The following is a 51,071-nucleotide window of genomic DNA, read 5'->3' as shown; positions in this document are numbered from 1 at the left end:
TCGGGGGTGGGGGGATAGGGGGTGGGGGGATAGGGGGTGGGGGGCTTTTTAGTTGGGATGCGTTTGCGGTTCCCGGAGGGGCTGTGGAGGTTAGAGGAGGTGGTGGCACATTCGGTGCGACAGATTGGGATGCGGCGGACATGGAACAGAACTTTGCGCTGGCGCACCTGCGGGGCGGACGACCGCGACGGCGGCTCTGTGTTAACGGTGGGGGTCTCGGTTGCTCGTCGCCCACCGGGCTGCCCACTGCGATCTGCAGGAGTCGGATAACTTTTTCGTCCTGCGCTTCGAGTGCCAGATGTACAAAGTACGGGATGACGAGTACGTCATTGACATTCAGGTACGAAGATTGGCGTGGCGCGCTGAAAAAGCTCACCCTCCCCACAACCATACATATATACATATATACATGCATATATACATGCATATATACATGCATACATGCATACATACATACATACATACATACATACATACATACATACATACATACATACATACATACATACATACATACATACCGTCGTACATTTCTCTCCCTGTCCTCCTACCCCTCCGCCCCCCACTTCTCTCACCGCAACCTCCCTCCCACCTTCCCACCCTCCGCAACCTCGTAGCGCATGGGCGGGGAGCTGTTCCTCTTTATGGATGTGTGTGGCCGAATACTTTGCGATTTGCGAATGTAGCAGCAGTAGCAGACCGGCGGCGGTGACGGCAGTAGCGGCCGAGGAGGTCAGGGCACGGCCCGCCGCATCCAACCACCTGGCCACCTTCACACGTTTTAATAACCCGTCCAATTAAAGACAGACAGACAGACAGACAGACAGACAGACAGACAGGCAGACAGACAGGCAGGCAGGTAAATAGACAGAAGTACTTGCGGACACATCGGAAAGGCTGGAAACAGATTGCCTCCAAGAATCCCTGGACGGTGCATTGGAGGGGCGGGGGAGGCGAAGGGAAGCGCGGGGCAGCCGGTTGGCAACCCGTGGAAAATAATTCTGCTGGTGCCCCCAATTACATGGTCTGTACATTTAGGAATGATGCCGCTCGGGCCGCAATCATGACAGGCCTCAGACACGGCTCGACATGCGAGCCCGAGGAGAGGACCAGAAGGGCATGTAAATAGGCGGGGGGGAGCAGCACCGGAGACCCGATATACTTTTCTCTTCCTCCGCCGCCGCCGCCGCCGCTGCTGTACGACGTGCAGCGGTACGATGACTGGGGGGAGGAGTAGGAGGACAGGGGGGGGGTGCTGGAAGCGGGAAGGCGGTAGGTGGTCGCGTCCACCTCCGCGAGGGGTGAACCCCCTCCCCCTCCCCGGGGGGAAGAAAACCCGCCAGCCTGGATGTGTCTGCGAGTGGACGTCGTGTGGGTGTCGCTTGTCTGGAGGCCAAGCGGGGGATGTGTGCCAGTTTTGTGTGTTTAAATGAACTGAGCCGCGAGTGGCGATGGGTGGTGGCAGCGGTTTTTCTGTGTGTTTATGTATGTGTGTGTGTGCATGTGTTTCTGTCTGTTTGTCTGTCTGGGCAGCATGTGATGATGAGAGCGCAAGTTTTAAGGAGGAGTGCGAGTAAGGCCGTGCAACCTTCCTCTATGCGCAGCAGCCTTGCCTCTGTCTTGGGCGCGCATGAGGAGGGGGCGGATGTGCTCGGAGTGGGTCGGCTCTGGATACATCCGGGGTGTGGCGGTGACGGTGGCTTAAATGATGGTGATGGAGTTCAGTCTTCTTCAGCCACAAAAGCGGATCTCTTTACAACAGCAGTAGCAGCAGTAGCAGCAGCAACCTTCCGGCATGTGATTGATGGCACATTCACAGCAGCTGCATAACTGACGAAAAGCAGCGTTTGTCATTCTAAAGGTGGTGATGGTTTTCTGCTGGGATAATGCTGATGATAATGACCGTGGTTGGTGATGATCTTGGTGGCTATGACACCGCCCTTTTTGACAGTTAACGGTGTTGTGTGGTGTGGTGTGGTGTTGTGTGGTGTGTGTATTTTGACGGGCAACTGCAGCCCTGTGATTACGGAACTGGATTACACACTAACACTGCTATTACCACCACTACTACCACTGTTAGTACTGTAAGTACTGCTGCTGGGCACTCGTCCTGGGATTGGTGGTGGGCGCTGGAAGGGTGGGGCCGAGGAGGTGTCCGGGACGTACGGGAGTTTTTCGGTAGCATGTTGGTACGGCTCCCCGTGTTGCATGCATACATAAATACACACAGGCAGGCAGGCAGACAGATAGACAGATAGACAGGCAGACGGATGTTCAAAACATTCCCTTCCCTACCCGGCCCCATCAGTTTTGGGCGTGGGAAGGGGGTGCGGCGGGGTGGCGGCTTTCGTACTCGGCGTCGTACCGACGACGGCTGGGGGCCACGATGCGGGTAGGGGGCATGATGTGAGGTGGGTAAGAGGTGGTTAGTGTCGTTGGGATCAGTTGGTGGGGTTGGTTGGAATGTTGAGCGCAAGCTGAGGAAGGAAGCGGAGGAGGACGCGCGACGAAGCTCGGCTATGGGGTTAGGTTGCCATTTCGGTTAGATACGTCCACATGCAGTGGAAGCGTGTTAAGATTAGTTGTTGACGGCGGCGGTTGGTAAGAGTTGATTAGCTGCTTGCTGGGATATCTGTCTGTGCATCGTTTCCTTTCGCTGCTTTCTCTTCTGCTGCTGCTGCTGCCACTGCTGTCTGCGCTGGCAACTGCTGCTGCTGCTCTAGTGTGTGTGTGCGTGTGTCTGTGTGTGTTTAGATGATCTGTGTGTATGTATGTGTGTATGTCCATTCTCCAATCTCTGCTGATTTTGTACGTAGCTGTCATTGCCGCCGCCGCCGCGGCCGCCGCCGCAGGAGCCACGTGTACAGCTACTACTACTACTGCGGCTGCTGGTGCTGAGGCGCGGCTGATGCGGATTGGAGAGGGCAGGGGAGCTTGTGGAGAACGGCAGATGTGGTGATTACGACTTGGGATAATAACACAAACACATACACACAAACGCATACACACAAACACACACGGATTCAGTTTTCCGTCGGGTTTTAGTAGAAATATGTAGGCCGCCGCTGCCGCCGCCGCCGTCGCGGGTTTTCGTGGGATTGGTGTCAGCTGTAGAGCTCTGGGGAGGGACACACACACATACATACACACATACATACACACATTCTCGCCTTCGGCGGCAACGATGATGACCCGCGACAACGAGGGGGTAGTGTACAAACCTGGAGGCGGCGCTTCTTTGCGAACGTCATCAGTAGATAGCTTCGCACTGTCTTGCAGCCGTACGAATTGTCGTCTGCTTTCCAGTACAATGTACTTCACCTGGGCTGTACATGATTAGCTGGGTGGTTGGTCCGTTGCCTGGTTGGTTGGTTGGTTTCTTTCGTTATGGTGGTTGATTGAGTAGTCTGCCCATTCTGGGCAGCATTCTGGGCAGCATGAGAAATGAATCTTACCACATGTGCCAGCTATTCCGGGCTCTGTTGCTGTGCGCTTTTTCCTGTTTATTCGACTCCGTGTTCGTTCGATTGCTTTATGGAAATGCGGAGGCCGGAGGGGACGAGTCTGGTGCCATAAGCGTCGTGGTTTCGGAACGAAACGAAATCAACCTGCTTGCTGGACGGCGGGACCGTCTACAGCCGCGGCGGTGCGGTTGCCACAATGTCGTGTCCCCCTGAATAAAATAAAGAACCCGAGAAAGACACAAGGAGGCTCGAGAGAACGACGTAACACCACGAACGGCCGTCTGCAAAGCCTGCGTCAGCCGGCGGCCAGCGGCCGCTCTCCAATGTGTGTGTGTGTGTGTGTGTGTGTACATGTGTACATGTGTATGTGCCTGTCTGCGTGCCCGTGTCTGGAAACAACCTGGCGGTAATGCGCGGCGTGTATGGGCACGCGCGTCTTTGCTCTTTTATGGGCTGCCAGGAAGCTAAAAGCGGTGGTGTCAGAGTGGAGTGCGACTCACTTTACTGTGCGCTATCTTGGAATTGAGGAAAGGCATGCTAGGTAAAGGAAGCGCAGCCGCCATGACGTCGAGGCTCGTTTCTTTGTTTGCTTTACCGGTAACAAATACTAAGGACCTTGGTCATGAGGTCCAAAACTTTCCATATCGCTCCTCGGGGTGGCGGGGTACACAGCGGATCCAGAAAACGCACGCACAAGATAGAATGACAGGCACGAAGCACGCGGACACAGGGCGGCCATAGCTGGCTGGTATTTTGTTCATGTTCATGGGCGTTAGAAAGAGTTTTGAGACATTATCGCGGGCTGGCGACTTAGATGGCACGTAGGTAGCTTGTCAGGATACGGCTGGCGAACCAACATATCGGCGTGACGGCGACGACATCGAGGTTGGCGGCGACACGTTCGCTCAACAAGCACACATGCCCCCAATCCATCTATTTCTCATACCAGTAGGGAAGTTCAAAGCTGGTATACGCAAGCTGCAGGCGTGCAGGCCTACCATCCGCATCGTGCGGTGAAGAGGACGACTGGATCGGCCAATATGCAAAATATTTTAAACAATCAAAACTTATACTCATGGGAACACTGGTAAGACTTAAAGCTCCATATGATTGGACCTGAACCGACCTGACAGCTGGCAGCAAGCGGAACCGTCTGACTGTAATCATACCACAATAACGATTCGTATGGCTGAACTGCCTCAAGCTTTTAGTCCTGTCACGTTCTGACAGGAATTGACAATCAAAAACTGCACAGTGTTAAGAGGTTCCAGGATAATGCGCATACGTGTAGATTTCGACGCGATGAGGCATCCATCAACCACCCATTACGGATTTATCCAACGCCTTGATGGCGGACGGGCACATGAAGGGATGCATGTCGCTCATGTGATTTCGTGTAGCTTCGATTTGTGCTCGGCACAACGGCCAACGACCAGACGGCTACAATTGATTTATATCCGCTGAAAACAGAATTGAAGAGAGTACCTCTTAGCCACATATTAAAGGCACATATCAAAGTATTAATTGATCATGGCCCAAACAATGCGGATGACGTGCAAGCATGCGCCAACCACTATTACCCACCGCGAGCGCGCGTCGGCGTTCAAGCCTGTTTGCAAGTTATCGCAAGATCGCAAGATGAGGTGTGCCATAGCCTAGGGCTTCTGATGTGTTGTGTCGGGAAACCTGTGCTAGCTGAACTCGCCGGTTCCTTGAATATATAAGCCTTTTGCATTCATTCTCTACTTGTGTGTGGATGTTTGTTATGTAGCATTGCGAATGCCGCTTCGGCAGCGGGGCGAACTCTCCTGGCTGGCTTTGCGTCGTGCATCGTCCTCACGTCCGGAGCAGTTGCTGCGCCCAGTGTTATTGAGGGACCTGCCCGCGTTGTGGATGGCGACACGCTTGTGAGTTACTGCCTCGGTGCTCTACTATACGGCTATTAACCTGTCCAATTATTGGTTTGCCGGAAGTCCGGAAACATCCAACCCACTTCGCCAAACAAATCGCGCAGGTCATTAACGGAGAGCGTATTCGTCTGTATGGAGTGGATGCTCCTGAGAGCGCCCAACAGTGCTCGGACGCTCGCGGCGCATCGTACCCTTGCGGACTCGTTAGCAAGGATGCCCTTGCTAAGAAGGTCGGCAGCTCTCCGGTTGCGTGCGACGTTAAGAACACTGACATGTATGGGCGCAACGTATCAGTGTGCAACCTGAAGTCCGTCACCGGCGCCGAGGAGCTCAACTCATGGCTGGTCAGCAATGGATATGCGGTGGCGTACCGGTACGTGCGCAACTAAGAGTGCTTTAAAACGGCCCAGCTTTCCAGCTTCTAAAAGTAACATCCTGTGTAATGAAAGCCCTAGGATCAGATGTTTACAACTGGAAGAATTGCGACATCGCGACATCTAAATGTGAACTAAATTGCTGGGGGATGCGGCCGCGATACTCATATGCACGCACTAGAGAGGCATACCCTCCAGAACTCCCTTACGAGCACCGCATCTTCACGCCCTTACTCATCCATAGCCGTACAGGAAAATTGCATCTCCTATGCTCTCTTGTGCTTCCGCAGCCGTACCCTGCCCTGCCGTACCCTGCCCTGCCGTACCCTGCCCAGCCGTACCCTGCCCTGCCGTACTCTGCCCTGCCACACCACCTCAAACCTAGGGGAGCACGCAATACAGGACAGCCATGCAGCCATGCAGTCGACTCCGCTGCGCTGAAATCACCACCACCGCTACCACCACCACCATCCGTCCTCAACCACCGGCAACAGCGTATAACCCTTCGCCGTCCCGTACCTTCACGCTTACATGTCGTACCACATTGCCCCATTGCCGTACGTGTAGGGAGTACAGCAAGGAGTACGTGCCGCTGGAGGACGCTGCCCACACTGCTGGGAAGGGCGTGTGGCAGGGGCAGTTCCAGGTACCCAGCGAGTGGCGGAAGGCCAACAAACGCTCTGAGGTGGGCCCCGTGGCGGCGGCCGTCGCGTACACACCAGCGGCAGGGGCTGCGGCCGCTAACGGTGGCGACCCCGTGCCGCAGTGCGCCAACGGCCCCGCCATCAAGGGCAACATCAACTCCAACGGGCAGAAGATCTACCACATGCCGTCTGGAAAGTTCTACGATTCAGTGCGCATTGATTTGAAGGACGGCGAGCGGTTTTTCTGTACGGAAACGGAGGCGAAGGCTGCTGGCTGGAGGCCGTCGATGCAGTGAACGGCAAACGGGCGAAGGGGAGACCTGTTTAGGAGGGGACATGGGCTATGTGGAGGGAATATGCCGGCGCGGGTGGGCGGCACGGGGCGGGTGTGTGGCGAGTAGGAGGGTCGTGTAATGCAGGGGAACTGCAACACTCTGCACAATGCGCGGCCGGGAGCTTGCAGCAGCGAGTTGTGGCGGTGGTGGCGGTGGTGATGCGAAGGATCTTCCCTTTCGCAAACCCTAACCGGACTTCTTAGGAGGTGAGAGAAAGGGAGTTAGAGAATTTAGGCGGGCAGTGGTGGTGTACTCTTGCTTCTATTTACTCCCTCTTGAGGGGCCTGACAGAGAAATTTTGGAGTTTTCGGAATGGTTTAGATGAGTTACAAGAGGATAGAGGGTTAGCAGAGAGAGAGGAGGAAGAGACGCAGAGGACTCCCGAGGTGTTGCGTGGATAAGACAAGAATGCAGCGTTGCTGGTTGCGACCCGTTATATTTATCGCAGGCAGGCAGGCAGGTAGGCAGCAAGTAGGCAGTCAAACTCCGGGAAGAGCCAGGATGTGATGCGGAGCTGCATCGGCAAACCGCGACAGTCAAGTAACGAAAGGGAAAAGGCAAGAGCAAATGTCTGGCTGCGCTACAGGGCGCTTGAGTGAGTGTACGGGCACAATCATGTCTCGCTGATTGCAGACTTGAATGGTGATGTCGCTTCTTTGGTTGAAGCACAAGCAAATTGACCCCATACCTGTAAACGAGCCGAAGGCCCAAGGGCAATATCTATACGCTAAAAGCCACGGAGAACAGGAAACCCGCGCTATCAGCCCAGACTAGCAGGGTCACTGAGTTTTGGTGAGCCCACATACGTTCCAAGATCTTCGCCAGACGTACTGGTTCCCATTTCATGGCCTCCAACATGCTCTGTTGATGATCGAAACCCTCTTCAGCAAGATTATCATTATAGGCTGGGCATTCCAATAACACGTTTTTCATCCTCGATTTGGCTATCAGTACCACATGGCTATCAGTACCACAACAGCGGCAAAACCGCTGCTCCCTGGGGACATGCTACTTGCCCCTTCACGCTCTGTTTGCCTTCAAAGCCCAGCAACATAAACGAAGCTGCATTAACTTATGATGTGCTAAACGAGGATTGAAAACCTTAGCCTATGTAAAATGCTGCATCATAAAGCTCCAATGCAGCGCCCTTACCATAAGGCGGCAGAGATGAAGCTGGCCACACCTTCATATAGCTACTATAGTAAATTAAAAAACTAAGAGTGCATGGGATCGATACTTAACATCAACCTTTGTACTACATTCAACTCTCGGTCAACTAAGGCAAATCCCCCGAGCGCACAGACCAATGGGCAGGCAATTTGTCACGAAAACCGCCATAAATGGCTAGATTTCTGTCCCAAAGATAAATCTACGGACTAGGTATCCTGTGGCCTAACGGCCGGACTTCGAAGGGCGAATGGTGGCAGAGACTCGTCTGTTTTCTCAAGGAAACGACGTTTCGTACACGAATGGAGTTTCAGACACCACGCGTAACAGTTGCTACACAAGCGCCCGGCCCTGGCAGGGCAGTCCCTTGAAACAGAGGCCAAGCCAGAGGGAATTGGCCGAGTGCGAAGCTGGAAGAAACTGCAGTCTTAGCATCGAAGATGATCACTGGAAGCAACCGCTAAAATCGTCACTGACCATTGGCTTGACGTCCGACGAGGTCGAGGCATGGCAGCGCTTCCCCTTTCTTAAGCATGGGTATCGTCGCGGTGGAAGCTACGCTGAATGCTTGCTAAGTCTTTTCAGTCTACATAATGAGACGGTAAACGCGTGGACCACTTTGCTGTCAGTGATTATGGGCTTAGTGCTGTTCGCGGACACAGTCAGCAACCTGCGCTGCAGCTGGGTCGATTTTTCGCCATTTTTGGTAGCGTGGATTGGCCAAACACTGCACGGTCCTTTGTCGTGCGGCTACCATACCTTCATGTGCATGGTGAGTTACCTGTAGGATGGAACCAGTAAATTTGAATGATATAACGCTGATATCTTGCATGTTCTCCCATTAATTGGCCCATGGAACGCAGCCATAGGTCAGAGGAAGGCAAATGTTTAATGATAGACAGCTGGACATTGCTTGTCCTGCTGGCTGGGTGGGTCGGGGCGGTCTCCAAGTTTCCCAGACCCTAGGTATACAGCGTGTTGTGGTCATCCCATTCCATCATACGGCTGGCATTACTTGCAACCATGATGGGGCCGCAGTCTGCTACCAGCCAACCCCCTATCCCCAAACCCCCACCTCCCAAATCCCACTGCCCTCCAACAGTCTCCAACTGTCGCCAACCGCTGGCGCAAACTCGACCTCACCTTCATCCTCGTGCTCAACACCTGTGCCACGTACGCACTGTCGTACTTCACCTTTGGACTGGTGTTATCATTCCTGTGGACGGGTCTGGTGGCTACAGTTGCCGTACTGGGCATCCAGCGGGTACTGGCACTGCAGCCCCGGCAGCAGCTGGATCGGCGGCGCATTGTGGGCATGATCGGTCTGACGTGTTTGGGTTATTACGTGCCGTTGGTGGTCAGAGGAATGGCGGCCATGGCGCTGCAGGTGCGGAGGAGGGGAAATGGAGGCGGGAGGGGAGAGGAGCGTGCGTTTGGATAATTCGTACTGGCTGTGTGTCCTAGGGGCAAAAACACACAACACGGACTCGGGCGACTCAGGTCAAGCCTCGGATGGCGAGGGCGGGAGAATATTGGGGTTACTAGGGTTTAGGGAGTGTGCGGTTAAAGTGGGACCTTTGTTGGCCTTGCACGGGTCTGTCTCTCGCGGCCTGCTTTGGCCATCTCAATAACGGCCTGTATGGAAAACGCACACACCTATACATACATGCATACATGCACGTATTTTTCTTTAGACCCTCACCCCCGACTACACTTGTTGATGGAACCCACGCAACACGCCATTGCATACACAGCAACACCGGAGAGAACCATACATACATACATACACACATACATACACACATAAATACGCAGTTACACATTGCTCCTGCAGGGCAAGATGTGGCCCGAGCTGGGTATCGCTCTGGTGGTGCTGAGTTGCCACCTGGGCGGGGCCCTGGTGTATGCTACTCACTGGCCGCAACGGCACTTCCCTGGAGTGTTCGATCTGGCGGTAGGGCCGGAGGGGGGAAGAGGCATGAGGCGGTGGTTTGGGGTGTGGAGTTGGGGTGAGGGCTTTTCTGGGTATGAGGGAAAGGGAGGTAAAAGGGGGCACCAGCTGCACCAGCATAGGGGAGATTGCGGCGTGCTGGGGGTCGTTTGAGGGGGGTATCCGTTCTGTCGATTGCGGGCCGTGTGTTGTGCATTGTGTATGTGTGTGCGGGATAATTTACCCCTGACGGTGGAACCCCCTCCCTGGCTTTTTACCGGCTAAAACCCCCCGCCCCCTTAACCCCCATACCCACCACCCGCCACCCCACAGGGCTTCTCCCACAACCTGATGCACATCTTCTGTTTCACGGCCTACAACTGCGCCTACCCCTACCTCTCCTATTTGTACAGCCAGAGGGTGGAGTGGGCCGCAGCTCTGAGCTCAGCAGTGATGACATCCAGTGCTGCGACATCAACAATGACAACCTCCTCCACCTCCACGTCCACTTACATGTCAACTGCCGGGGCCGCCGCTGCAGCGGGCCGGTAAGAGGCGGTGAGCGGCACACACACACACACACACACACACACACACGCGTCGATCCCCTGAGGGAGGCACGCGCAAGGGGGAGAGGGTGCAGGGGGAAGGGAGAAGGGAGACCTAAACGGTTTTCTCTCTTCCGTTTTTTCTGTGCCTCTCTAAACCTCTCTGCGTCTGCCTTCTCCACCACCACCACGACCACCACCCCGCTGGTGTGTCGTGATTTCTTCCCACCTCCGCTGACAACATGGGCCGCCTGTTGGGCCTTAAACCGTTTCATTTTTAATTCTTAGGGCCCCTTTTTGATTATTTGTGCTTTGATTGTCGTCGTGCTGCTGCTGGTGCTGTTGTGAGCCTTTGCTCACTTAGGGTGCTTAATTTTGCACTGCTTGGGGTGGGGTGGGGTGGCTGTGGGGCTGTGGGCGATCAAGCATGCGGGCCCAGTGGCATTGTGTGTGGTGATGGTGCTGCTGATGGTGAAGATGATGATGGTGACGGTGTGGTACGGTGACATGTGGATGCCTGGGTGTCTGTTTGTATGTCTGTTATGTCTCATATGGGTGATACTAGGTGGATGGGTGAGAGAGAGCACGTGAGGAGTCTTTGAGGTGTATGAGGGGGGACCCCGGGGGGACCCCGGGGGAAGGCAAGACGCGAAGGAAAACCCGTGGCACCCGCAGCATGAGGGCGCGCATGCACACGCGGTCGCGTGTGTGCTTTGGTAGCATCGTCTTTTGCCCCTGCGAGAACATGTGTGGTGTACACATCCACCATGCCATCCGCGATTGTCTTGGAACGTCTAAGCGGACTTGGAACCTCCCCGGAATCCTCTGCCCGACCACCCGGAGGGACTCGGCCTCCCTTCGTTTCGTTTGAACCTCCTTTCCCCGCTCCCCCCGCCCGTACACACCAACCCCGTTTGGGGGCAAATCGCTGCCGAGGGTTACAGGGTCGCAACAGGGTCATTTAATGTGGTGACAGGTAGGGGCAGATCGGGTCGCGGTCCCTCCTCTTCTCGTCCCCTTGCTGACTGCTTTTTGAGAGCGCTGCCTGTTTTTAGTTAGTTTGGGTTGCTTTTCTGAGGAGGCCGCTCTTCCGCAGGTCGCTCTCGCGACGCTTTCATTCATTGTGAGATTTGTCGTTGCATTGCTTGCTAGTAGTGGTGTTGCTGTCTATCGGTGAGATAAAAGTCTGATTATTGTTTCGATGCATTCATTTTGTGGCTCACACATAGTGTTCGAATGCACGGCGTATTATGCTTCGGCTTGATTGCTAGTTTGCTATAGCGTCTTGTGCTGCTGCTGCTGCTGTTCGTGCACGCCGCGGGTGCCGTAAAGAGAGCGAGAGGGTGTGGTGGGTGTTTTGTTTGTTTGCCTGTGCACGGGTGTTGTGAGCACTGGAAGAGTTGTGCGGTGGTGAAAGGAGACGTACCAAAAGACGATGTGGGTGAAGGGGGAGAGGAGAAGGGCTAGCGGCTCGGGGGGGAGGGGCTCTCTTGCGGAGGTCAAGAGGGGGGAGAGGGGAAATCCATTCCCTTGGGTGGGGTGGGGGTTGGGGAGGGGGAAAGTTGCCGGGGTCAGTGACTTTGGAAGCTCAAGCAAGCCACCATCAGCTATCCTCGCCAGGAGGGAAGGCGCCGTGTGGCATTCGACCAGGGGGGTTAACGGCACGGGGGCGATATGCCAAGTTCCGTACAAAGTGTTGTCACGGAGTCTGCCGCCAAGCTGGGTAAGGGAATGATGACAACCCTTCTTGTTCATCTCCTAAGACCCCTGCTAGCACTGCTAAATTTCATGCGCGTGGTTTCTCATGCTTACCATACCCACGCTCTTTACTCTCTCCCCCCTCATTTCACGTACGCGGTAGGGCTCAGTTATAATCTAAACTGGTAAGGATGTTTTGTAGCACAGCTCTGTTGGCGTGTGTTGATAAAGTTTAGTGGTACGCAGGGGCAGCAAACCAACGTTTTTTGAGTTGGAGTGAGAGTCATAATTTGATCGAGACTCTTTGAAGGGGGGTCTAAACACACTCACGCACACACACACACACGCGCGCAAGGTTGGGCTCCAACAGCACATTGGCTGTAACACATGGCTATTGGCGGTGGGGTTGACAATACATGTCGACGACGATACACGGAGATATCGGACTTTGTTCGTCGCACCGGTGCTTGGGTCCCCCTTACCCCCGGTCGCGATGCTGGCACCCCCTTTTGGTGCCGCCTGGTCTGACGACGACGACAACGACTGAGGGGCTCTGCGGGTGGTCCCCGGTAGGCTGCGGTGACCGATCTGATTTTGGGTTGTGCTCTGTCCAGGTTGCGTTGAATGCGGGTTACCACCTGTATTTGGCGGTCGCATGTTCTGGGGTGAGAGAGGGAAGAGGAGAGAATTGAAAGTAGAGGGATGCGGATGGAGAGGTCTTCTCGTGATGATATCTCCTTGTTGACGCTTGCGTACTTGTGTTTACAAACTGGTTGGTGAATTATTATGATATGGGTCTCGTTCCTTCGGCACGGAGGAGGAGGGGAGAGGAGGGTGTTCAGGGTGTCGCGTGCGTGAAAGAGTTCGTAATGCGGGATGATAATCATTATCAGAGTCGTTGTATGAGGAAAGGGAGAGGAACGGAGGGGGGCCACATTTGTATGGGAGACGGGGGACCCGCAGCATCCGCAGCCGTTATTGTGTGATCTCGTATGGCGATTTGGTAGCTTTTTGTCCCTACAGCTACAAACATGGCATTTGGCGTGAACATTGTCATCGTAAACTGGAATGGGAATTTGATGCACACAGCGACACAACAAAGCGCATTCGCCGTTTTCCTTTTGAATTGTTTTGGCGGGATTAGGGATGAACATTTCTCCACATCCTGTTGATCATACAGTGTTACCGTGTTGGCTGAAATTTGTGTAGACACTGTCTGGGGTCTGCCGCGATATGCTTATGGATGCATTTTCGCAATATATTTATGGTGTTCGGCACACTGCCATAGGAACTTGGGAGCGTGCTTCTGTGTGCTTTGGCCCTCGGATAGGGAGGGAAACTAACACGGATGGGAATTGTGAAAGGTGTCTAGGTGTGCGTGCGCTTTAGGGCCGTACTTTACTAATGTCCGAACGAACGACCTAAAATCATTTCAGTGATTTCCAAGACGAGATAAATCTGCGTTTTGGGACGTGACGTGTTTTACGCTCGGCGAAGGGCATATTTACAATGGGAGCGGGTGCGTCAGGACTGCATGAATGTTCATTTCCCCCTAACTCTTGGTCATCAGGTCCTCATCTCCACTTTGAACACTTTCTGAACTATGTAACAACAATAAAGTATATACAGGTAATTGGTTTGGAGGGTGCATGGGATGCAGAATTCTACGCCATATTTCGTTGGTCGTAGGATATGTTGCCGTTCTCCCTTCGGTCCCTTACCAATCATGTCTGCCACGGGCTGGACTACCCTTCCTTCTCCTCCTCTTGCTGAGCACACACACGCACACATGTGTATGTATGCATACGCGCACCTGCACACACGCGCACAGACACACAAAGCAAGAAACAGCAAAAGCATGCACCGTGTGCATGCAAAAACCGTAGTGGAGTGCACGCAAAATGGCTCTGAAGGGGGTATATGTCCGGCACATACGCCAATCTCTTCCCCTCTACTTTTACCTTTTTTGTGGCGTCGCACTCAATGAATGTAGTACATTTTTCATTCACGAATCTCAAGCGCACACAGTATAGAGCATATTAGAAAAAGACCGCTTGCGAGACTCGATTTCGTGAGGCTGAATTCTTAGTTGGGTCAATCATCAGGGTCATCGAGCCCGCGTCCAAGCTTCTGTCTGGCGTAATTTCATTTCGTGGTGGCAACTGATCGGTGTCCCGGCTCCTCAGCCCCACGAGCGAAGAATTGCTCCATACGAGGAGGGGAGCCTCACCATGGCCTCGCACATTCAAACCAACCGGGGATCAGCAGCCCCCTCCAGCATATCGACCGTAATGCATCAGTTCGAAATCCCAAGTTCCCACAGCCGGGCGAACCCTTCCACCACCACCTTAACCCTCAAGCTGCACGGGTGCTCTTTGAACAAGTCAACAACACGCCGTCATCACCGGATTGTCCTTCGATATTGGGGGAGGGTCTGCTATATGGGCTATAAAAAAACGCAAAGAAAAACGTCACCATCGAGAAGGCGGTCACCATCACGACAACGGTCAGCACAGTTAGCACACACCAACACATTTGGACACCACCCAAGGATCAGCCGCCGCCGCCGGCCCCGCCAAATGCTGGAAGGGTGGGTGGGTCAGGAGGATATGTGAAATGTTGCACTAACAGCTCGGGCACCCGCCCTTCTTAGCCCAGCACCCACCCGACACCACGGCCATGCCTTCTTTCCTTTTTACAGCTTTCCTCTACAGAATCGCTTTGCTGATAACGACGACGATGATGATGCAATGCAGGTCACAACACACCGCACAGACAGAGGGCACATCCACCGTTAACAAATCCTAAGCATACAAACAGCGAAACACGAAACGCGGCAGACCAGCTCACCAAGACAGACCTCCGGCCGCCATCGAGCATGGAAGCGCGGCGATGTGAAATCGTCCAGCCGGCGACGAAGCGTATCCCCCTTTCATAATTCCAGTTCATACGCGTCCAGCTCAATCCACAGCCAAACACACAGTGACAGCAAAATCAAGGAGTAACAATCAAAGCGCCATGCACCAAACACACAAATGCCCGACCGGCACCAGGCGCAAGCAGCTGCAAACACCACCGTAATCTATTTTTGACTAGCAATCATATAGGGTGCATGGACCAAGGGTCAATGACTACTCCACCATGCCATCCACGGCTGGGGGGGATTGATATGCAAACTCATGTCGGGCTGCTCCACGCCCCAGCAGCGACCCGCCAAGACCCGCCCTCAACCCCACAAGGCCCAGCGCTTCCTCCGAACCCGGCAGGGGTGAAGCGGCGGTGGCGGTGGGGGGGTGAAGCGGCGGTGGGGGGGGTGAAGCGGCGGTGGCGGTGGCGGCGGGAGGAGGAACCTGCGAGGCTCCCATTCCCAGCCGGAGTTCTGGACTCGTTCCCAATGTTGTGGCGTCAGGCGGAAGGCCGATACCGCCGATGATACCGGCACCACCGCTGCCGCCCGCACCTGCCGTACCGCCGTACACCAGCTGCCCTAGACTGTCCCGCTGCCCCTCCGCAAAGCTGCGCGACAGACCCAGATGCTGCGCCAGCTGCTGCTGCTGCTGGCTGCAAGTGCCACGGAATATGCCGCCCGCCAAGTCCTGCCCCGAAAGCGCCTGCTGCTTCCACTCCCGCATTAGCGGCGCATCCGTGACAGCTGAGCCGCCACCGGCAGGTGCTTGCGGCGAGGGGAGGTCCTGGGATCTTGGAGCGACGTCTTCCGCGAGGTCGCCGCCTCCGCCGCCTGCGTAGCCCAAGTCGTACATAAAGCCCGTCGGCTGGCTCTTGCCGTGGCTCCGGCGATGGTCTTCCCTGGCAGCGCGACCAGCCGCCGCCGCCGCTGCCGCCACCGCCGCCGCCGCCGGCACCAGCGCGCTGACGCCGCCGCCACCGGCACCGCTGGTAACGATTTCCCCCCCACCGGCCGTGTTGTCGTCACCGTCAGCAATAGGCAAGCGCGGTCGGCTGGCGGGCGTCGCTCCATCCCCAGCGGCGTCAGCACCGTCGGCAGCGGCAGTGGTATCACTGTCGCCATCCGCCATCACGGCCACGGCGCCGACAGTGGCGTTGGCGTTGGCGTGCTTGGATTGCTTGGTTGGCGTGAGGTGCCGGCTGAACAGCCGCGGCCACGCCGCTACCACGTCGCGCCCCGAGGTGTTGCCGCCGGCGCCGCCGCTACCAGCGTCAGCAGCAGCGGCGGCGGTGATCAGCGCCGCTTCAGGAGGTGCCGTCGTCCCACACGGTGTCATGCCACCGGTCGCTGGCTTGATGGATGCGTTGCGGTGCGACGACATACCTCCCGAAGCAACCATTTCCATCGGGGCTGGTTGCGGTGGCGCCGTCGCCACCGTTGGTGTTGCATACCGCTGTTGCTGGTTGTGGGGACCCTGGTCTGACGTTGGACGGAGTCCCTGCGGTGCGACGCCAGCACAACCTGCGGCGGCGGCAGCGCTGCCGTCGCCGCAGGCGTCGTCCACATCCATGGCCGCTGGCCCAGCGGCACCTGGAGAGTCGCGGCGGTCGCTGCCGCTGCCGCCGGTGCGCACACGGCTCGTGTAGCCGTCACCCTCCTCTTCCTCGTCATCACCGGCAGCGGCAGCAGCGGCGGTGGCGCCGAATCCGTCGCCCATCCCTTCAGGTGTGGCGGCGGCAGTGCCACCTCCTCCACCCAAGTTGACATCTCGCCGCTCCGCGTCCTCCTCAATATCGCCTCCGCCTCCGCCAGCGCGCGCAGCGGCCGCTGGTGTCGTATGTTGGCTGGCCGACGCGGCCGAAGGCGCGCCGCCACCGCCAGCGGGGACGCCATCCAGCTATAAACAACCATGAAACAGGAAAACAGGTGGGCAGGATGCAAGGGGCAAGTGACGACCCATGGGTCAGGCCGGGCCACGGGTTGACGAAAGGTGGTGCCAACAACAAAAGATGGCTGGCTGGTGCCGAAACCTTTCCCCGAAGATCCAGGTGCTTAAGATTCCAGATGCTTCTGATTAGTCGAAAAAGGATCACATACATGCATGCATGCATACATACACACAGATACACACTCCTGTAACTTAGACCCCGATCCCAATCCCGAGGTACTCACGTCGCCACGAAGCACCCCTTGTTGCTGCAGCTCCTGCTGCTGCTGCTGCTGTTCCGAGAGATGCAGCAAGCCCCCGAGAAGAGGCAATTGACTGCCGCCACGTGTGCCGGGGAACATGCCGCCGCCACCGCCATTGACGCCGCCATTGGTTGCAGCGGCCACCACACCGGCCTCACTGTCCCCCAGCCCCATACCCAGTCCCAACTCCAGCTGCTGACTTGCCGGCAGCGGCAACTGCTGCAGCGGCGTCAAGGCGGCGGGACCCGGCTGCGTCCCGCCGCGACCGGCCGCCGCCGCGTCATTGTACGGCTGCAACTGCGGCGTTGCAAAGCCGACGTGCTGCAGTGGCTGCGACGCCAGACCGACCGGCAGCGACCCAGTCGCCGCCGCCGGAGTGACGGCGGCGGTGGCAGTGCCGCCGCCGCCCCCGCGTCCCGTCCCGTCCTGCATGGATCCCAGACCCACCAGGTTCTGCCTGGCCTGACCCAAGAACTGAGAGTGGTGGTATTGCTGCTGTAGCTGCGGCTGCTGCGACATGAAGAAGGAGACCTGCTGGTGCTGCTGCTGTTGATGAGGGGGGTACTGCTGCTGTTTTTGGTGCTGTTGCTGTTGGTAGTGTCGAGGATGAACTGCTTGCGGGTGGTGGCGCTGTTGCTGGTGGTGCTGCTGCTGAGGCATGAGGTGGAGCTGCTGCGTCAGGTTGTTGTTGTTGTTGTTCTGTACGGCGATGGCGACAGCGCCGCTACCGCTAAGGCTGTTGAGGCCGTTGACGCCGTTATGACCGGCGGCGGGCGGTGTTAACAGCAGGTTGGGGTCGGCGCTGCCAAACATGCGCGGACTGACGGCCTGCGCTGACCCGCCGCCGCCGCCGCCGCCGCCCCCGCCGCCACTGGCACCACCTGCGCTGCCCGGAAAGGCTGTGTAGCCGGTGGGCAGTGTGGCGGGTGGCGGGTGCAGCTGCAGAGTACCGGTTTGGTGGGTGAGACCCAGATGCGACGGTGGGGCCTGGATTGTGTAGGGGGAGGGGGTCAGGGCGGTGTGGGTTTCAGGCAGGGCGGGCAGGGCAGCAACATGCGGGCACACGTCTGTGTGTGTGGGTGGTGTGTGTGTGTGTGTGTGTGTGTGTGTGAAAAGTGAATGAGAGCTCGGGCGTGAGCTTGGTTGCGGCGGTTTTCGGAGCGGGAGGACTAAGGAGCCGCGGCAGAGCGGTAATACGTCTCATGGAATGAAACCTCCGCATGGTGATAATGATGGTGATGAGGATGAGGATCCATCACGATCATCATCATCATCATATCATCATCACCACCATCTATATCCCCAGAGACTTGAGAGCTGCCTCGCCATGATAGTAAGCGCGTACAGACAGACAGACAGACAGACAGACAGATAAACGCATGTCGTTATAACGCTCTCAGCGCCTGTGGTGCGATGGGACGTGATCGGAGCCGTCGACTCAACTCAACTGTCAACACATAAAACCGCTTTTACCACTTTTACTATTCTCCGCCCCCGCCGCCCCTCTCCCTGCCCTTCCTCTCCTCTCTCACCATGCCGCCGCCGCCGGCCCCCAGATGCTGCTGCTGCTGCGACTGCATGATCGCACGCAGCGCCTCGGCATTACCCGCCAAACCCATCACCCCCGTCTGCTCGTCCACGCAGGTCGCCTCGGTCTGCGGCCCCACACACCCCTGGGGCCCCAAGTGCCGCTGCTGCTGCTGATCCTGAGGACCATGGCCACTTGCGTCGCCGCCGCTGCCAGCGCCGGCACCGGCAGTGGCGGCAACGTCATTGCCGGCACCGCCGCCAGCTGCCGTTGGCACTGGCGGCGGTGGGATGTCGTGTTCGTCCGCCGCCAGGGCCTGTGCGTACTGATGGCTGAGGGTCGAGTACATGTGGGTCATAGCCGCTAGAGTCTGGTGTAGACCGTTGAGAAGCTGTGAGAGCGGGAATGAGGGCGCGCACGCGTATGTGTTTGCGTGTGTGTGGGGGGAAGGGTTTTGGGGTGGGAGGTGGGGGGGTAATGAACTGGTGTATGAGAAGGCCGAGGCGAGTGTGTGTACGGCGTTAGGAGGAAACCCAACGGACCAACGCCGTGGGGGAACCATGCGGGTCGTCGCTCTCCTCAACGAACACCCTCACCCCTCCACCCCAGCTGCACATGGGCACCACTGCGGACACCACGTCTATTGCCGTACAGGGAAAGGCCCAGATTGTCGTAGAGTTCTTGCTTTTTAACTCGCTTGCCCCCCTTGCCCCCCGCCCTTCCCTCCCTTGCCGGTCCCCACCTGCTCCCCCTGTGCATGCGACTTGGACAGCTCGCACAGCCGGTGGTGGCGGGTGGCCAGTTCGTCTTGCAGCCCCAGCACCCTCTCCTGCAGCTGCCCCACCTGCCGCCGCACGTCCTCCAACTGGACGCGGAGGGAGAGGGCCTCATCGATGGCAGCTGCGGGGGGAGCGGAGGGGGTGGGGGTGGGGGGCAAGTGGGGGGGGGGCCCCGGGAGTTAGGTGTGGTGTGTATACATGACGCAAATAGTCGTCGTTGTCGTCGTCATAGTAGTAGCAGTCGTAGTACTAGTAGTACTAGTATTAATGGTGGTGGTAGTAGTAGTAGTAATAGTAATAATAGTTCCAGGCTATTAGTAGTCATCATCCACCAGTACATGTGGTTAATCGTTCGCTGGTTCACCATCTCGCTCCGCTCCCTCCGCATCCATAGGAGGAAATCCCTCCTCAAGCCCTTCCTGTCCCCCAAGCCGCTTCCCTCCCTTTCCCCCTTCCCCCTTTCCCCCATACACATACACACACACGCACACAGACACGGGTACGCACCCCTCCTGCCCCGCTGCTCGTCCTCCGTCTGCGTCCTGGCCGCCCGCAGCTCCGCCTCGTGCTGCTCCGCCATCCGCCGGGCGGCAGCTGCGGAGGCCTTCTCAACCTCCAGCTGCTGCTGCAACCGCTCAGCGCGCTCCTGCAGGGGGGAGCCAAGTTATGCCTTTATAAAGTCTTTATGTCCGTCTATCTGTATGTATGCATGCACGCATGCATGTGGAATGCGTGATTACGGCTTAGGAGGTTTCTCCTCCTTCTTGTCCACCGACTTCTTCTCCTTCCTCATTCTCCCCAGCCCCCCACTCCACCCCACCACCTGCTCCGCCTTCTTGTCCCGCTGCTCCCCCGCCAGCGCCTCCCGCACCGACTCCACCTCCCGACGAGCGGCCCCCGCCGCCGCCCTCTGCGCCGCCGCCTCCGACCTCTCCCCCCGCAGCTCCGCGCTCAGCCGCTCAACCTCCTCGCGAATGGCCGCCAACTGGACCTGCAGGAAGACATACATACATACATACATACATACATACATACATTCATGCACACATTCATGCATACATACATATATGTTCTGTGAATATCCTAAGTACTTGCACTGCACGCTTAGATAGCCTTTCGAAACACAGGCCGCTCCCCTTACTCACACACACACACACGCACTCCCCCACCCACCCACCCCACCTTGGCGTCCGCCGCCTCCCTCTCCGCATGCCTCCTCGCCCCCTCCGCCTCCGCCAGCTCTCCCCGGGCCCTCTCCGCCGCGGTCTCTGCCTGACGCGACGCCAGATCCGCACGAGCCTCCGCAGCGGTCAGCATACCGCGAAGATTTTCCTCACGGCTCACACACTGTAACGGCAGGGGGTTGGGGGTTGTGTGTGTGTGTTTATGTGTGTGTGTTTATGTGTGTGTGTTTATGTGTGTGTCTGTGTGCGCGCGTGGCGGGGCCCCGGAGAAATCGACAACAGGCAGGGGTAGGCGGGCTGTGTGTATCCCGGCGTGTGGATCGGGCGGGACGATGGGGTTCTGAATTAAGAGCGTAGTACAACGCCGTACATGGGGCCGCACAAGCCGTCCCACCGCCGCCCACACCGTACACCACCACATTGCCGCGCGCGTGCACACGCCCAACGGGTTTCACATACTGCTTCCTCATATCGTCCCGGACAATCGCCTTTCAAAAACCTCACCTCCCTCACCTCTCCCCCCAATCAATACCTCCCCTAACTTGGGTTCCTGCGTCCCCCCCTCGCAACCCTCCTCCCCCCCCCCCACACCTCACCATCTGCCTTTCGTTTGCACTTCGGTCCACCAGGCAGGAGTGCTGCTCCCTCAGCGCCGACAGACTGCGAGTGGCCTCGTCACATTCCCGCCGCAACTGCTCCAACTGCCGCTTAACTACCTGGGGAAGCTCGTCACATCACCGATAAATACACACACACACACACAACCCAGACGCGCGTACATATGCACATGCACACATCCATCCATACGTGCATACACATTAGAAGTCTAAAAGAGCAGCAGCATGGATAGCAGGAGGGATATAGCTCTGGCAGTAGCTGCGGCGGTGTGTGCCTTCTTTCCCAGTGATGATGTGAGCAGCGGAGGGCAGGTGGGGAGCTGGCAAGGATAGATGGCACGTGCACACACACACACACATACATACACATACACAGGCGTAACTTTACCGGCACAAACAGTTCGGCGAAGTCGTGGTGTGTGTGTGTGTGTTTCCTCGTGCGTGTGTATGTGTGTGTATATGTGCATATGTGAGAGAAAGGGAGAGAGAAGTGGAGAGGGGGAGGTGGAGAGGGGGAGGTGGAGAGGGGGAGGTGGAGAGGGGGAGGTGGTACCGAACGGGAGCGTCCGCAGGGGTGGTGGGGGAGGCGGGGATACAGCCAGGTTTGAAAGGCAGGGTCAGGACTTGTGGGAACGGGCTGTGGCTACCACTCCCGGCACACCTCCTTTTCGTTCTTTTCCGCTCTAAGCTGCGCTTGCAGGTTGACAAGCACTTCCGTACTAGCACCCGCACCGCCGCCGCCGCCGGCGCCACCCAGCGTCGCCGTCATGCCGCCGGCGTAGAAGCTCGGCACCGCCGCCGCTGCAGCCGAGGATGTCCGCGCGGCGGCTATGGCGGCGGCGGCAGTGCCACCGCCACCCATGCCCATCGGCGGCATGCCATACGACATGGTAACTCCGCCACCGCCGCCGCCGCCGGCGGTGGTAGCAGGCGTGTTATTGTTTATTCGCCGCGCGACATTGCGGTTGGGTGCGATAGCGGAGGCACCAGGCGCGGCGGCGGCGGCGGCGGCCATTGCGTCGTCGGCGCCGCCGCCGTCGACTAGGTCGTTGACCTGTGGGGCAAGTACGACACCCAGCGTCCGGTTTACCTTTCCTTTCCCAGGACAACCCAATACTCTTCGCAGCAGCGAACCCTCTATACCGAACAACAAGCTTCTCCTTCCCGCTTCCCCGGCTGCGGCTGCGGCTGCGGAGAGTGCTGTACCTTGCGTTTGTGATGTAATGCTGGCGCTTGCGGGTGCGACAGCACGCTCGTTCCCTCCCCGCCGCCGCCAACACCCGTTGCCGCGCCGCAACCCCCACCGCCGGCATTAGCGCCGCCGCCAATGCCGTACCCCGCGTGGCTTTGCTGCGCCTTCACGTGCGCTTGCAACGCACTGCTGCCGCCGCCGCCACCAGCTGCGCCGGCCGTGTACGGCGGTGGATAATGGCCGCCGTACTGCGACACGTGGTGGGGGTGCGGGAGCTGATGATGGTGGAGGCCAAGCTGCTGCTGCTGCTGCTGTTGATGATGTAGAGGGCGGCTGTAATGGCTGTAGTTGTCACCGCGCTCATCGTCGGCTTCATCGCGCACGAATTCAAACCTTCACGTGAATACATTCAATTGGCCGCAGGGCATATGTGGGAATTTCAAATTTTTAGCAAAAAAATTCAAGGAATCGCGTGCTCAAATCTCGGCGGTTTTTCCTTCCTGTAAACCCCTTTTCCTCTCCCTCTTCCTCTCCCCAACCCTTTTCTTTTCTCTCCTCTTCTCTCCCAGCCCAGCCCGTTGTAGAGGTGTCTTGTCTCTCCTTCGCCGCTATTCCACCCACCACATAGCCCTTCCACTTACTCGATAGTCTCCTGCGGTGGCGAGCTGAGCCTCAGTCGGGCGCCCTCCTGCAGCCGCACCGAGCTGTTCCGGGCAATGCGCTCCCCGTCCACAAAGGTGCCGTTCGTGGAGGTGTCCTCCACATACCACTGCACCGTGCCCTGAAGGATGTATGAATCGGTGCGGGGACGTCCGGTGGCGGTGGTGGTGGGAATGACATGCAAAACGCCACAAAGAGACAACTGGTAGTTGGTGGTGAGAAGTAGTTGTGTTTAGATAGGAGAATGGTTGCACAGGTCGTTAAGAGGAAGGTCGAGGGGGGAAGGCGGGGATGAGGGATGGGGAACCGGGATGAGGGCAGAGATACGACGGGCATTGCTACCGTGGCGGGAGCGCTGGGGGAGCTAGAAGGAACGGAGGAGGAATGTGACTGGTGTGGTGATAGGGCACGTGCGTCCTCATCGTGGCTAGGCGCTGTTGTGGGGGGAAGTTGGTTGGGATGGCTAGGGGTTGGGTTGAGTTGTTCAGGGGGGTGGCAGTCCACCGTTGACTTGGAATACATTTCGCTGAGATGTGCGGATGGGAGGTACGAAACAGCATGGACTGCAGTTTTGAGGATGGCAGGTCTTTGATGTGTGAAGGGGCTCACCGTGATGAGGTCGGCGTACACCCGGCAATGCATCCCGCTGAACTGCGTCATCGTAGGTGGCAGTGTAAGGGCATCCGGCCCCGACACGTTTCGCCCGATTCGGAGACAGCTGTTGAGATGCACATCGTGCGTTAGCTCAACCGCGAGACCGCTTAGCGGTACCAGCTTCCAGCGCGGCATTTCACTCTCCTCCTAAGCTGCTTCCGAGCGTTCAACCAGGCTAAGGAGTGATAAAAGGGAAAGGGTATATTCACCGGATGTGCCAAGCGGAGCAATTCGACGTAGAATTCAATCGTCCATGTTTCAATAAGCTTGCAAGTAACGCAAGAACACTGAAGTCAAGAATAAAATGAGTTCTTCCTTACATGAAACAAAGTATTCATCCTGAGTAATTGTGAAAAATGAAATGCTTGCGGAAGGGAGCGAAGCATTGTCTGCTGCCTGACTTGCACGCTTTGCATGCTGGGCATGCGCGCATAGCGGTACGGCACCACCAATTAAACTTAATAATCAAGCTCTCAATGCGTGCTCACGAAACGATTTAAGTTTCCAAGTATTTGGAAGACAAGTGCTGCATTAACGCTCAGCTCAGCTGGAGAGTTGAAGCTGAATTATTTCAGGCTGTTCAGGTCCGCAACCGGCAATGAGGTTCACCGAGCCGACTGGTTACGATATGCCTTGTGCAGGGGTGCCGCGATGGAGGCACAAGAGACAAGCGATCAATATTGTATCTTTCAATATTACAGCGGCGTCCACTTTGCGACGGAAGCGAGTTTACCAAACCCAACAAGGAAATCCAAGGCATCTTAGCTGCGCGTGAACACTCCATCTTGCAACAAACCTGAAGAGAGTTTCGTGCATCTTGCCCTCAGACGTATACGTCTCTCATCATACCCATGACAGGTAAGAAAAGATTAAGCCATATTAGTATTACGATTCATCAGGGGACAAGATAACAACCAGCAGGTTCACACCAAGCCTCCAGTAGAAGTACCGGAATCTTGCGCCAGGGTTGCATCGCCTTTCCTTGGAAAATGCACTGAGAACCCACGTAATGCTTTACACGCAAGCCGTGCTGATGGCCTCAGACGCATACTTATCTCAGCATTCCCAGCAAGGGGTAAGCAAAGATTAAGCCAATTGTATTACGCCTCATCATCGGTCATTCAGCAGCAGGATACTCCATCCGAACCAGCCAACAAATCTGCATAGGAATGAAGTCCGCTTTGTGATGAAGTAGCGCACCGTAAAGTCTCAAGAAAAGAAACACCCACATCCCCGTAGCAACATAAAACACACGCCAACCAATACGTATCCCCTGACGTGCCGACTTGTCAGACTAGACTGCTTGATTTGACGTGTATCTCTCCAACAAAATCCCCCCTACTACCAGACCTCAACGAGTCCCCAAATCTCGCTAAACGAACAAAAACAGCGTCGCCAGACCGAGCACAAGCTGGTACGTCTGGTCGAAAATGCACCGTATATCCGGTCCGGGTGTAACACGTGAGACTCCGGCCAGGACAACAGAACCTTGACTCCAATCCCGCGAATATACCCGTCAGTCCAGATCATGCCAGAGGATTGGTTGGGGGGCCATGGACACAGTGCCAACACTACGGCAAGGCATAAAGGAGGAGATGCAGACAGGTAGAACCCTAAGACGTGCAACTGGCCAAACCCGCCTCACAGCAAACGGTCACGACACTTACCCGATCAACCCGCCATTACTTTTTCGACGGCCCGTCACCGAATAAACCGCTGAGCGCTCATGATAGACCAAGGCAGATGCGGAACATGCGGATGCACACTTGCAGACGGACAACAAGTCAAGAAGAACCGCATCCAGGAACTTAGCGGTCCTACATCGTTGTACGTAGCCAGGAAGCAGTGCTGCTGTCCGCGAGAGGGTGCGACACTCCTGTCCCAGTCATCACCACGACGAGGATGACCTGCATATGCGCTTTTGGATGCATGCGTGTGCTGCTGTCCTGCCAACTAAACATTTCACATAGACGCTTCTGACTTACTTGCTGGGAATGAGGCCGCGATCCTTCGCCTCTTAAGCGCGAAACAACTTTTAATGCGTAGTTGCTTACCGCTTCCGATTTCGGATAAGGCCCGGTCAGCACTACCCTTGCAAACCCATGCCTTCCACTGCGGCCATGCTTGTAAGGAGCCAGCAACGTCCGCTGAAGGCTCTGATCCATATATAGCCTTTTCCACTGCAAAATATGCGACGCCGTAATTTCTTACGATAACTGGGAAGCTGCTTCTGTCCATTACTGTTGCCCGCAAGCTGTAAAAAAAGCTGGTTCTTGACTCTCCGTGCAGCAAAAATGGACATGCAAGGGAACAGGGACACTATAGCGCGGCTAGCCGTTACAGGAGCGAGCAACTTCCTGCAGGGGCAGCGGAAAACCAGGGGGGAGGGGAACGCAGTAAGCGGCTTTTAGGGTAATGGTTATTAATAGAGAGGAAGGACAACAAGGCCGTTTCGTCAACGCACCAACCCTGATCACACCTCATACGTGACTCCATCGAGTGTTAACACCGCAGCGAAATTGGGCTAACCTGCCACGCCCACCTCGTACAACCCAGGCCTCACCTAAACGATAGAGTTGGCCGCGCTGGCGATACGCGGCCAGAGGTCAGCGCACTCCTTGGCGACGGGGCCAGTGATGGCGGAGCCCTTCATTTCACCCTTAGGGTTGACGATTACGCCCGCATTGTCCTCGAAGTAGATGTACACACCCTCCTTCCGGCGGAAGGGCTTGCGCTGGCGGATAACGACCGCCGGGGTCACTACAAGGATACACAGGACAAGATGCACTTAATAATGTAATCCCACTTGAAGATAGGTCGAAATGCAACACCAAACCATTTCCTTCCATGCTGCCATATAGCTTAGGCAAGCCGAAGAAGAAGCCCCAATTGCAGTAGAACGCCATAAATAACGAGCTCCAAGTCTGGTATAGTGAAAACTAGCTGCGCCACACCGATACGCAATGACGCAGCCGCCGCAGCCGCTGCCAGCAAAGATACACTGCTCACCCTTCTTGCGCAAGTCAGGCTTGCCCTTCTTGACAGAGGCCATCACCATGTCACCGCAAGCGGCGGCCGGCAGGCGGTTCAGCCTGCTGCCCCAGCCGACGACCGAAATGACGTACAGGTTCTTCGCGCCTGTGTTGTCTGCGCAGTTCATCACCGCAGCCACTGGGAGACCCAGGGCCATGCGGAACTTGTTTCCGGACGTGCCACCCTTGCGTTTGGACGCCATTTTGGCTCGCCTTGTGTCTGTATAAAGTTAAAAGAAGAGGATGAGTACGTCACATAATAGACAGATTAAAACTTGCGAACATAAAGAACATACCTGACGACAAGACAAGAGAGGGAAGCCGGGGAGCGAGCGCGGCACTTGGAGGGCAACCCCACGAACGACCGGCGGCACCTCCCTGGAGGCCAACTTGAGCACTGAAAGACTAAAGCTGTAACAATGAATACAGCATACAGAGTTCATTATAAATTACCTAATATGAAAATGTTTTCTCCATCTAGTGAGCTGAAGAGGGTTTACAAGACGTCCATTACGGATTCGCCTTTGCTACCTACAAGGACAACGTCTAAACTTGTAGTCATGGGACTGATGATGCTTGTCATATTCGTTTTGACTTCATAACCGAGTAAAGGAGCATGCATTGGTTGCACGCTTGGCGATCGTGCGTTTGGGGTCTATCAGCCATCCCATGCCAATTAACTTGCATGTTCTATGGAGCCAGTAAAAGCTCGTCTGGAAAGATATGAGAGATTGGCGTTGAGCAGTTTCTTGCCTGGGTGCATACCCTGGGCGATTCGTGCCCTGAACGATTCGCGCTTCTTCAGCCGACTATTAAAGCCACCACAACTGGGGGCCGGTATGGCTCTCCGGATCCAGACCGCACCCAAGCCGCAGGGTTCGTCAGACTTTGGAAAACACGGACGCCTACCCTGTTCCGTTTCGCACGGCACCATCCAGCCATTCAACCCACAGATGAAACCCAATTAATCCATCCGAAGCCTATCTGTCCCTAATCGTTTAACACCGAGGCAACGCACACTATCATACGCCCCCAAGTTCTGCGTGTATTCCGATCCTCCATGCCATAGCTGCTGGACCTGCTCCCGCACTTTGCGGCTGTTGTATGACACAATAGGGTGCTACCTCTGCCCCATGTCCCAAGCTTACCTACCCCTGTTCCCTCCTCCCATGCCCGCGACATCGCCTGCCTAGCTGCATGGTACTTGCCCTCCTTCCTCCGCGTACTGCATGTGCGACCGTGTACTGTCTATTGCTACGTGGGGTAATCGTGATGCCCAAGTGACCACCACAGATTGGTACAATTATTGGTCAGGATAAATGTCTAGGAACGGCCACACGAGCTCATTAGAGACAAGGCAGGCAATGGAAAGGTCCCCCAGCACGGGAGGACGTCCGCCACCGCATCCCCACGCTACTCGGTCTGGTGGCTCATTCTGGATGTACGTCAGGGGAAAGGACGCAGCAGGGGGAACCGAAAGGTCACGAATGGAGGGTAATGGGGGCATTGTGCGCCTCCCTTCCTGCGGCAGTTGATGATGACGTTACTGCACTGAGAAGTAGAGCGAAGGCTATCGCTATTGGACTGCACGACATCTCGACATGCGTGCGTGGAACGCATACTGTACACCGCGCATGCATCCGATCAGTCATGCAGTGCTATGCGAGCCTGGCGGTGGGTTCAGAACTGCCGGTCAGCGGCAGCTGCTCGTGTGTGGTAGAGGGGACGTAATCCTGTTGTCGCATATGTTGGGACGTGGACCGTGAGGAAATCGGGTGGAGAGGAGGGGGGGAGGAGGGGTTCATTTGCCGGACACCTCACACACGCACACTGACAATTAACTGATAACTGACAACTAAAGTAGTCCCAGGCGATGACGCAACTACTCAGCATCTGACACCCATCCCCCAAAGCAATACCCCAAGTAATAACATCATACGATCTACACCGACAGTTCATCTTGATGTGTGTGTATATGTGTGGAAAGGGGGTTAGAGGGGACAGGACAGGGGAGAAGACAATCTGGAGGTCGCCGGAAACATCCCCCTCACGCACCTCCGAGAGGGATTTAGCGGGAAACAAGAGGAAGAAGAGGAAGATGGAAAACATACGGACACCGCAACCTGGCCTACAGGGGCAAAAATGGCAATTTTGAAAAAGAGGAACACACGCAAAAGGAAACCTACCTTATGCCGTACATCTCCGTACCCAGCGGTAAACGGTTTAAAGTACTACCGACGTTGAGATGCACTCGATACCGGCCAAATACGAAGTGTCGTATGCAGCGATCAGCCTGACCAACAGGGGGTTTGTTTCGGGTTGTGTTTTTTGTAGGGTGGATGCGGGTGCGATGGGGAGGGGGAGGGGGAAGAGGACGCGTTGGGAAAACTGGAAAACTGGAAGTTTAAACTCGGGGGCTCTGATTGGTGGGCCCTGAGCCCGACGAGGCCGACGAGGGGGCCCGGAAGCCATGGCGCTGAAGGTGCAAAGAGCGGCGGGAGTTTTCCTGGTTGGATGGAGAGTTTTAGGGTTTTAGGATTTTAGGAAAGGAAAGTCAATCTCAAATCTGGGCATATGTACGACACGGCGGTTAGATCTGCGGTACGAATCTAGGAGCGCAGGTCGACATAGAGGAGAGAGAAAGATGCGGCGTACAGGTACGACGAGACGGAAGGCACATAGGGGGGAAAGAGGTGCGGCAAAACACACAACAAACAGAACACCCTCTAAACACCTAAACCCCTAGATCTCCCCCCCTTCCCATCGCCGCTTAGGGCTCCAGCAGTTTCGGACCTCTTGGACATCGGCAGTTCATTTCCCGCTTTCTCGCACATGAGGCCCCCCCATTTAACCCCTTTAACCCCTTATCCCCCCGCCTTGTGCTTCAACGCTGACTTGACGTCCGTCGCCACCAGGCGCTGCACCCCAAAGCACGCTGCCAGGGGTGGCCTGAGGTAGCCCCTCCCCGGCCCCATCTCCATAACAGCTACACCTGAGCCACCTTGGGGGGTTCTAGCGTATTGAGGGAGGGGTACAGCAATATCGCCTCTAGCCAAATTCCAGATCATATTGCTTGCTTCGTCGGGAACTTGGGCTTGAAGCGCGTGTTCCAGCTAATCGTTGATACGTCAAGCTGAATCATCCTGAACAACGCGGAGAGCAATCAAAGCCTCAACCAAGATTGTTATATGATTTGATTATTATTATAACATGGGTTTATTAAAAAAAGTGTAATTTAGGTGAAAAGCAAACGCGTTGGATGCACTAATGCTGCAAGTCATTAGTAAAGGTGTCTATTTTGGATCTTTATAGCTAGAGCAGACACATTGGCATCGTTGATGCACACAAATTTCTGTGCATCCATACTGCTTAGCTGCGATCCTCACCGCACAGGCAGTCGCTCGGTTGCGCTTGCAGTAGTTGAAGTTAACGTTTAACCTATCGTCCTTGAACCTCCGGACGATAATAAAGCGCAATCATTATGATGCTACAGAACCTGCCTAAGCAAACTGGGAGCTTAAGGCAGCGTTGCGCTGCTCCGCGGCGTGCAACTCGTGGACTTGGCAGCGCTCCCCTTGCCGCCCAGCAACAGCAGTCTGAGGCGCGATTACAGGTGACATGCAAAGAATGAAATCGCGGTAAATACTTAGGCAGCACTGCTAGACAGGCCTACATCAGCAAAGCCTTCCATCAGCAGAGCTTCTCCCCTTCAGACAAAGGCAACCTAGTTAAAGCATACATTATTCTTAAATATGATGTAAGGATTAAAGCTTATGATGCCTGTAGACCTGAATGAGTTCTGGCCTAGGTCTCTGCTTTGGGAGGGTGATGGGCTAGGCCGATACATGCAAAAAGGTTAAGGAGCATAGGATCCTCCAGACGACAAAATGCACGTTGTAAAAATTGTTTTGCGTGTGTGTGCCGTGGACGGAGGGAGAGATAAAGGTGAAAAGGGAAGGGAAATGTAGGGCGAGAAAAAAAGGCCGGATGCTGCCGGAAAAGTCAGGTTCGGATGCGCGCGCACACACCCATGTCCGCCGGGATCCCAGGCAACTGCAAAACACACACCGGCGCACACACGCACATCTACCCGTTCTGGCCATGCCGCAACATGCTGCACCACGTGGGCCGTGTCTAGTCTCTAGTACGGGGCGGTGTCGTCCGTCCCCATGCGCCTTTGACCCCTCTACCGATTCTATCCCCCTAGGAATTTCCTTCCCACTCCCCCAACCCCTTACTGACTCTTCTCCCCCCCTTCCACCCTGATCATCACCTCACACACATATATACACACGCACACCCCACCGTCAGGCGCCAGCACCTTTCCCCGTAAGCTACGACCAGGCGATGCGGCAGGTACGTCCCGTATACTCCATACATCCGTACGAGGTGTACGATACCTATGAACTGAAGCTCTCATGTACCTGGCAAGCTAGTCACGTCCCACTCCTCCCTGCCGCCGCGGCCACCACAACCTCCAAAACGGCGTGGTGTGGTGCGGTGTAGTGCCATGTGATGTGAAGACGCTCGTCCATATTACTCATCACGTTCACACATACACATACACACACATACACACACCTCACCGACCTGCCTTCTCCCCTCAACCTCCCCCCGCTCTTCCCTCCCTCCCCCCTTCGCCTTGATCCCGACCTCGCCCTCGACCAAGGTCCCTGCATCTGTTACTCCCCCCCCGCTTCCCCCCATCACCGTGCTTAGTTGCTCCCGCGCTTTCCCGCCCCCCTCTTCCAGCATTCGGTAGGCGCATCTGGTCCCACGGGGCCAGAGGCAAGCGGTCCCCTACCACAACCCCGACCAAACCACTCCCCCGTCCCCCCTTTTTCGCCACTCCCCGTTCCCCACCCTCGCCCCCGCAACCCCCGCAATCCACCACCTCCACACCATCAGGCCCAGGAGGCGGTCAAAGCTGCCCTGGCGGATGGTGCCCCCCTGGTGGAGGTGGAGTTCCCCTCGACAACCCTGTCCTCCGTGTCAGGTGTGCGTCTGTATGTATGTGTACGTATGTATGTGTACGTATGTATGCGTACGTATGTATGCGTACGTATGTATGTGTACGTATGTATGTGTACGTATGTATGTGTACGTATGTATGTGTACGTATGTATGTGTACGTATGTATGTGTGTTGAGGGCAGGGGGACACTTTGCTGCAAGATTGGTGGGCGTTACTCGCTGAGGAGGTACTGTGACGAAATGGCGGCTGGTAGTGCTGGGTGGGTGGGTCTGGGAGGTGCGGGGTCGAGGTGGGAGAACTGGGGGCCGCCCTAGGGGCCGCGTGGCTTGTCGCTCCCTTTGTTTCTGTCTCCGTTTGTTTCCGCACTTACCTTCTCTCTTCCCCTCACCCTCACCCTCGCCGTATCTCTTTTGGTGCGTGTGAACGTTTGTCTGTCTGTCCGCCCATCCATCCATCCATCTGTCTAAACGTCTGTACATCAGCATCTCCGTCCATGCATATGTTTGTCTGTCCTGTTGCGGCTGCTGCTGCAGGTGATGGTGAGGGGCAGAACGAGATGAACGCGTCCATGGGTTTCCTACGCCAATTCCTGGGCGCGTTCAGGTGCGTGTATGTGTGTGTGTGCGCGTGTATGTGTGTGTGTGTTTGTGTCATTAGTCCTATTCAGCTGATGTTCGGGTTGTGTGTATGTGGGAAGAGGACTATTGTGTCCATTCTGGGACGCCAAGTAGAGCCAGGGGGGGGTGGCGGGGTGAGCGGGAAGCGCCCGGGGGGTACATACAGCTCATCAACACACACTCACGTAGACAAAACACACACGCCTACACACGCGCATATCTGCAGCAGGTCCCCTCCCCTTAGGGGGATAGGGGCCTCTGGTGCCCCCGGGGTCGGAGCACGGGAGGGCACGCAAGGGGGGTTTTAGAGGGGTTTTAGAGTTACAACATCAACAGTGGCTTGGTCTTAGCCGCGCCATGTCGTACACCATGTAACGTCAACCACATACGCATGTAACGTCAACCACATACGCATGCATATGCACATACATATGTACGTACATACATGCACATTCACGCACATGCACGTGATGCCGTACAGGTCCCGAGCGGCAAGCACACGTGTGTTTTTCCCGGACAATGTGGAGCTGGCTGTGGCGAGGAGCGGTCAGACGGAGGACCCGGCAGCTGGTGGGAGCGGGGGTGGGGGGGAAAGAGCGGGGAAGGAGGGGGTGGGGTGGGGTGGGGTGGAGTGGGGGGAGGCCACGGAGAGAGGCAGGAGGGGAGAAGGGATGAGTAGGGGTGGGGGAGGGGTTTGGGAAAAAGGACCAAGTTGGGACGGAGGGGCGTTTGGGTTGATAAACCTTATTCGTACACACAATTCAAGATTTTCTGTGTAGACTGGATTTGGATTTGGATTTAGTTCTGGAGCCCGGGTTCCGCCCGCGCATGTAGGGGTCTTTGTTAACGGGACATATCTACGGATTATTATTTTGTTATTCTCCTGCCGCTGCCGCTGCCGCTGCTACTGCTGCTGTTAGTGCCATTGCTGTTGCTGTAGATGCCATGGCTGTTTGACCAGTTCAGCTTGTTGAAGCGGTTGAAGCGCGGTCTGGAGGCCATGTGTGTTTAGTCTCCGCCACATACACACACGCAGCTTCCTCCCCCAGCTTCTCCGCCTCTTCTCCCCTCCGCCCCTTCTCCCCTTCTCCCCACCGTTACATACATACATACTTACATACACACGCGCATTACCTCCTCCCCTTCCACAGGCCGCAAATCTTTGGATCCAAAATTCGGAGATGCCGTATTCCAACTGGGTTACCTGACACAGCAGAACGCGGTGAGGCGGGGGGGGGAGTGACACCGGGGTTGGGGTTCCGGCCCTGTGGGGCTGGGGGTTGATGACGGAGAGGATGGAAGGCTGCGATAAGTGGGAGGGGGCTGAGGGGGCTCGTGGCCACATGGGGCTGGGTGAAAGAGGTCCGGACGTGTGTGTGTGTGTGTGTGTGTGTGTGTGTGTGTGTGTGTGTGTGTGTGTGTGTGTGTGTGTGTGTGTGTGTGTGTGTGTGTGTGTGTGTGTGTGTGTGTGTGTGTGTGTTTGAAAAGCTGGACCCGTGCGAACACTGGTCATAGCTGAAGGATGATGAAGATAGCAAATCTCCTCCACAGCGAAAAAAACCTTGCCTCAAAACACACACACACACATAGACACACGCGTATGTTCTATTTTACACCCCCCCCCCGCCCCCCGGCAGGCCTGGGCGGTGTTTGGCTTTTACAAGTAAGGCATCCCCCCCGGGAATTGGCGGGTGGGGTGGGGTGGGGTGGGGTGGGGTGGGGTGGGGTGGGGTGGGGGTTAAGTTGGTTATAAGGTACGCGGGTGTGCGGGCGGTCAGAATGTGGATGTGGTGGGCGGGGGGAGCGGCGGAGGACGCTTCCCGCATCGATCCACATCGCTGACCGTTCCCGGCGCTGACCGATCCAGCTGCATCTGGAACGACACGCCGTCCGCAGGTAGCAGCTCCATCGTCCGACAAGTCCTTTGGTCCTCCACCGGCGAGAAAGTCTATCGTACTGTTGGCGGTATTGCCGTACTCGTACTCGTACTCGTAACTCCTAAGGGGCTTGGGAGTTGGAACTAGGAAGGATGCTGTAGGTGCGTTGTGGCCGCCGCAAGGCTCCGAAACCCCATACCACACGCACACACACGCACGCCAGGGGAGTCCCTCTCGTACACTCATCGACCGGTATCGTGCGCGCCGTTGCTGCTGCATCTGGGTTTTTCACCAGTCAGTGTCCCACACATTCACCTTCGACATCGTCAGATACATCATTATTTCATTATTTTTCGTTCCTCACTCGTTTCCCTGTCTGATGCTGCCTCTTCCCGTCGTTCCTATCTTCGTTCGTTCGCTCCACTTTCCAAAAATTGCTTTTCACACCACGCTCCGAAACCCAACCGCTGCCATACAGATCTGGGTTTGACCCAGTCAAACTTGTCAAAGATACGGATGACATGCTTGTGATCGCTTACCCCTCCTTCAACCCCCGAGGTGGGCCCCGAGGTCTGGGGGTAATGACGACGGTTTTACAGGGTTTTAAAATGAGGTAACAGGGTTTTAAAATGAGGGCGAAGAGCCACCGGTTCTGGGAAAAAACACGGACCCATCACCAATTGCGGAGCAGCAATAAAGCTATTAAGTTTCTTTACACCGGATCGGTGACTTGTAGCGAGGATGCCGGGTTGTGTGTGGAGAGGGAAGGGAGAGGGGGAGGGGATTGTCGTGTCGTACTGTAAGGGGATTGTCATGTCGTACCTAACGCCCTCATCCTAACTCCCTCTTAACCTAGGGCTTCTCTCTTCCCCCGCCTCTCCCCCCGCCCACTTTCCTGGCTGTACACATGCTGTGTGTTTGCCCACACGCTTTCCCCTGTGTCAACACGCATTCGGGGCGGCGGTGTTATGGGGCTTGGCGGCATGCCGGTATGTGCACATACACACATACATATACCCTCCGGCTGGAAAGAGGAGCTGAGCGCTGTGTACGACTTGTACGACAAGGTGGCTCGAGATCGCAAGATGCCCATTATCATCTTTAATGGTGTGTGTATGTGTCCGCGTGCGCATGTTTCTCGGGGTTTCGGGGAAACCAACAATCGGATGAAAGGGTGAATTTAATGCACCACAGGGTTGGGGGGAGGGGGGGTTTGGGGGAGGTGTTGGGGGGAAGGGGTGTTGGGGGGAGGGGGGGGGATGGCGTGTGTATGTGTGTGCAGGTGGTGGTGATGGTGCGGGTAGGTAGGTGGGAAAACAAGAGGCCATTTATTGCCGCTGCCCGAGGACGGGGGGGCTTGAGGGGGGTTCACCGGAGGCCAGGTGTGGGGGGAGCGAGCGGGGAGCCTTCGGGCGCCTGGTGGGAAACGGATTTGCTGATTGCCGTACATCGCTGGTTGCCGTACATCATTAACCCCCTAGAACTGTTTGCCGTACATGATTGACCTCCCCTAAAAATGCTAAGTTATGGCTACTAATCGACAAACTGCATCTGTCCCCTCCCATGCCCTCCACCACCGACCACCTTTCCACCACCTGCGTTTACCTTGTTCACCGGTTTGCCTGGATGAGGAGCTGTGAAGTTCCCCTCGTGTATTTACGTCTGTGACCTCAGATACAGTCCCCCTTCGCAATGTGCCGTATGTATCCAGCCCATACACATAAACATATTCACACATATTCACACATATCCACACATACATACACACACAGGCGAGCTGGACCGGGTTCGCGGCGGCTACTACCCGGCGCTGTTCTTCCCGGAAATTGCAAAGGTGGGTGCGGGGGTGAGTGAGCGCTGTGTAGCCAACCCACTAAGAGCGGAAGTACGGCAAGTGTTTTACTTTGGAGGGGTTTTGGAGAGGTGTTTGTGCTAGTGAAGGGGGCCGAAAGCAGCGGGTGAAACTAACAAAAACACATACACACACACACGCATAGACACGCCTGCGCGCGGGGCCAGCAACCCCTCCTCACGCCACACTCTTTCCCACCCGGCGGGTGGTTTCGGAGAGTTCATCCTTATTGGGCCGTTTCCCGTCAGCTCTGACAAAGCCATGGAGTATTTTATTACCCTCTTCCCCCTTCCCCTCCCCCCCGTTGGCCAACATAAGGCCCTCCGGTCAGGTCGGGTCAGGTGGCGTTAACACCCACACAACACGACAGGACAGTTGTCAACCGTCACTGACCAACTGTCAACCGTTGAAAGCTCCTCCAACCGACATCCCTTCGAATTGACGCCAATGAGACAATCCCCCAGCCGCCACTAAGCCGCTTCTTACACACGCGTGCAAAACGATTTTGCTGATATTGCATTTTCAGTTGTTACTATTCTGCCCCTTCTTTATAGCCCTTTCCACGCCACTCATTGTTTTACCAGAGGACGCACCGGCCCATCCCAATTCCCAATTCCCAACTCCCAATCCCCAACTCCTCGCCTCGTATCGTACACCGCCACGTCATCAGTTCGGTAAGGAGCTGTTCCCGCTAATGACGACCGCCTATTACATCCATAACTTCAAGGGCAATAGGCCAGGTGGGCCCGATGTGGGGGGAGGGGGGTGACCGGGGAAAGGGGAGGAGGGGGAGAAGGGGCAGGGGAAAGGGCGCGTAGGGGGGAGCTGGGGGAAGAGTGTGTATATACGTGCACGTGTACGTGTATGTTTATTTGCGTGTAATGAGCCGCGTATGGTGCGTATGTGGCGCACAAGGGAAACGGGGAATGGAATTGATTCTCGGGTTGCGTGATTAAGCGCCGCATGCTTGATCAGGCACCTAACCCACCGGATAGATAGCGAGCCGGCCGCGTGCGAACAACGGACTGCTGTTGGCGGTCGTGTGATGTATTTCTGAAACCCTAACAAATCGTCCTCTTCACGACCCCCCCCCTTCGCCCTAAAACCCTTCCCTTTTGCGCCCCAAACCCCCGGTCTGGATGGATGGATGGATGGATGGATGGATTATAGCCACATTGTTCCGGTGCTACCCGGGCCCCTGGCAGCTGCTGTTGCGAAATCCGTTGGACGAGAATGACGTACGGGTGCTGTGGACGAGCGACAAGATGCCGTCGCTGAAGGAGGTGGCGCTGGAGATACTTCCGGCTGTGTGGAAATAGTGAAACGAAATGAAAGAAAGTTATATATTAAATGGAATATGCATTAATAGACACTGATTTAAATGGGCCGTTGTTTTTGATGCGCTGTTGTGGTTGGCAGCGAGTGGGGTTGGATTTTTGGATTTGGAGTTGGAGTTGGATTTCTGTCAAACCCTCATTGTGACATCACCCTTTGGAAGTTTAAATGCGACTGCTGTTTTAATACGTAACCCCCGCGCTTTGACAAAAGTGATGACCACAGCACAACGATATCGTTGGAAGTCTTGTGCCAAAGAGGAGACCTTTGTTGATGTTGTTACAGGGTGGTTAAGCTTCACCAGTGGCCTCCTTCCCGAGGCAATTCCCTGCTCTCCCCTGCTAGAGGGGCACCCTAAGCCATTCACCCCATCCGACTTCAGAATGTACTCTTTGAGTTTGGCAACTCACCACCAGCATCCAACCAAATCTAGCGGATCAACGGCGCCTCAACTTAGTTCCTAGCCAGCTAGCGAGTTGATCTTATCACGTCCTACACCGTCCACAAGATGGGGGGCCCCCTCCCATTTCACCACCTCTCAAACACCCGAGAGGTCGGCAGGCGGATTTGAACCCGGGTCGAATGGCCTGTAAGGAGGGGCGGGAGAGATGCGCTTGAGATTGAAGACGCACTCATCCCTAAGTTCCAGCTTGCAGATTTACAGTTGGTTAAAGTTGGTTGAAATTGGTTGCACTTGGTACGGAGCCAAGCAACTTCTTTTTCCTGTGTTGCGTCTTACAACTGTAGCCTCGACAAAGGATGCGCGTACGGGAGGCTTAGGGTTTGCGAGTTCTTGGTTAGGAACGGGAATTTTAGATTAGATCTTGGTGGGAGGGGAACGTGCTCTTGGGTGAAGCGGGAGAAGGGATATCCTGCCCGTGCTCGCTGCCCTTTTGCCCGTGCTTGTGCTCAGGCGATCAGATAGACGAGAGACGAGGGGGAAGCAACTCAGAATTGTTACCAGCAAAGACCTGATAAGAGGCAGAACCAAGCATTTGCTTGGGAGGAGTTCTCAGCCCGGTTCATTACCTGCTGGTGGTGAATGACACCCGCCCTAGGACCCGACAGGGACCTGCTTTTTTCCTTTAGGAAAAGGAAAAAAAGCAAGCAAGCACCCCTTTGTCATGAGCTGCCCGGCCCATTCAATGGCCTCCCAAGCAAGCGGCCAAAGTATGGTAAATAGACCTGCTTATGCAGCGGAGTTGCAGGTACACCTAGCTGCGCCTAGCTGCACCCCACGGGCAGTAGTACCTCCGATGGGGCTGGCGATATGAGAGCACTAACAAGACACCACTGTACCGTGGATAACACCAACAGGACCACTGCTACCGTAACCGGCGGCGGTACCTCCGCGGCCACGCACAGGAGTGTCCTGACGCGAGGGGGCAGGGAGCCTGCTGTTGAATTGTTCACTGCACAGCGAACAACAAGATGAGGTAGCGTAGGACTAGTAGAAGGTAATGGATAATATTTTGGCCATTTTAACTACGGTTGTGCCGCGTTTGAATAGCAACGCGCATTGAATAGCAACGACAGCGGTTTTGGGCATTTGAACAGCAACGGCGGCAGGAGCCTGGGGCAGGCACTAGTGAGCCTATTAAACATTACGATCACGATGGCGACGACCACGCTTGAATTATGGCGCTTACGGCGATGTGTTCTGTTGCATTCTGCGTGTTGCGTGGTCGCAGTGCGGTAAGGGGTCTGTCGGGGCAGTTTTGACCAATGTTAGGCACATGTAAAACACCATCAGCCATACCTATTAGATGGCTTCCTAAGTGCAGGTGGACTTGCTTCAAGGCAACAGAAAGTAAGTCACGTAGTCATGCTTCGTACGTCGATATGGTCGCCTTCCGCGAAAACCTAAAGCGAAAGACCTTACATTAGTAGGACCTATGTAGCCTTTTTTGGGTTTTTAAATTTTGATGCATTGGCGCTGGGTTAGTGAGAAGTAAGCCCCTCGCTTTTCCTCTGCAGGCGGGCGGCAAAGTCGTAAGACGGGTTCTTCACAATAATGCTTTCACAAAATCGTTACTAGCTTGTTGCAGGTAGACAATTCGTTTGCCACGGTATTATGGCACATCATCTTCCCCCTAAAGTTTCCACGGTAGCATTGTGAACTCGCCCAAAGCGCGTGCTGGCTGGTTGATTATCAAGTACGCTGGGAGCAGTCTCCACAGGAAGCAAGATGGATTCCCTGATACAAGTCGCCGATTATGTTGAGACCGGATGGGACATCCGCGCGGTGATAAGCCCTGCTGAAGGCGTACTTTGTTCACCAAAGCCATGTCGTCAATTTGAGAAGGATTATTCTCCTCGTCTTGATTCCAACACCGGCTCCGCCTCCACGTCTACCTCGTCGTTTTGGAATGCTTCAGCGGCTTGGAGCAAAGCCCTTCACGCTTTAATGGATACCAAACAGCCATTACGGTCTGCTTTATCCGTGAGGCATAGAAATCCATCGCCGCCTATCGCGGCGTCGCCAACGTGGGCTGCTGGAGGACTTGTCAAGGTCGAAGACTCTTCCAAGCACGTGATGAGTGTTACGCTTGCCGATGGATCGTCGCCATCACCTGGGAACAGCTGCGCGCTCAGCAGCACCAGATGCAGTCGAAGGTTTATTGCCACGCGCGGCTGTGGCACCGATGAAACCCACTCGCCGTCGACTCTGCGCGCCCCAACAAGGCTTTCCGCAGCCACCACTTCCTCAACCTCCTCCACCACTACCATCACACCTCGTGAGAACACAAGATACAATCCAGCGCCACAGGCCAGCGCCGGTAGCAACCCACCCGTCTCTGTAACCTTGTCCCCCATCACCACTGCCTTCTGCACCGCCCTGCCCCTGAGCGGAGTGCTGCATTCAGTTGGCAGAGACGGCGGTCCTTCTCGCCCGTGCAGCCCCGCGGCGGTGGGTCCAACGACGTCCATCGTCGTTCTGCACCGTGCAATCAGTGCTCCGCTGGACAAGGCGGGTATCCTGATTGGCAGGTGTAAGGAGAAGCTGGAGTAGTGCGATGATCACACCATGTCCCCCGGCAATGCCTGACCGCTGCATGAAGAGCTGGGTAAAGAAGTAGGAATGTGGTGTAACTAGTGCGGGATGTCTGTCGGGACGCCAAGTGTAGGATACGTGCACTTGGCTTTCGTCGAGGCAGCAGGCAGGGGTGTGTGCACAGTTGCACGGGCGGGGTGGGTAGAAGGGACACCGCCACCAAGCCACCGGGAAGCTTATTATTGCGTCAGAAAGAGATGTAGAGGGGGCATGATTAACGAACGGGCCACTATAGATATTGAGTGCTGCAGTAGCAGCACACGTAGCAGCAGATGTAGCAGCAGATAGCTCGCATGGCGACTTGATGATGTCTTTTTGCGTATTGAGCGCTCACTGGTTTGATCCCATGTAAGCTGTATTTACTTTCAGGGTCTGGTGAAGCAGGGCTGTGGAAAGTGAAGGACTCGCCATGTCCGGGGCCGGAGCGAACGCAACCAAACGCCACTGGCTTTGTGTGTTGGGGAACAAAGGGGAACAAACCCAGCGCGTCCATCTCTATACGCGTGTGTGTATGTGCACACATGCGTCGGTCATGTTGCATGCAGCTGTACGGGTCAGCATTGGTGTCTTGATGAAGGGAAAAGATTGCTCATCGTGTGTTTGCGTGGCAGTCCGTGACATGGCCCTGATGATGGTCGTAGAATGTGCTTTCTTTGTCGTACGTTTGTACCTTTCCAGTTCTCGTTGAAGCTCGTGGCTTGGGCATAGGTAATTATCACTTTTGCTCACGGAAGTCTTTAGGAATTCAATACACGCAGATCGTCGCTGCTAAAGCAGCTTAATTTGCAAATTGGCTCTCTGACGCTGTATACTTAGGTCGTCCTGTGCTTCAAAGGCTGCTTAATTTTTTATTTCACGTCTAGAGTGCATTCTTTTAGTATGTCTGAGGGAAGGGTCAAATTTATCGCCGGTTTATATGACGCATACAGAACTAGGAGAGTACGAAACTAGTCTGCGGTTGTCAGCGTTCCCACGCCATGTTTCACGCGCCGTCTTCGCGGCCAAGATTCACAAACCGCGTTTGCGCTGTCCTTCTTGTCTTCAAGTTCCTAACAGGCCATGCTTAGTCGCCGCCATCTGTAAACTGTCAAGTCCAATCAAATCAATTCAGCTTCACGTCACGTCATGTCAATCGTCCGGAAGCAGCGAGACGCGTGAGGTTGGCCACCGGTGACTGGTGTGTGGGTTGAGCCACCATTTTGTTGTGTGCGCTCCTGGCAACCGCTGGTGACCTCCTCGGGCTATAGTGGGCGGCGACATTTGAGGTGCATGCGGTTATGGGAGTGGGTGCCCATGGCGTTTGCGGACGGAAGACGGATCCCAACTGGGAGGATTTGGCCGCATGTTTTGGTGAAGCAAAAGCAGCTTTGCCGTTTATTGTTTCAATGGTGGTTAGATAACCAGGAGGGGGCGTTGCGCCGCGTCCACATCGTGCAAAACTACAACTACAGCTGTTGGAGCTGATCCTGGCGCTACCAGGCTACTAGGCTGATCCGGCCCAGATACTCTAAGCACCTGCTGCCGTTCATGTTTTTTTTCCACATGTCCAGCGGCTGGTCAAGGTCAAGCCCTTGAGTCAACGCGGCATAGCAGCCGGTCCTCACATAGCCAAACACGCACAAGGCAACGACTCGAACGTCGAACAGACACTAAAACAGCAAGATAAGCCTGAAATTTTTCCTGATAAAGGCGTTTGGGATGGCGGTGCTGTTGTCGGTAATGCATCGGCAATGGTGTTGCTGCCAGCGGCAAAGAGTGCGCACATGAACGAAAACGCGCCAATCAGTGCGTGGCTCTTGGTCTATGAGGGGAGTTGTAACTTATCGGGGGGGGTCTGGGGGGGGGCGTAGCCCCCACCAGCGCCCCACACTTACGGAATAAATTACGACGACCCTAGCAACTTTGTTACTTAGGTTGGAATAAATTGAGACCCGCCCTAAATGAAAAAAAATCACTGGTCCAGCCAACCTACGAGGGCCATGGTGACCAGAAAATGAATATCATACATCTTTATTTACTGCTCTTGTATAGCTTGCGCCGTTTTTAGACGCAGCAGCACCTACATTAAAAATAAAAGAGGCAAGTGCAGCAAATTAATCATCATTTCGCGGACGGCTTGCCAGTCGCGGAGGTGGTTGATAGGATTCTTTCCCCTGCTCTGCTAGGAATACACTTGCTGCTGTTGATCTCTTGGGCCCGATGTTGTTAACCTTTTTTTTTATTGATGCGCTAGAGCGGCTCGATTTTTTTTAATTATTCACCTGCGCGGAAATGCGATAGGCTGTTGTTACACAGAGAGCTCCGTCAGGAAGTCGGGCTGAATAGCTGTGCCAGCTCAATACACACATACATACGGACATGCACACAACAATCCTGGGGAGGGCATCGGGTGCTTCACACAGTTTTTTAACTCCACCCGCCGCATAGTACCATCACAGCAAAGCACCTCATCAAATCGCATGGCATAAGAAGTTGAAGAGATACATGGATGGACAGATGGATGGATCGATGCATGTGGTTTTGGCTGTCGTCGCTTTTTTATAGCTGCTGGTGACTGTTGGTACCGGAATAGCTCCATCTCATGTCAGTTCCGAGTCCAAACCGCTCCTTCTCACAAATACCGGAACACAACAAAAGCCATGCGCTCACCCACGGTCAAAAGTGGCGACGCAATTCATCAAGCTCGGCTGCTTTCCCTCTCTGTTGTGTAGCGATGTAAATAAGGCCATTTAAAATTTTGGCAACTCAAAAGGGGCAAAAAAAGGGGAATAAGAAAAGCAATTACCCATACCCGATGAGAAAACGTGCGACAGACATACAAGGCACGCACACAGACACACAATATTACGACGCAAAAGAAGGCACATTGCACAATACCGACGGCATGGGTCGTGCGCGCGTTTGCGCCTCGAAGTTGCGGCACTTGCATTAAAAGTCGTACATACAGCGCGCCAACATCTCCTAGAAGGCACGTCTAAGCAAACGCAAGGAAGGGTTGGATGCTGGACGAGCCATGCACTGTCCACTAGCCGCATACCGCCGCGGACCGGAAAAGTCCTCGCGATCAAGATACACCATGAATGCGCGCACGCATTTCGCCGCGTGCGCACATCGTACACCGGAAGTCAGTTGAGCGGGCAACCAAATTTATTAGGACAGGTGTGCCGGGTTGTGCGCCTAGTTGAATCTCTCTTGTATCGGATTGTCAAACAGAAACGGATCAAACAAAGATACACACATCGACTTGCACGCGCGCACTCGTTCGTGTGGCAATTATGCGACCGTCGTTACGTGCGGAAGAGCTGTATGACGGCTCTGGTAATCGCCGAGGGATCGTGTGAGTGAGGAAAAATACCTCTCATCCCCTCGACGTGAGGATGCCACATGTGTGCCGTACAACGTACTTGTCGCGCTCGTCTACTGAAGCATATACCAATAAACGAAGAACGATCAACGAACAACCAAGTCGGAAGTACCGCCGAAAAGTACATTCACGTACTGCCACAGCCACCATTACAATATTTTCCCGCGCTTGCTTTTTGTAATTGTGAGAAAAAAAGGTGTACGTACATACATACGTACATGCATACATACATGCCGGCGTTCGTGAATGTCTTCTTGCAACACAGGCAGATGGAGGTGCGGAGATCGTGGCAGTAGGGAGCCAAACGACTGGCTCGAGGGCAAAGCAACCACCCCGCCAGAATGGCGTTGATGTACGTACTTTGCATCGTACTACTGAGTGGCAAAAAGTTATAACGTCGTGAATGGTAACGTCGAATGCACCCCGGTGGGATTTCTGGATGCCTCACTTCACCGGTTTCATCACTATCGCCTTGACAGTATCCGCATTCATCTTTCGATCAATGTAATATTATAACATAATATCCTTACATACATCGACAAATGTGTCCTCAAGATTTTTTTTAAATCGCCGCCCAACACCACGTCGCCCAGGTTCGGGTCAACGTAGTAGCCACCGCTCATGTCACGCCCGAACCCTTAAATCCCCAATCCCCCCCTAGGGGAGGGGAGTCCTTTCGATCGCCCGTCAGTATGGGCATAACAGACACCCGCAAAGCAACCATACAACACGCACACGCATTATCAAGAGATACATGCAGCCTTTCCTTCTCTCGCTGCTCAGTCCATTAGGACACATATAGACATACATACACACACGCGCGTGTATCCGCAGGAGAGCCGCAAGGGGTTTCCCCCAAAGCCAAAGTTTCTCTCCAAGGAGGATGGCGACAGCAATTAGACGGACAAACAGACAGACAGGAAAACAGACAGAGAGACATGCTCACTGGACGCGCGCCAAACAAACCGCTCAATGGATGAATGAGGCGCTTTTGGACTAGAAGGTCAAAAGGCACTGAACCATAAAGCTAGAAGTGTGTGACAAAGAGAAAAAAGTGTCAGAGGGGGCGTCAAGAAAAGAGTCAACATTCTTTGACTCGTGTGAGAAGCAAACCCACCCGCGCATTATTACCATATCACATTACGGCAACAGTACAACATCAAGTGATGCTGGCAAAAGATGGTGACAGACGTGCACATGTAGGCAAATCTGTCCGCGTTCACCGGTGTGTGGTGCCAGGAGTGCAAGCCAGCCCACCACCATGAACCCTCAGATTGGCAACACATGCCAACCAGATGTATTCCGATCTCCCATCCATTCACCCCCAACCCCAACCCCAACCCCACCATCGTCATCAGTTCATGATGATGAACCTCATCAGCGTCATACATCACCCCCATTACTTCGATTACCAAGAGCCACCACCCGCGCCACCACCTATTGAATACCAGGAAGATGTAGGGTCTTAACTATTTGCAGGGAGGCGAGGGAGGTCGGAGCCAGAACAGAGGCAGGTCGGCAGCACTGCTGATTGCCAGACACAGACAGACAGACAGACAGACAGTTTCCTCCCAGTTCCAAAGCAGCTGTAACTTCTGCAAAAACACGGCGCTGTGGCTCTCGAGTAGCCACCAGAGAGCCTCAGGAATAGCAATACGACCACCACCACCACAACCATTACTACTATTATTATTTATTTTACCGTCACCAGCAGCTGCTGCAAAAGCCGCCACCATTCAATCACATTCAGCCGCCATTCCATTTCGGATTTGAAGTCTTCCCACCACCATCAGCAGCAGCAGCTAAAATCAATTCCGCTTAAGTTTCCCTCCAGGCGCAGGCGGCACCCAACCGCCCAGGGAAGAGGAGGATGTGGAGGGGGGGAGGAGGAAGAGAGGGGGAGGAGGAAGAGGGGGTGCTGGAGGAGGAGGTGGAGGGGGGAAGGAGGAGGAGAGGGGGAGGGGGAAGAGGGGGTGCTGGAGGAGGAGGAGGTGGGAGGGGGAAGGAGGAGGAGGAGGGTGTGTGTGGAAGGGGGGAGGGGTCCGAGGGAGGTTTTAATGCATCCTAGCGTCCCCTTAGAACGCAACGGACAGCCAGGAAAAACATCTCCCCACCACCACCACCACCACCACCACCACCGACAACAACAACCAGAACCATCGAGGCGAGACCTGGTCAATGGACATGGAGGTGCATCTACAGTACAGTTGGGTCGTACAAGCCTCTACAGCATTAATGATACTGCTGATTGCATGTAAAGCATGTACAACAGCTAGGTAGGTAGTTAGGTGTTAGGCCCTCAAAGCGCCTCTAGGGTAAGTGGGTGGTTGTTGAGTCACGGCCAGGAAGGGGAAAAATACACCTCGCCATTATAAAGGGCGTGAAAACGCAAAGCGAGCGTGCGTTTGAGAGCAAGGGAGAGCGAGTCACGCCCCCTGTGGTAACCCCACCACCCGCCCCGTCACATTCTTGCTGCTGCTGCTGCCACTGCGACTGCTGCATACCGCACTCGTTTTTCTCCCCCCTTCCCCCGCCTCCCCCTGCGTCTCCCTCTTCACCAGACGTACATACATACATACCTAGCTAGGTAGGTACGCCAGTTCCCGCATAACGTAAATTCGTCGATGCAATCGCAAGGATGATCCCTCACTTGTTCCACGCGCCAATCGCGCGTACATACATGCATACATACATACATGACAAAGGGGCTGCACGGCCCCTGAGGAAAGCGGGCAGGGGCCTTCAGACCCCCAGCGCAGCGCCCGCTACCAACCCACAAAAGCGCCCTTCATCTCGGCCAATGATTGCTCCACAACCCCAAACGGCAACACGGACTGCGACGCAATCCCATTACAACAAGATAAAGACCACCCTGCCACCATTTCACACAGAATTGCCTGCGTTGTATAGTTTTTTTTGTGTGTATACTCGTGTATATTTGTGCGTTAGGCGTGGCACAACAAAGGTTAAATGTACGGGCGTCCAATGTACGGACATGTCGATGACCAGGGAAACACACTCACACACACAAACAGGCGTTTCTTCATTGAACCACATCTCGAGGTAAACAGTTCAATCATAATAGTGACTGGAGCAGTGTCGTACATCCCACGTTAATAGATTCGTACCCACCACAACCACCATAACTACCTTGAGCAAGACGGCCGTGCGATACACACACAGCCACCCCCCTCCCCCTAGGAAAGAAGACAAAGGATCAAATTGAGTATAAAACACAGAGAAAAAAGAGATCCTTCAACTCTGGTGAACGGTAAATCGTCGCAACGCATCACACACAAAGCACACAACTCAATGTCAATAAATGGGAATCCTAAGTTGTTGTGACAAGTTACAAATTACCGAATATGGAGTAGGGAATACAGAGCTGCGCAACCGCTTCTCATCGAGCAGCTTTCATCGTACGGATGTGCCGTACGACCACCTCCATCTCCACAGCCAGGCAGTACATGGTGGTGTATATGATCACCGCGGCATCAACCTGCACGAAGGGGAAGCACGGATAAACAGACAGACAGACAAACAGGCAAACATAATATTGTGAAAACTCATGAATATTCAGACCTAGGTCGGGGCAAAGCGGGGGTTCGGACCCCACCCCACCAAAACAGGCGGAGGAGGAGGGAGGGAGAAGCGAGGAGTCAGGCGCACTGTTGCAATCAACAAACAACAGCACCTGGCCCTTCTCTGGCCTTCTGTCGTACCTCCGCACGACGCTCCTTGCGAGATTCGCCAAACCGGAGAAGCTGCCACCGCCGCCGCTGCCGCCGCCGCCGCCACCACTGTCACCACCATCACCGGCGGGCAGCTGTCGGCTGTCAGGAAGACCAATCCGCGGGTCTTCTCCTTCCTTCGCCGCCGCCAGGGGCTCCTGTGACGCCTGAGCCGCCGTCGCCAGCGGTGCCGGCAGTGGCTGGGCGCCGCCAACAGCCGGGGCGCCATCGGCGTCGTCGACCATGAGGCTTTCTGTCGTACTACCACGAGGTGAAATACCGTTGCGGAGCCGGGCCAGCGTCAATTCCGCAAGCGCCGCCGCCGCGGCCGCCGCCTCCGCTAGCGTGGGGTCGCCGCTGCCGTACGCATCAACAACTTCGACGACCTCTTGGGTGACGGCTCCGGCGGCCGGCCCCGCCACTTGCCCCTCACTTTTAAAAGGCAAGGTTAGCTCGGGAGTCGCCAACTCCGGCCCCGAGAAGGTGCGCAGCGGCGGCGGCGGTGCCGCCGCCGCCGCCGCCGCCGCCGCGGCATTGCTGTGCCCGTCGCCAAAAGGCACAAATGGCGAGAACCCCTGCATCACTGGCGACAGCGGTGCCGGCGACGGCAGCGGCGACAGGAAGCAATCACTGCCTTGATCAGACGTCATATCCACCAAGGGCCCGACGGCACCGCTAGAAGGTACAACAGATCGAGGCGGCGGCGCTGCCAGCACCGCCGTTGCCGCCAGCGGGGCCCTTGGCGCGGTAGCTAGCACCATCGTCGGCTTACTGCTCGCCGCCGTCGGCACTGCTGCTGTCCATTGCGGCAGCGGCGCGCCGCCGCCGTACCATGGCCAGCGCACAGCGGTCGAAGCAGAGCTGCCACCGCCGGCGCCTCCGCCGCTGTACGACGGCAGTAGCGCCTGCGACAGGAGGTCGGCCGGCGTTACACCGTTGTCATCGCGAAGGCTGTGCCACAGCTCCCGCAACCCCGGTACGGCAAACTGCAGGCCGGTTATGACGTACGGCTGGCCGAGCAGCGCCACGAGGTGCAGCGGCGTGAGGCCCCCGGGGCCTGCGGAGGATCATCAGCACGAGAGGGGAGCCCGAGGGGCGGGGGGCGGGGAGCGGGGCTAATGAGAAAACACACGGCCTCCATGTGTGTGCGCAACAGACCCCAGGAGGAAGGGCAGGGGGGAGACGAACCACAGACGAGGGATGCTGTTAGCAGAGATAGACACATAGAGGGGGATAGGTGAGGGGGATGTTGAGGGGGAGAGAGATAGAGAGGGGGAGGGGGGAAAGGGGGAGAGGGAGGGGGAGGGGGGAAAGGGGAGGGGGAGAGGGAAGGGGGAGGATGACCCAAAAGCTCCGGGCAGTACAGTTGCCGTGCGTGACATTGGTGGTATGTGTCTCACACATCTGCGAGAGACACACGTACACACACGGTCGTCCGGCAATCACCCCGGTACGACATCGCCAACCCCGGCGATAACTCCGTAAACCCCTTTTCCCTTGATAAAAAAATGCGCGTCAGCCACTTCCCCCGGGCTCCCCCTCACCCTAATACCAAAACCCCCCGCCACACCACAGACACGAACACACACACACACCCAACCCGCCTCACCCGGCCAGGTCAGGCTGACATTTGCCCCCAGCACGGGCTCGCACTTGGCCAGTGCCAGCATCAGTGCCAGGCTGCGCGATCGTACGGCGGCGTGCATGAGGCTGGGGCAGCCCCGCTGGGGCCGGGGCGCCTGCTCTGACGTCATCAAGTCGGGGAAGGCGTAGTACAGCTCCGACAGAGCGGATACGGCACAGAGGGCAGAGTCCACCAGAGCCCTGTATGTATGTAGGTACGTACGTATGTGCGTATGTCTATATGTATGTACGTCTGCATGTTTGTACGTATGTCTGGATGCGCGGATAAGAAATCTAGGAGGAAGTACAAAGAGTTTCCGATTCACAACACCACCATACTAAAAGGCATTGCAGCCGTCTGACCTCTTGACGGGGGCAGTAGCTCAGTAACGCCAACGGGACGAATGCACTGTACGGCACACATTGAAGTGGAAGCAACCCGCGGTCTATATACCCTACCTTTGCGCAAAGAACATCGTCACGGATACCGCCCGCGCCAACAGCTGCCGTACAGCCTCCGGACACAGCACCTGCTGTACAACAGTCTCATCATTGCGGTTCGCGAGCAGCTCCGAGGGGTCGAAGTCGCGAAGCAGCCGCCGCAAACTGCCGCCGTCGCCGCCTATGCAGCCGTATCCAGCGACGCCGGCGGCACCGGGGGGCAGCCCGCCGCCGCCGCCGCCGCCAGCGGTGGCAGCGGCAGCACGCTCCGCGAGCGCCGTCAAGATGTGAGCCGATAGCCGTATCGGAGCGCTGCCGTCGGCGGCGGCGGCGGCGGCAGCGGCAGCAGCGGCAGTTGTGGCGACGGCGGCATGGGAGTAGCTGCTGCCGCTGTCAGCGGCGATCGCCGACGTCAGGGCGGCGGCAACCGCCGCCCGGCCGCTGCCGTTCAGCGCGGCGGCAGCGGCCCTCGCGCCGCTGCAGCCGACGGCGGCGCTGAGGGCGCTGATGCCGCTGTTGGCGGCAGGCGTGGTTGATGACTTACATTGCGAGGATGATGCCAGTGTGGAAAGGGTCTCTGTGAAGGAGACGGAGGCGGAGCGGGGGCGGGGAGAGGGAGTCGGGGGAGGGGGGGCAGAGAGGGGGGGGAGCCAATTGACTGGATAAACGAAGCGGCATGCTTGGGTGGGAAAGAGGAGCGGGGTGGTGCTGTGCGTGCAAAGGATTACTTCACACGGAGGTGCGAGCCGGCACGAGGGGGCTCAACGCACCGGCAAACGACGTGTCGTAGCTCAGCACACCCGCCTCCGTCGCAGACGCGTCGCTGCCGGCGCCATCACAAGACTCGGCACGGCCACCGCCGGCGCCGCAGTACCCAGCGCCTCCGCCGTCGCCTCCGCCACTGGGTCCGTACTCGGGCTCAATGGACGAGCTCCGCCATGTGTTCTTGGAGCAGCCGCTGCTGCCCGCCCCTAGCTGCCCCAGCACAGGACATACCCCGTTCACCGGCTGCGCCAGTAGCGGCAGCACATCCAGCAATGTGCCCAGATCCACAAGGAGACGACGAAGACTGCACACGGCAGCAGGTTATTATTAATATTTATATTTATTATTAATTGTTATTTGCTTGGGCGGGGGTGCGGGAAAATAGGTGTAGCACAATATGTAAGTATGTATGTATATGTAAGTATATACATATATATACATGTATATATAGATATACGTATATATATGTATATATGTATTATGTAATATGGTATGTGCGTATGGGAGGACGGCCCCCAAACGGCCCTGTGTGTATGTGCGTGTGTGTGTGTGTGTGTGTGTTCCCGTCCTCCCCCTGGCCCCAGATAACCCCCTAATTCCCCCTACTCGCACTGCCGGGTAAC

The 51,071-nt window shown here is 55.8% G+C and overlaps 8 protein-coding genes across 8 annotated transcripts in view; 4 read left to right on the top strand and 4 right to left on the bottom strand.

Moving 5' to 3' along the window:
- Positions 1-686, top strand: part of VOLCADRAFT_98607 (uncharacterized protein) — a gene marked incomplete at both ends in the record, with an annotated part of 8,778 nt that extends 8,092 nt beyond the window's left edge. Inside the window, 2 exons of the mRNA XM_002957494.1 lie at positions 260-340; positions 618-686. Coding sequence (XP_002957540.1) covers positions 260-340; positions 618-686 — 150 coding nt within the window. The remainder of the gene's footprint in view (positions 1-259; positions 341-617) is intronic.
- Positions 687-4,957: 4,271 nt separating this feature from the next.
- VOLCADRAFT_107713 (uncharacterized protein) lies at positions 4,958-6,688 on the top strand (the record flags this gene model as incomplete). The annotated part of the gene is made up of 4 exons (XM_002957493.1): positions 4,958-5,107; positions 5,236-5,371; positions 5,479-5,747; positions 6,316-6,688. Exons 1-4 carry the CDS (start codon positions 4,995-4,997, stop codon positions 6,686-6,688), a joined length of 891 nt encoding a protein of 296 aa, XP_002957539.1. The 5' UTR covers positions 4,958-4,994.
- A 1,840-nt stretch (positions 6,689-8,528) lies between these two features.
- Positions 8,529-11,243, top strand: VOLCADRAFT_98605 (uncharacterized protein; the record flags this gene model as incomplete). The annotated part of the gene is made up of 5 exons (XM_002957492.1): positions 8,529-8,666; positions 8,997-9,281; positions 9,729-9,848; positions 10,158-10,372; positions 11,216-11,243. 5 exons carry the CDS (start codon positions 8,529-8,531, stop codon positions 11,241-11,243), a joined length of 786 nt encoding a protein of 261 aa, XP_002957538.1.
- Positions 11,244-15,201: 3,958 nt separating this feature from the next.
- On the bottom strand, positions 15,202-23,917 carry VOLCADRAFT_98604 (uncharacterized protein; the record flags this gene model as incomplete). The annotated part of the gene is made up of 12 exons (XM_002957450.1): positions 15,202-16,781; positions 17,327-18,155; positions 18,701-19,087; positions 19,439-19,596; positions 19,983-20,121; positions 20,296-20,466; positions 20,658-20,822; positions 21,256-21,375; positions 21,938-22,330; positions 22,656-22,716; positions 23,110-23,249; positions 23,738-23,917. The coding sequence occupies 12 exons, from the start codon at positions 23,915-23,917 to the stop codon at positions 15,202-15,204; spliced, it is 4,323 nt and encodes a 1,440-aa protein (XP_002957496.1).
- Positions 23,918-25,805: 1,888 nt separating this feature from the next.
- On the bottom strand, positions 25,806-27,121 carry rpl23 (component of cytosolic 80S ribosome and 60S large subunit). The gene is made up of 4 exons (XM_002957449.1): positions 27,111-27,121; positions 26,792-27,034; positions 26,346-26,542; positions 25,806-26,139 (listed from the first exon to the last, which is right to left on the bottom strand). Exons 2-3 carry the CDS (start codon positions 27,015-27,017, stop codon positions 26,346-26,348), a joined length of 423 nt encoding a protein of 140 aa, XP_002957495.1. The 5' UTR covers positions 27,018-27,034; positions 27,111-27,121; the 3' UTR covers positions 25,806-26,139.
- Positions 27,122-28,117: 996 nt separating this feature from the next.
- VOLCADRAFT_98602 (uncharacterized protein) lies at positions 28,118-29,014 on the bottom strand (the record flags this gene model as incomplete). The annotated part of the gene is made up of 3 exons (XM_002957448.1): positions 28,118-28,336; positions 28,870-28,942; positions 29,001-29,014. The coding sequence occupies 3 exons, from the start codon at positions 29,012-29,014 to the stop codon at positions 28,118-28,120; spliced, it is 306 nt and encodes a 101-aa protein (XP_002957494.1).
- Positions 29,015-30,159: 1,145 nt separating this feature from the next.
- Positions 30,160-37,453, top strand: VOLCADRAFT_107711 (uncharacterized protein; the record flags this gene model as incomplete). The annotated part of the gene is made up of 11 exons (XM_002957491.1): positions 30,160-30,427; positions 31,126-31,170; positions 31,534-31,572; positions 31,723-31,810; positions 32,322-32,391; positions 32,887-32,975; positions 33,557-33,627; positions 34,043-34,068; positions 34,761-34,840; positions 36,055-36,116; positions 37,340-37,453. Exons 1-11 carry the CDS (start codon positions 30,296-30,298, stop codon positions 37,451-37,453), a joined length of 816 nt encoding a protein of 271 aa, XP_002957537.1. The 5' UTR covers positions 30,160-30,295.
- Positions 37,454-39,866: 2,413 nt separating this feature from the next.
- On the bottom strand, positions 39,867-40,872 carry VOLCADRAFT_98600 (uncharacterized protein; the record flags this gene model as incomplete). Its single annotated transcript, XM_002957447.1, has 2 exons — positions 39,867-40,449; positions 40,859-40,872. 2 exons carry the CDS (start codon positions 40,870-40,872, stop codon positions 39,867-39,869), a joined length of 597 nt encoding a protein of 198 aa, XP_002957493.1.
- Positions 40,873-51,071: the final 10,199 nt, after the last annotated feature.

Source organism: Volvox carteri (assembly GCF_000143455.1).
Source record: "Volvox carteri f. nagariensis unplaced genomic scaffold VOLCAscaffold_74, whole genome shotgun sequence".
Taxonomy (NCBI): Eukaryota; Viridiplantae; Chlorophyta; class Chlorophyceae; order Chlamydomonadales; family Volvocaceae; genus Volvox; species Volvox carteri.
This window is presented reverse-complemented; position numbering and strand designations above follow the sequence as displayed.

Bases quoted from the DNA above. Each gene is read 5' to 3' on its own strand.
- rpl23 (XM_002957449.1), bottom strand. From the start codon at position 27,017: ATGGCGTCCAAACGCAAGGGTGGCACGTCCGGAAACAAGTTCCGCATG. The intron at 26,543-26,791 runs GTGAGCAGTGTA...GTATCCTTGTAG, and splicing joins GCCTGACTTGCGCAAGAAGG to TGACCCCGGCGGTCGTTATC.